Below are 72,089 nucleotides of genomic sequence, written 5' to 3'. Positions count from 1 at the left end.
TGATGGATTGTCCATTTGTGCAAATGAATTACCCTGTCTAGATATTAGTGTAGCACATTACCCACTGAGGTCATTATAGGAGATGCAGGCCGCCACCGTCTCCCTGCAGGGCTGATGGTCTTGGTGTGGGGGTCCACATGGACATCCTGCACACTGTCCCCCATCATGGTCCTCTGAGGAAAGAGTGATGCTGACAGTACACTCCTGGCAATCAGTCAGCTCGCCACCCACCACTATGCGCTACCCGAGATGTGGAGAGCGGGGTCTGTGCTGGTTACAGCTTAAAACCAGCAGCAGCAGGAGGACTTGCCGCCTTTGATCTTTTTTCTTTCAAAGGGCTCAAATGCTCACACTATTGTACGCTTGAGAGACACTTCAGCCTTCACTACCCAGGAAGAAAAAAATGTAAAAGTGCTGTCTTGTCCGCTTGTTACAGACATGGTGCCATTCAAATTAAAAATACATGACTAAATGGAATAGAATTTCACAATACTGTTGATTGGTTTAACAAGAGCAATCTGTTGAGCAGGTTGAGCAGGGTGCGTTGGTGTAAAGTAGAGTATCAAATGTGAGGTGGAGACCTCTATCAGGACCTCTTATTAACAGAAGCTTGTTCATGGTGGGATCTTAAGAAATCTCCTGGCTTTATATGGATGTCTGGGGAAAGGGTCAGACCCTGTAAGCTGTCATTGCACATGAAAGGATTAATGTCATCTTATAAGAAGGGGGGAAAAGCCGTCTTATAGTTATTTATTCTGTTTCATTCACATTCTGCTGGCTCTGTAAAAGAAAAAGGCTAATGTCTGGTCTAATTTGTAGCCCTTTAAATTCTAGACAGAGATTCTTTACATATCTCTGGAGCTCATGGCTCCTCTCGGTGTAGCCCCGCTCCTTCTGGGATTCCCTTTAAACCCCACCAATTTACTATCTGAAGCAAAGTGAAGATTTACATGAGTTTGTACTTGAATGGCTCCAACTCTAGCTTCATGCACTAAACACTCCCACTGTAATTACCATTCGTGGATCCTGCTCTCTGATACCTCTCTCTCTCTCCTCTGCACCTAGGCCAATTGAAGGGGAGAGAAAAGGAAAATACTTATTCCCCAATGCTGATTCTTAGTGCTCCTTGTTCAGGATCTGTAATTGGATCTGTGTTTTCGACTCCCTGCTAATAAGCAGCTTACTTTGGCTCCCTCTAGACTTGACCCACTGCATTTTTGTTTTATGAATTTTACAAGGGGATTTTAATAGATGCTTTAGGCTATGCAAAACATAGGCTGAAGGGGAGGCATGATGTGGGAGCCTTGACACAGAGTACGCCTGAGTGGCTGCTTATCATTGCGGACAGGTCTCATAACTTTCATTAAGATTGATGTAGGACAAAAGAGAATGCGTGAGAAGAGGAACATGAGAGAATATTAACCTGTGCTCCTGTAACTAACTATAATTGTTTTGCATTCGGTCTCTCCTCAGGCAGCCGCCCTCATTATCTTTACCCGAACATGACGGTGCAGCTGATTTTAGTAGCTGGGCTTGTTAGAGGAGATTGGAGGTCAGGGCAAACTGTAATCTGCCTTTGGTTATTTTTATGGTAGAATCTGATGGCCAGGGGCTACAGTGATGTATCAGTGCATTTTACAAACATAACATCTCATTTCCTTTCATTTTACATGTGTGTAATTGTTTCAGAAGTGCGCTGCTTTGGGCTGTTGGTAGTTGGAGCAGGTAATATTTTCTATATGTCTCGCATACAGTCTTTTTTGTAAATATTTGATCAGCTTGATCAATCAAAGCGTTATTTCATATAAAATAAATCAGCTTTTCACACTTAAAATGGAAAGCTGCAAAATGGGATGTGGGATTTTTATGTCTGTGGTCTTCATCTCTGGCTGTAATGTAGAGTCTGCTGTTAGTCCGGTGCTCATTTAAAAATGGCAAATTGCCAGTGTCACACATATAGGGTCACGGAAATGAGAGAGATGAAAAATGTAAAGACAAGTGCTGACCCATAGCCTACCCACAGTTTCTTCAATCATTAAAATACTTCTAGAAGCCGTGGATGATTCCATAATTCATTATAGGTTATATTATCTAAGTGATTTTTTATCATGCCTGTCTACATCTCCACATAAGCTAGTTCATTTGTCTTAAAAAGAAAGAGAAATTAAAGAACATCTCCAACATTTCTCCAGATGAATGAGACAGGTACAGTCATAGAGGTGAATATTCAGTGAAGATGAAGCTTTACTCAAAGATACTAACTAAGACACTCTGTTGGGTATAGGAACACTAATGACCAACACAATCACCTATCTTGACATGAATACCAAAGATAACAAGGAGAGGTGGGAATAGGTGTAATGCTCTCTCTTTCATCCTCTCTCTTCCTTCTCTCTCTATGGGAATCTACCAAGCACGCTTTACTTCATCACAAAGCTAACGTGGCATACAACTTTTAAAACCCGCCTCGGCTTTTGTATCCCCCCCCCCCACTCTCTTTCACTCTCCATCTCTCTCCTCTCTCTCTCTTCTCTGGTTGGTAATTCTCCCATCTGGAGGATGTTTGAGAGAAACAAAGAAACAATAAGAGGAAGTTGGGAGAGGGGGTGTCAGGCTGTCAGTAATCTGACAGCTATGGTAACTACCCTCTAATCCAGACGGCTCCAGCCACGCTCCGGCCTGACACCCGCGCCTCTGACTGACAGCTGAAGACCGGGCACATTCCACAGGCAGAAGTGACATCCAGTCTATTAAGGCAGACAAGCACAAAGCAGAGATTTGCCCTGACTGCCTGGTACTGAAGCTTACTATGGGGGTGATTGGAGAGGTCCTGGAGAAGGTGTCAGACTCAAGCTCAGATGATAACCATATTGTAATGATGCTGCTGGACAATGAAGTGCCATGATTGCCCATGCTGACAGCAGAAGTTTATGTCTGGATATTCCCCCCTCCGTCTGCATTCGCAGGCAGCTCACAACACACACACAGTCTCCAGGTCCCAACTGCCAGTCAAAAGCCTGGCCGCAAACACACGCACTTCTTATTCCAGCACAAGAGTGCACCAAACAGTGATCTCTAATGGACTGACCCGAGGCATGCGGTGCTGACAGGGAAAGCAGTATAATTGTTGTTTATCTTCTTGCTCTTTAGATATCTCTCTGAGCATAAAGAGACTTCTCCGTGTTCATTTGTTGCTACAGAATAGCCCAGAATCCTCGACTTAGTTTCTTTATCAGCAAAACATTCCTGGAGAAAGCTATACATGATTGCTTTTCGAGGCTTTTGCGATGGCAGAAAAGTATGTAATTGGTTTCACTTAAGGTTAATTATTTGCGCTGGCAGGTCGCATTGTTGTAAGCCGTTCATTAGAATACACATCCAACACAAGGAGCAAATGAGATGAGCTGGCTTTGCTTTATTGTAGGTTTGCTTTAAAAGAGTCCCAAAACCAAGCCACACATTAATAATACTCTCGGCAGCCTATATAATGGAACAAGTTTACATAAATTAGACCACATAGCTGCTGTGGCATCAGACAGGCTAGACTGTTTGTATTTGAATACTTTGGCTAATTAGAAGTGCTAAAAAAAGTGGACTCAAAATATATACTCTGCTTTGAATTCAGCCCTGAATCTGTACTTCCTGCATACATAAAACATTTTCCCCTCGCTTTCCCGTATCAAATGCCTCTGGTTTCAACTTTATTTTTGTATGAAGCCTGATGGTTTAAGACATAGATTATTTGATTCCCTTCACTTGCGATGTAGTTTGCAATGCCAATGCATGGTGGGAGATTTAAAAAGGGAAAAGATGAGCTAGAATAGGGATTTTCCTGTGAATGCTTCAAGTATGAAGTAAATCCCTTAGAACAGCCATGCCCTAACATTTCTACAATAGAAATTATAATAAGTGTGCAAAAGACACACTCTGTATCCTCTCACCCTTAGCACAACATTCAAATAAGTCTGAGAGATTTTGGTTCCAGGCGAGTTCACCAAAGGTGGCATTTCCCGTCTCCTTTCCAGCCAAAGCCCGCTCGTCTTCCATCTTACTTAGCTCGTCTTGATGGAGACTCAGGGTGCATGCCTCGCTAAGTGACAGGGAGTTAAGTATACATTCACACCATCCTGGGCTGCTAGTTAAGTTGACAGAGAGGTTCTGCAACCAGTCGGTCAACATGAAGCTCATTCACACTCCAATCAGACCAATGATAGAGAAAAAGGGCTGCTACGGGATTTCATTTAGAGTTGTGTATTGGAGGGTTTATTATTTTACAACAATTTTGGTCGCCTTCATGTTTTCTCACATATCAGATGAGTGCTCAGTATAATGAGTAATTGCCTTTGCCACATATTTATGTATTTTGCCGTGATAATATATTACAAATGACATTGATTCCTATCAATTTAAGCTCTGAAATGTATAAAAAGTTAACATGAGAAAATAAATCATTGTTGTTGCTCATCTTCTTTGCTCTTTGCTCTTTGTACATGCAGCCTCACATAGCCATAATGAGACAGATAATTGAGGAGATTTTTTTTTCAATGGCTAGTTAATTGGTTGCCACCAGTGTCCCAGGAAAGGTTAAATTTATGGTTGCATGTCACCAATTACAATCCCAGCTGGCTTTGTTCATCTGGCAATATTTATGGCAAGGAGTCAATGTTTTGGCGACAAATGACAGGTTGGACGTGAACTCACTGCAGAACCGTGAGGCGCGTGTTACATTCTCTCACAAGCATCTTGCAGTCCGGGCTGTGCATAATCTGTCATCTTGGAGCGTAGAATCAATGCGTGCATCATCAAATTCCTATTGACAGCACTCATATCCTTCTGCCTGTGGCAGAAAAGAAGATCTTGAAGTGGGTAAGGATGAATGCATTAACATCCTTTCAGTCAGTCTAGCAGATAACAAAGCTCCAGTGTTAACACTGCAGATTAGGTCAAGTTTCTACCCCTCTGAGCTCCTCTCCTGTAAATGACGAGTTCTGATGTGAAACAAGCAACATGTCAAGGCGAGTTGAAAGATGTAGGCATTTTCTGCCATGTCACAATGACAGGCCGCTGAATATTTGGGCCATTAGGGGCTTATTAGTGAATAAATGACCAGATGGTTCAGTGATGCACAAAGATGGACAGAACTGGATGCTACTAATCAGCAGTGTCTGCAGCTCGGTGTCAAATCACACGACACGGTAACCCATGGCAACGGAATAAAAGTTAACATTAGCAAGTCAATTTGAGATGTGGGTGCTATAAACAGGGTTTCAAATAGCTCTGCTTTGCTCGCTTGGAAAAAGAGAGAATGTCTGTGTTTCTGGAGGTAAATTCAATTTGAAACCGAGAGATTTATGGTTTTCTATTTGTTTCCTTCATGCACTTCTATGTTTTTATATTTTGTCATTTTCAGTGAGATCTTTAATACTTGGATAGAAATTACAATAAATTACAAATACATTTACGGAATTGTGATGGTCTTTCCAGTAATACAGAATGAACCAGTAAAGCAATGAGTGCTGTATTTTAAATGGTTGAGAAAAGGACATTTTTAAAAGCCAATTGTGCTACTCACATTAAAAACAGAAAGGCAGTATGTCTCGCAACACATCACACTTGTTTACTTCAACAACCTCACATTTGTGTTTGTCAATATACTCATTTAGATTCTACTTTTGAGGTGCTTTGATTAGTTTGATTCTGAGATGCCCCACAAGCCTCTTTACAGGAGGTAACCAACAGATATGAAAACGCCCATGTTTTTGCTTCAGTATAATTGGTGATGGGTTGTTTTGTGACAGATGTGAAAAATAAAAAAGTAGTGTTTGCTGCATTACACAAAACACAATACAAGATGCTCCATGTTGGAGCTGCATATGAATGTGTGTGCGTAAACATGCAGGGTCTCTTTAATTGTATGGTTTTCTTCCAGACCCACAGCTGACACAAACAGGCAGCCTGTTAAATGGATGAGAAGAGGCGTTTGAAGACGGTCTGTCATTTCTGATTGCTTTGCCTCTGTTCTACAGCATAATTGATCACTTGTCTTCTAATACCCCTCCATTTAGCTTGAGTTCTCGCTGCCATTAACTTGAATAGATCATTTCTAAATAAGGGATATAGGTAAGATGGGGCGAGGGCTAAAGAAGCCCCATTATTTGCCCATTTGGCCCATTTCCTTAATTGAGTAGATAAAAAGATTTCTGCGCATACTGTTACAGTTGGACAGGTTACAACACGATAATGATAATTTGCAATATTCTCATGTTTTTCACACAAAGATAAAAACAACTCTAGCTCTTAAAATTGTATTAAAATTGACTTTAGTTGTCAGTGAGTATGATTAACGGCCAGGGTTTGTGCAGATTAAGCACATTGACTCTTTGATGTATTGTAATTGTGATATTTCTCGATAAACATATTAATTTAAATAATGTATGCACACGTTCTACTTCCCACTCCATTATACCTTCGAACAGCAGAGTGGGCAATAAAACATAAATATTGTGAGCTTTATGTAGGGTTGAAACAGTGGGATTCCATGTTATTATCCTACCCCCCATTACATCGAATGGGTGTGCATTGTTATTATTTGTCATCATATGCTAATTACACATCATTAATGTTAGACCTTAATGGCCCCAAGAGTGGGTAATAGGCTGTAAGGCTGAGCTGGCTGCTAGTAGGAAATCTGAGTCTGGGGGAAGAGAACACATGCTAATGAAGCTGAGACCTTTTATCTTTGCAGATTAAAAGGGAAAAGATCACAACTCTCAAAATAAGCGTTTTGACATCTGTAATTGGAAGAGACAACAAGCTTTTGTTCTATTATAGGGAGCAGGAGGCATCAGGCTGGGTGTATAAATCTCTCCAGCAAGCTTTACTCCCTCAGTGCCTTCAGTCAGTTAGTCAAATGAAATCTCACTGCTGCTTTCATGCTTTTAGCTGCAGTTAGACAGAAGATGGAGTGCTGCTGCTTCCAAAGCAGGGCAGAGTCTGTGATCTGGGCGCGTACACGTGTGAGCATGGTAGCTTAGCCTTTTCAAATTAATGGATAGCCTTGTATGCTGAACGGGAATACAGAACAGTGACCCTGCCAATTATTGGGGGAATACAATGGAACTGTTTGGAAACTTTCTGTGCGGTTCTGCAGAGCATGATCACAACATGCTACATACTTTATTGCAATGGTCTTGGCAAAATAATGCCAAAGCACTGAGGTCAGATAGTGAGACCCATGTTGCTGTACACTGTGGAAGAGTGAGTGTGCGCATCTGGCCCATTCCAGCGGGCCTGGCTTAGAGCTAGGGCGAACAGCAAAGCGACAGCTGGTTCAGCATGGCTCCATGTTTGACCCTCAGCACCATGTGTAGTCCTGGGCGGCCAGCGGCACTCCATACCCTGAAGACATGTATGCCATCTCGAACACCTGGTGGGAGGGAGCCCACCTCAGAGCCTAGGGTCTAGTTGCGTTTACACCGGGTTAGGGACAGTGTTGGAAGTGTGTGAGGCTAGATTTCAGGGTCCATGACCCTCTCAGCCCCGGACACCTCAGCGACCCAAAAGGCCCAGTAAGCAGGGGGCCTGCTGACTGCCCATTTGCTCTGTCTCTGAGGTCCAAGCCCAGAGGTCCTGTCATCACAAGCAGCTCAGCTGGAGGCCATAGGTGTAATGACCTACATCTATCCATATAGAACAATATGTATGGCATCATCAGTCTGTTTATCTTTCTCGACCTCCACCAACTGTACTACACTCTGTTCGTGTGAATAACCAAAAGATACTCTGTAAAAAGTCGGATTTAGTCGGATAAACTTTGCAATCTGCTGTGACACAACACAACAGCTGGAGAGACGGTGTTGAGAATGTTTTTCTGTAATTTATGAAATCCTGACTTTGATAGTCTCCATGACTTCCCTAGTTGTATCTGTTTATGATGAATGTTTTATGCATGAAAGTAGAAAATGTTGATCAGGGAAATTGTATGGAATTTGTCTCCATTATGCATGCTTATCATAATCACAGCAAGATTATGCAGTAACAAAGCAGCAATGGTAATACAATAAGTCTCCTTGATATCGCAAAACAACTAAGAGATGAAATGATGGTATACTTAAGCAGCATGTGATTGTCACATAGCTCCAGGTTTTTCACTGTTCATATCATTTCCTCTCAGATAAACTCACTCATACAAATATGGCTTTCATAATCATTGTGCTGTGCGATGACAAAAGAAGAAGAATAGGGAAAACGATGGTGATAAAATGTCAGCTTGTTTAATTATTGCTAGTTATCACAATTACCTTCTCTTTGACTTTAGCATGTATGTAATAAGAATGTTCCTGAGTGCCTCGGAGAAATGTGAAAGGTCAGATGTCAGTTTTAATATGACTAGAGCACCTCTAATGAAACACTGTTGCAATATGTGTTGAATACGAATGCATTAATTTCTTAAATGTCTTTCATATTTGCAGGCGCCTCAGCCTTTTTAACTGGGATAATTTGACAGCAGCCCCCTGCCTTTCTCTGACAGCTCTGAAGAGCTGGGGCTCAGCACCTGCGTCCACCCAAGCATTAAACCTCAGATCCTGAACTCTCCTCACAAATGAACTGTCAGATCATTACTGCGCGTGATGCAATATAATCTGTCTCAGAATTAGCATTTGGCCAAGTCCACACAGGGTTTTTTCCAACCCCATCGCTCTCTGCTGTACATCCAGCCCCCTCAGAAGGCGCTGGTTTGAATATGCATCTCTTCACATTTCCATGAGGGACCCACGGGGAGTACAGGCAGAGAGCAGCTTTCAGCATTAGCATGTCAGGAGGGAAGGGTCCTTTTCGTTCAGGGTCCCACTGCAGATGCTATGCCTCACTTGTTCATTACAATTGCATTTCATCAGCTTGATGATGTCCACATGTCAATTGAGTGTGAGGATTTTGCACACAAAGGAGCCTCTGGGAAAAGGACTTGGCTGGCTAATCAGCTGATTATCATACCTCAAATGAGGCTGTAGTGCTCTGTTCCAAACGCCAGCCAGCGAGAACAAGGTGCAGGAGACAAGCACATGATGGGCGAGTCCAGATAGGAAGACAGCAAGCGAAGCTGATTAAACGAGCTTTCTTATGAACGCACATAGAGGAATGCAAAGTAAGCAAACGAAACGCAACACAAGCAGGAGACAGAAGAGGGCATTAGAATATTTATGGTTATAATAGTTTCATACTCTTTAGGCTTACGGCTTATGGCTACAAAGCCCCATTGTGTAAACTGAGATGTTGTTATCCTTACATTCATTCTAAAGGTTAAAAAAGTAGGCAGCTCGTGTAAAAAAAGGGCCTTAATGACCTCCAGCAGAAAGATGGTGCATGAGTCAAATTTTTAAGATTGCCTTACTCTTTCCTCAGTCTTGAATCTTGTTTTGTTCTCAGACTATTAGACTCGGTTTTGGTTTGCAAAAACTTAATGTGGGGGAAATTGTGGTAAAGATATGGAATATGGACTTCTCATTGGTTCTGATGATCCAGAAAAGGGAGGCAGGGTTTTGCCCAGACTGCTGCAAGCACCGCTAACCTTGACTGGGCATATTGTTGGGCGGTAGAAGAAATACTTTGAGAAACACAACTGCAGAAATCTGCAGTGGCAGGTCGACCATGTGGGGAGGAGATCCAGCCTGAGATGCTGGATATTGTTGGCTTATCTTGGTTGGATGTCAGGGCAGTGCTTGTGGTCTGGCAGGTTGGGTTGATAGTTACTTTATATAAAAAGGGACCAAGGGGTATCGGTGTATCACACTGCTACATTTACTACAGGGAAGTATGCCAAGGCGCCTGAAAAGAGGCTCAGGCTGATCATTAAGTTTTCCATTTCGAAGTAATGTGGAGTCTTTGTTGTGGAACAAGCTGTTTACTCTTACGAGGATACTGGAGGAGTTTTCAGTCTACAGGCTTTCTTTTTACTTACAGAAGGTCTTGATTGGATTTGTATAGGACTATGTATATCCCTCTGTCTTTGGTTTGTATTTTGAGAATACATGGTTTCAAGGTCATTACTTAAATCCTTGAACTGGAGTGAGAGCTGCTTGTGAATTTTGTCAACAAATCAGGAACTTACATTTGTTATGGGCACTTCTTTTCTTCTTTTGTGTGTCTTCAACTGACATATGACAAAGAAAGGCAGCAAATTATCCCATTTGAGAGCATTTACCCAGGAAATGTGTTGTTTTTTTTTATTGAAAAAGTGATTAATCAATTATCAAAAATATTTAATAAATTTTCTGTTGAGCCAATATTGATTCATCGACTAATAGTTGCAAGTCTTGTGTAATGTCCAGTGGTTGCACGAGCGCAGTGGTTCATGTGCAGCTTTTTTCTCTGCTTATGACTGAAGTGTGGAAATCCCATGTGAATGTTTAATGTGAATAATAGGTATTCATATTTGTTGTATTGTTGTGATTAAACAGGACATAAAAGGATTTTTGTTGACAGGTCTCATTGTGACCATTATTGACGGGATAGTCATAAGAGATCCATTATTCTATGAACATGCTAAATTAAGTCAAAAGGTATTGCAGCTATTTATTTATTTAGGTTTTCAGCATATCTGATTGGATCTCTTAAACTTGATCATATTCTTCTGGAGAATACTTTTACAGTCCTACAGTATGCGTTGCTCACATGATTATTATTTATCTATGTCTAGTTGGTGCTCTCATAATCCATGAGCATCCTCTTCATTCCTTGAGCGCAGTGGGAATGTCTTTTTGTTATTGGCTTCTTTTGTTTCAATGGAGATCGCCAGCCTCACATAGTGGAAGTGAAGTCACAAATGACCTGAAAGCCCAATTATAAAGTCTGCAATCTGCATTGTTCTTGGAGCGAAAAAGAATCAATGTGCTGAAGGCATATCCCCATCAGAAGACCTAATGATGTCTTTCTGGACCACAGCCTTGCACACTGCATAGTAATCTTCTGCTAATTAGGTTTATAATGCCTAGGCAGACCTCCGCATCAGCACAATTCCAGGGAGGACAGTGAAGTTATTTATTTATCTCACTGTGGCTCATTGTTATGGCGGTTATAATTAAACAAAATTATTGAGATTATTTAGGAAAAGGGTTTATTGGAATTAGTGTTGCGCATCGCAAGTGTGCTCCCATCAAATGTGTTTTCAATCATGAGATCACATGACTTCAAAGGATTTGTTATATTAGAAAAGGAAATGAAAAGAAAGGCATCCTTCTACTACTTCTGAAATGTGGAGCGTCAGCTGAAGTGATTTACAGATGGCTCATGCCGCTCATGTCGAAGGATCGATAACACTCGCCATATTCTATATGTAAAGCCTTTGAGGTCTATTCACTCTTGTGGCCATATTACAATAGTTCAATAAGTCAAATTCATGTGGTCAATGAAAACAAAGTGAATTAGTCACATGACATTTGTCTGGCAATATATACTCAAAGTATGGATTTTAACAAAGATATGTACCTTATCAATGTATATATTTATAAAATGTTGTCTTTAAAATGGCAAAAAAACAACTAATCAAAACATGCTAACAGATCTTAAAGTTACATATTAGGATTACAAACTTAATCAATGAATGATACGTTTACATACCAGCAAATGTTTGTGTTTGTAATTCTTTTTTTTAAAGTGATTTATTGATTACGATAATAGTTAGGGTTAATTAATCAACAGATTATTTAAATACTACATCATTTGTTTTAAAGCTGGCTAAAGAGAGTTCATTAAACTAACCTGAGAGGAATTTGTGATCATATTTCTCCTTTACAGATGAGGTTCCCTTTTAGAGCTCATAGCACCACTTCAGCTGGACGTTAGAGAAAACTACACCTACCTGTGCACTGTAAATAAAAGGTGCTGCTTAGCACCTTTATGGGTTGTTGAACTCAGGAGAACTTGCATACTGCAGGTGCAACTTGAACTTTTATCAGTCAGTACTTGGTTTTACCTTTCAAAAAATGTACTATGGAGCACAATTACACTGTTTACCAGGTGTGTTAGAAATAATGAATTAGGCAGTAATATTTGTTATGATGAAAAACTATTGTTTTTTTATGTCAAGAGAACATTATTTTCTCTATATTAAATAGTAATGAGTGCATATAGTAAGTAGCCCTCTTGATCCTACAAGATTGTGTATTTGTTTTGGTCGACTACCTTATGCAATATTTCTAATGCACCTTTATTTTGTCGGTCACATTCAATTTACACCAAACATTTGCCCTCACGTATGACATCATATCAAACTCTAATCCACCAATATAACAGATTAATCTGCATTGCTTATGTTTGATCATTTCCCGAAAGCCTTAAACGTAACCAGAAAATGGTGCTCTTAGCTAACATTTATTAACCTGATGGGGCAGATGGTTTGTTACACGGAACCATCTGAGAAGCAGTCATTGAAAACTGTTTGGAAAAGGACAGGCACTTTCAATAAATATGTGGCAGGTGATTGGATGAACCATCTGTCAGTCAAATTCTTACTGAAGCGAGTCAGAAAAAGAGTAGAAACTTCTTTTCAATTGACAAAGCCTTCAGTTCAGGTCTTCAGTACTCTTCTTTCAATGAAGATATATATATAAACTGATGCTTTGGTAAAAAAAAAAAACATGTCAATGACAATTTTCTTTTATTCAAAGTAGATATTTTTCTAAAAAATATTAAAAATGTCACAGGGGGTCTTTAATTATCCTAATGATCTCAAACATATTTCACCTTTGTTAAAATGTGGTGTATAGGCTGCATTGAGCAACAGTAGAGGATGCAACGACTCCTAAACATACTCACAGCTAATGATGCATCCAACAGAAACAGAGCAGCATGGGCATCCTGTTATTTCTTGCCACCGGTCATGTGCCTGTCCTGTAATCCCTGTTTTGGTCCACCGACTCCTGAGAAAAATATATTTATTTCTTCCCTTTGATAAATGTTTAACTTTCTTCACCAGTCATTTATTTAATGTTGCTCTCCAGGCTTGTAGTATATAGTTTCTGCATTGTCAGAGTTTTCATTGCACACCAAAACAATGAAAGTATCTTAAAGCTCTACAGGTGTTGATTCTCAGAGTGATCAGTAGTAATGGAAAGCCTTTTTAACCATATGAAAAAGAGACCCATTCATGCACTTGTGTGTTGTATAGAAAATTAGCATACACTCATTATCAACAAATTTAGACTTGTTTTCTGTCAGTTCATAAAATGATATAGTCGAAAGGCTTTTTTTAAAGTCTTCTTGGCAGTGAGAGTAAGTTCTCGTCTTCTTAACTGAATTTTGGTGGTTTGTCGAATGTGCTTTTAATACCAAAAACATGGCTGAATACAAGTTCCCTAACAGGAAGAGTTCTGAATGATCAGACTGCCAAGCAGGTTGACCAAAAGCTGACACGCTCTCAGTGTTTACAGTGCAAGCAAACCTATTGAGGCCGGGTGAGACGGAGAGAGGAGGTAGAAATAAATAGATACAGTATTCTAACCTTGTTTACTCATCAGATCAGATCATTTGTGTACATACTCATATTCATGTCATGAGTTGTATATATTTAATGTATGTTATGGCAAACAGAATTGGTACTGATATTGGTGTGCTGAATTTATCTTAGATGTTTGAACTAAACTGCTGTTTTTCCAAAATATAAACATGATCGTGTTTGGAGAATGATTATGAATTTTTATATTCAATTACAGAAACAGAAAGAGCAAGTTCACCCAATGTATATAATAAATGTCTTCACAGACCCCTTGAGGTGCATGTGACTGCATGAACACAGCCACATTTACCTAAAATGCATTAAAACACGTTGCATTTCCAAGTGGCTTGCCTTTCTCCTTGTGACAAAACTGGAAATTGTATTCTGAAACTCCAAACTTTTCTTTTCATGGCTTGGAACTTACTGTTGGTCTTTGTTTTTTCTCTGAGAGGTTAGTAGCTGTCCACCTTTTTCTGGCCAACTGTTAACTGACAAGCTTCGAGCATTTGGCAAGATGTTATCCAGCAGCAGAGCTCATCTACAGCTCTGACAGCCTGAAGCACCTGCCAAAGGAACTTCTTACCTTCACTATCTGCTGTGAGTGAACAATGCTCAACGCTGAGGGAACTGTTTCAATCTACCTCATGCCGGAATTTCTCAGCTTGTTCCTGTGTTTCCTTTCTCTTTGATTAGACAGAGGGAGCCGAGGAGATACTTTCATGGATAATGAGACACTGGACTGAGGTTTTATTTGTTTCCCGAGCTATGGTCTCCATTGGTCTGTTGGCAGATCTGCTGAATCTAGAATGGTAAACACAGTCATTATCTTGCTTTTCTAATCATTAAAAGCCGACTATAGCAGTAGATGACAGTATTGTCTCTCTAGTGCTGAGAACAAGCGTGACATAAAGACGTACCTCTGCACTGCTAGGTGCTCCTATTATCCTCGAGAGTACACTTCTTTCTGTTTTTTGACTGATGCAATCTGGACACAGCTGAAGAGGTAGATGAGAAGAATTTAATTTGCTCTCCTTTCTACTTCAGTGCCTGCAAACTTAAGGTATTATGTCTAATGCAGTCGTGACCATGATAGATAAGCCTGCATAAGTCTACAAAGCCAGCTTCAATGCATCTGAGATTAGCACATCTTCTCTATCTGAAACTTCGGCGGCAGCACCGGTGACGACCCTGGCCTTGGTGACAGGACAGCTGGACATAAAAGTCTTTGGGAACCTAGGCAGTTCCTCACAAGAGCATGTGCCATAATTAGAGCCATAATAGCATCTGAATGCAGTGCAGGTTAATGAAACTCTGTCTCTGCAAGGGAACCAGGAGCTTCTGGGTAAAGAAAACAGCAGGGTTCTGCCAGGAGCCCGATGATAGCAATTTGCAGAGTGAGTTATGTCCCATAACCTCCAAGCAGCGAGTACTTTGAGCATGTTTTGTTCTTAAATGGGGTATAGTTTTCCATTTCCCATCCATTAATATGCATAGAACAGCTAATGAGGCTGAACCAACTAAGATAATAAGATTCTGAGGCTGCAGCACCACTGACTGCATTAATGGTGTATGACTTTGTGGTGAGGCATTTGTTTCCGGATGCTTTTGGACATAAGCACGAAATGGAAACCTAAAGAAAATGTGTTCAATGGCACAATGAGGTTTTGATCTGCATTTTGCAGTTATTGCCCCTAGTTGAATTGCTCCAGTAGAGAGAGCCTTTATCCATTGAGATTACATTTTAACGAGTATTAAAGGACTTTAATTAGTTAATTTTTTTACGTTTTAATTTGTGCATTGCCTCAGATTTAATTTATCCTTACAGTTTCTACAGTGTTCCCATACAGTATACAGAAACAAGACATTTTCATTCTTGTAAACATCATTTTGTAGAATTTAGCTTTAAATAGTTGGAAACTCACTTCAATTATTTGATTATAGAAAAGGGTATAATTGTTATGTTATGTAACTTTTGTTTCAAACAATCGCATTACAATACTAACCATTTCAAAGAGTCCTATTTCAACTCATAAAAAAAAAAAAAAAAAAAAAAAAAAATACCTTTTCATTGTCAATACAACCTTAGTGCAGAAAGAGGATACAAAACAGTGTTTGCAATCTCCCAAGTTTGCCACCCTGTAGTTGAGCGACTGTGGAGGTAGCCTGGCGGTGTATTGGCAGATTGTGGGATGTTATTAAACATAACTATAAATATAAAGAAGTGTAACGTCCTCTCGGAGGGGAAACCTATGATTTTTGCCCTCTTCCCGTCAGCAGTTTTCTGCAGCGGTGTATTAGCGTTGTCTCCTCTCGGTAAATAATGTGTCCTCATTCAGTCACAGTGAAGAGAAAGAGCATATGACTACAATGGGCTATTATTGGCTATAATAGGGATGAAGCAGACTCTCAGGAGAGACTGGGAGACTTGTGAACTGGAAATGTCTGCTGTTCATCACAGCATTTTACAGCCAACGTTTTCTCTGCAAGAGCAGCATCACTGCCCCAGGATAACTTACATTGATGCCTCACTTCATTTACACAGGGCAGTTTTGCTTCTGCTTGAACAGAAACTGCTGTTAGGTGTTGGAAAAACTAGACAACTAGACCACTAGACCAGCCCCCTGTATAGATACATATATACCACTGAACAGAAATCCTTCTCCCTCTCCCAAAATATCAGCATCCATCTTTGTGAATGAGGATCCTCATCACTCTGTTACACTGACTGGACTTTCCTCTTTTCCCTCTTTTTGTACAACTTAACCCAGGAACCTCATCATTCTTGTTTCTCCCCTAGTGTGCCACCCAGTGAGAAGCCCTGTTTCTTTTTTTGCATCCTTCTTTCATCATTGAGGTCTGTCTGCGTGTTCTGTCTCACTCAACGCAGCTGCGATCACAACACAGCTCAACATTGCGCCCTCTTTAGCCGTCTCTCATCCCTCTCTATGTTTGAAGGACCCCCCCGCCCCCACACACACACACACTCCCTTTCTCTCTTCCTTCCCCCCATACTGACCCTCCTCTCTCCACCCCCCTGGCTGGACCCCTCTCTCTGGTGCGGGGCCTGGCTGTCAGGCCCTCTCCTGTGAGTGCGGCTGCTGTGATTTCCTCTGGGCCATCAGGTGGGCTGCTGCTAACTAGCCAAGCCTGAGACAGGGTGACCTCAAGCCTCAACATGATGGGTCTGAATCAACAATGTGTTCGCCTAAACAGGGAGGGAGAGACCAAACAACTTAGAGGGCTGCCTGCCAGCAAGTAAACCAACAACGCTGCATCTCAAAGTTATCTACCCGCGGAAATCTTATTGTGCAAGTAAGCATTTTATTCCTTTCCCTTAAAGTGCCCGTTGGATCAAACGTGCAGCTTTTTAGTATTTAATAAACTGTTTTTGCTCGGGTGTGTTTGCTGCAGTGTTTGTCGCAGTGGTGCCTCACAGTAGGTGTATTGTAAATCAACTGGGTGCAGTGTGAACCGTCATTAAAGTGATCATTAACACTCGTGATATCATCAGCGCATGGCAGACACTTAATTATCAGATCCTTTCTTCGGTTTCAGAGGCCCTGGTGTATTTTTCTTTTTCACAACAATTTCTGATGTCTGCAAAATCCATATAAGCCTGTCTGATTAGAACCAGCTCAGTTTAATGAGTTTCTCCTGTGCCACTATTTCAGATGGATCTCATTAAGGGTAATCATACTGTAGTATGAGTTCTAAGGAGGACTTAACACACAAGCCAAGGCTCGCTAAATTGATTTTCCTTCTCAGTATTGAGCATTTAACAGGTGAGACTCTGTTGGTCAGGTGAAAAATGTCATTCTGCTAATCAGATATAAAGACTGATCAAGTAAATGTTTCTGTCAAACTCCACTGTGCTGTCACTGCACAGGGCATTTGCTAGCATTTAGGTAATAATCAAATTTAATGATGGCATTACTGAATAGCTGAGGCTTGCTGCAATCGCTCCCTCCTCTCCTGGGTCCTTCGCTCCTCAAAATGTTTCAAACTTTTTCTCTTCCACAATTCCCTTGAGCTAGCCTCCCATCATATCTGAAATGCGCTTACAGCAGTGGCCGTCTTTTGCTTGAGAGCTCTTTGCCTTATGCTTCCATCAGAGGAGACTGAGTCTCACAGATGCACTGCTTAACAATGCCATCCCCTGCTCCCATCAGAGGGGGGAAGGTTGCGGAGCTGCGCCCCGCAGAATAGGGGGGGCAGGTCCCCTGTGATTGGCGAGAGCTGAACATCGATGCCAGCTTCCATCTGTCATGATAGCCTATCTCTGAACCTTCAATCTGTCAAAAGCTTGCTGCCTAGCTGAAGGCTCCAGGAGATTTGGCGTGCTAAACAGATTTGACAACAGGCATTATCACTGTGAGGGGCCGGGCGAAAAACGCCATCAATGTGTTAATTGTGGCTGGAGATGTAAACTGTCACTTCCCATCTCATTTAACACTTGCTTTGCCAATTTCTTCTCACCTCGTTTTCCTCGCTTTAGGAAACATATGGAAATGTTTTGGCTGACACTCTAATCCTCGAATAACAATATCTGCTTTATGCTGTAACTTTTCTCTTCGAGGCAGTAAGGCTGTGAAACTAAGCACTGTTTTGTTCTTGGGTTAGCTACAAAATCAAGACAGGCGCTCTTACTTTTTGTTCAAAGACATGCAGTCTAAATACAGCAGCAATGAGTAATTTAATGTGAAACAGCAGTGTTAACTTTAGCCTGTTTAAATCCAAAGTATTGTCACTTAGGTTTCAGTTGAGCTAACACGTGACCTCTAAATGTTTCACCTCATCGATGACTGATGCATCATCTTTAACAGCTGAAGAGCTCTAAGAACAGGGCATTGTGTGCACACTGTCAAAAATACAGTTTATTAAAAACAGTCAGTATTTAAAGCTGTGATATCACAATATGTCAAGAAGAAAAATATTATTTTATTTATTCAATTTTGCTCCCCTAAAAATATGATTGAAGCTGTTAATAAGGCTAAACTTTCATTAATCTCAAACATTTTTGTTGTTGTCATTATGCTGCTATTTCCCTCTTTCAGAGGCATCTCCAAAATGTCATGCCTCTTCCTATTACCACTAATTGATTATTCTCTATCAAAGCACCTTATTATTTGTGAGTTGTAGCAATCAGCCCTATTATTTGTGGGCTTTCCCCTGACAGGCCTTTAATGGTGATGGTTGGTTTAACCCCCAGGCCTTGCTAATAGGATTTAGCAGCAGGTGACTGGTAACACAGACACACACACACCCCTCTAACCCCTTCACCCCCAGGAATAGCAGACCCTCCCACTGCCTGCTCACTGAAAGAGGCATACAAACAGTGCGCTAATACAGCCTCGTCATTCCCTTGGAGCTGAATGTATCTGTATGTGCTGAAGCAAGGCAGGACTGTAGTGTCACTCCTGACTCTTCCTCTTTGTTTTGAATCTGTGGAGTCAGGATGCATGCAGCAACGGAGACTTATGCAAAAGCCAATGCAAATACAGCCGGGGCAGACGCGGCGCCATCTTGGAGATGACAGACGACGACCAGATGAAAAGGCCACGGCCCCTATACTCTGGTTGTCTCATGACAGCGATGTCATTACAAGCCACACGGTTTGCAATGTCTTCTGATGTACATTTTAATGTTTCCTAAACTAATAAAATTTCTGGAAACTCTAGGTAATCTATGGATTCTAAGAGAAATTAGCTATGATAAAATGGGTAATAATTAAATCTTATCGAGGCCTAATCAACATATTTTACCAGTAATTGTGTCATTAGCTGGAGAACATCAGTGGTAGTGGGCTGATGTAAAGGGTCTCCCCTGTGTATATGGCTAACAGGGCTGTCAGAACTGCTAGTTTATCCAGGTGAGGCCTCCATGTCATTATAGTGCCCCTGTCCATCAAGATCAGAGCTGCTAACCGAGGCAGGGCCATTCTCTCAGCTTTTATCACTTTATTTGGTGTCCATCCTTCCACTGTCTGCAGACAGCAGCAGAGGCTATCCATTTCTACCCCGACACTGATGGGAAGGAGGAGCGCAGGAAGCTTGTGTGGTGCCGATGTTGGCTGAGGGGGAAAGTAACATGAGGAGAATAGCACCGGGAGGAGCCGGGAGGGGATGGGTTTTGTTATCCTGGTAATTAAGGACAGAGTGGCTTCCATGCCGGGTGTGTGGACAGGATGTGGCAAATTACTGGCGTCTTTGTGAAGAAAAGCTGCTCCCTCTCTGCTCTGTCCATTCTCAGGGGACCTCATCATCTTCCCTAACAGTCAGGATGGGATTTTGTACCCTCTATTCCCTCACCTTCTCCTTTCCTCTTTCTGTCTCTCTGTTTATTTCCTTTCACTTCCCTCTGTCACCTTCCTCCTGAAATGCATCGCAATGTCGAAAGTAACGTTGCGGCTTTAGAATTGTAGATGAGCATCCTTTTTGTGGACCTTTTGACTGAAATGAAAAGCATTCGACAGCTATTTATGCAGATTTTTTGCACAAAAACATGTTTTCTTGGTAAAAGAAAAAGCATTTTTTTATTTACGTACTGAGAAAGATTCAACTAGCCAAATTTTGTAACATCATTTGACACATTTTGATAATTAACTGTGTGTGAGTTTCACAAGGTGATTCCCCTGACATGCAGAGAAAGATAGAGAAACAGGCAAACCATGAATGGTAATTTATGTGCACATTTCACTGTCACAAGCGACAGCTTACCAAACACCGCTGAGACCATAACAAAAGTGTTTTGTTACATTGGCATCGCTGTATAATTTCTGTAAAAGAGGATATTATGCCTTTTTTTTTCTCTTGACGTTTTGCTCCGGGTTCCTCAGCCAGTGGTACTCAGGTGGGGCTTGAGGAAGCGGTGGCCCTCACAGCGAAACGCGCTAGCAGCAGCAGCCGCATGGCAGGACAGCAAGAGAACACTCTGGGGTTTAAAAGTACCCAAAGCATCCTGGGTAATTAGCCATTACGGCGCTGTCACAGAGGGTTCTGCAGTCAATACAGAGATAATTTGGGCAATGGTGAATGACAGTGCTGTCCAGGCTTTTGGGATGATCAAGGACAGATCCAGCTGCACCAGGCATCTGTCAGGCCCATGAATCACTCCTCCAGCCAGCAGCTGGGTGAGTGGAGCAGAGAGAATCGCTGGAGAGGCATGTGCAGACACACAAATAAACATGTTCCCCCTCTTTCCCCTCACCACACCGGGAAATGGCTATTAAAGGTCTGCCGTTACAGAGCACAGAGTGGAAAAGGCTTGTTACCTTCAGTGGCAAATGAATGACATTGGGAATAAGGTGAGGAATAAAAGTCAGACCAAGGGGACATTTCTCACAGTTATTTTAAAACCGAGGAATGCAGTTGGCATGCAGAATTGGATTATCCAGTTTTGAAAGAAAAGTGTTATAACTAATGAGTTTTACATAAAGACAACAAGGTTTTCTATCTTGATTGGGAACCTGCTCCTTTCTCTCACTTATTGACAGCTGAAAACAGTTTGTTTATTGTATGTATATTCTAGCCAATTTAAAGATTCTAGATTTGAACTGAAATGGCATTCAAACACTCACTCTTGTGATTGTAGAAATAATAATGAGCTGTGCAATGAGAGGTACAACAGAGCATATATATATAGTTAGTTAGACGCAACACTATTCTTTAAACTTCATAAAGTGGTGGAGTCTCTTCCACCTGCATGTCAGGCCTAAACTCAGCGTGTTTAAACCCAATACTTCAGCTGGCATCTGTGTATCATTATTGACATTTTTTAATTTTCACTTGAAATATGGAAATGTCCGCATTGCTGTTGATGCTAACAACATTAAGTTGTGCAAATACATACTAACATACATTTACAATAAGTCAATAAATAGATGCATACATGCATATAAGTATTGATACAATCTCATTCATTTAAATTCTGTACATAATACTGATCAAAAAAGTCAATTTGACAACTTTTACGCTCAACCTTACTGTACTGGGCTTTACAAACTCTACTCTGTTCATTTATATCAGGGGTGGAGGCTACAACTCAGTCACAAACCTCAGTCAGATAAAGGATCAATGAGCCAGGCGGACTAGACTAACATATTCAACTAAACCACCCCTCTTTGCTAACAAGGGGGTGACATCCCCCCTTCTCCCTCTTAAATCGCCTACTGCCTCAACTGATGTTCCACTGCACAAACATATTTCAGATGTATTTATGCTAGATTTTTTTCAGAGCACCGTGAGGTTTTGTATTTTGCCAAATTGGGGGAAAAAGTATTCACTTTTGTGGGATAATTTTTTTTATATTTTCCCGCTTGTCAGAATGGGGCTTTATTATCTCGAAATGGGAATAAAGAAAACCCTTGCATCATACTGTATATAATACAAGTTTATTCTAAGGCAATGAACCAACTTTTGTAGGATCACCAGGCATATCAACATTAACAAAACCTTTTTTCCTGTTGATGTCATAATATTCATTAATGTATCTATTGAAACCCAACAAACACATTATTATGATGATTATTAGGTTGGTCCTCAATTTATTTAAGTTTAAATGAAAGGTCCCTTTCATGTCTATTGTGTAGCGCCCTCTATTGAAATATTGTTTCACGTTTTCTAATTTTACAACATAATATAATGACAATGATTTAAGATATGTTTAGCTATATTCCATTACATGTTTGACAATGAGTTTCTTTAGATGTCAAGTTTTGTTGATATTTACAAATGGTCAGTGATGGGCAACAACCTTTACCTCCACTAATATTTATATGGTAAAATATATTTGCATTGAATTTTTATAGTTCTGGCAATTAATTTTTAGAACCTTTTTTAAATGTGCATATTTTTGTTAGTGAAGTTATTGCTCCCTCCGGTTCAGTACTGTTCATTGCTGCAATCATCAGCCTGGCTGAAAACATTGAGATTAATATATCCTTCAACTACTCCTTATAAAAAGGATCTGTAACACGGTACTGGTTCATGTTACGTCACTTCCATTGTGCATGAAATCTAAAATACTAACACTCTGGAAAGAGTCCGCTATAACAGAAACGTATATCTCAGTATATCATGTTATATTCACTAATGCATTCTTACCTACTATATATATATATATATATATATATATATATATATATATATATATATATATATATATATATATATTATCTACTGATGCCTTTCAAGGTTTTATTTTACACCTTGAGTCATCTTGTACCTTTGGCACGTGTTGGCCAAACAATAAATGGACTAACCATGATTTCATATTAAAAGAGCTGTAATTAGTATGTTAGAGCTCTTATAATCGTTGATTCTATATGAGTGGGAAAGATAATTTGCTGTATATGCACAAGCTTCTGTCTGAGATATAGGTCCTACTTGGGTGCAGTGTATTTAATCATAGCTGTAAAGGCTCTGCCCTGGGACTGGAGCTTCTTCTTATCATACTTTAATCAATATCTCTCTCACTATGTTAACGCAAAGCAGTCCTCTCCACACCATGGAGGTGTACCGTTCTTGTGCTGTGGATGATGAGTCTCTAGAACTACATGTGGAGATGAAATGGGATTTTGTGACCTGTGCAAATGCAGTATTATTTTATGTGTGTCATTTTTCAGATTTAGTTGAGTTAGCTTTTTAGTAAGCATGGAAATTGTCTATTTATCTTGTTGATATTCAGAATATGTTTAATTTAATTTCTGATGATTTCCACAGTGTGATAGCATAAAATAGCAGCAACCTATTGCAGAAACGGGAAGCGGATTCAGAGTTACCTTTCTTTAACATAATCACCTCCATTCATCTTAGAATGGAATTAACTTCATGATAGGCAGTGAATGTACCATCCATCTATGATACAATGAATTCAAAGATGCACAACACTGACAGTCAATTAAAAATGAAAGATAATCCACTTCCTCTTTATAGTGAAATATCCATATTCAATTTCACATATGTGCTATAAACGCCTGCCATGATTTTGCATCAGTTTTGCTATTTATCTGGTTATTTATTTTCTTCTAAAGTGGAGAACCGTACCATCTGAATATTTACCTGCGTTTTAGCAGGGCTGCTAGCTTCTTAGTAACTGTTGTATGACCATATTTTAGTATTCCTCAGGGATCCATTCCCGTATATGCTCCTATAAAGGGAATTTGCAGAGAGCAAAGTGAACATGTTATATCGGTCATTTGCTGCGCAAGGATATTTTCCTCCAAACTGCATTTTAAATGCTGTGTTTCTCCCCATTACTCTGTGCCGAGAAACATTTAAATGCCCTTTAATTAGTGTGTCCTTCCTCTCTATCGATAGGCCACTGGTAATCACTCAGAGGACTAATGACTCCTAATTGAATTGCTTTAAAGTGAAACACAATAGGTCCTGTCATCAGTACCCAAACAGCAACATTTGGGAGTGAATCCAAAGCACAGGTCATTTTGTTCAGCATTTCACTAATCGAAGTTACATATTTTCACAGTAGCAGAGAAAAGCCTGATGTTACTGTGGTGATGTCAGATCATGCTCTCTCAATAGAGCCCGGGGAGGGGGAACTGGATGGGGGTGGCTTGTGGATCATCAAAATCTCAGTAGATATTGATTTGATCTTTTCATATTGTCAAGGAGAAATCTAATCATAATAGAGCAACATAGCATGATATCTCCTTCAAACATCTTTTAACAGCTATTGCGGCTCATTATCCAGTTTTCCTGCACCAGACCCTCTGATACAGTATGAAATACTCCTGAGCACTACAGACCTGTGAGCGTGTCCTTTTCATTCGTATGCTAACAATCAAAATCCCCAGCTTTCATCTGCCATACCTACATTTCAAAACAAGATTTTGCAGAATATTTTAAGTGGGTAGTCCTGCGAAAGTACAAGAAGTATTCATGTATTTTTGTCCAGCAGGTCAAAGCAGTAATTATGCAAAATATATTCACAGGTAGTTATAAAGATAGTTAAAGTGGCGAAATTCTGACATGTCTCTAAAACAGGGCTGCACCTTGAGTTAAACAGAGCTCGGTTGTAATGAAATGAAAAGTTGTAATGAAAAGGATGAAGCGGACGAGCAATTTTATATAAATACACTGTACATAGAGAGATTTTATATAGAACGTAATGATCCTATTTCCTGTAGAGTGTCATTGGCATCGCAGAAACTTTCTGTCCTAATTATCCATTTCAGCCTGTCTGTTTCACATCTCTGCAGTCCCTCATTATCCCCTCAGCCACCTCACAGTCTGCTCAGTGGTACATTAGTAAAATAGAGCCTTTGATTTGTCCTCAACAGCACAGATGTTTGAAAAACATGAAGGAATGAGGGCGAGCAAAAAAAAAAAGAGAGAGAAGAGGGGAGAAAAGTCTTCTATATTAGCCTGTATATGGCCTTGTGTGTTGAATATATTGACTGTGTCACCCTCCACTTTTGGGGGAGAAACTAAATTCAAGGCCGCACGAGGGATGTGATGCATCACCGACAATAATAGGGGATATTTTGGTTTGCTGTATGAGAAACATCCCCTCCCCTCTCTCGTTGTAAGGAGTGTGAGCTGCCGGAGGGCGTTTGTAAAACAAAATACTTAACTTGACTGTGGAAACAATGAGTGCCCACACCCCCCGCGGTTGTAATGATGCAGTGAAAACCAATTCAACTGTTCTTAAAACAAAACTGCCCTGATTCAGAGAGCCTCACTCTGTGATGTGAGTTTCTGCATGTTAACCTGTGTTTCTGAAACCAAGACGTACTGCACAGAAATATCTCTGGGCTGCATTTGCAATGCACTAGCTACCTCGGCCATGCTTGCTATGACATCACGTCGGTCTTATTAAAGCGCTCCCGGTACCTAACTGGCCATATTTCAGCACAAAAATGACAGCAGTAAGAACCTGATCATGTTGGGTCACTCTGTTTGAAAGCAGCTCCTGCCTCGGCTTCCCTTAATTAAACTCACACAGCGCTCTTTCATTTTTGCATATTCCACGGCTGGGACATTGATACTCATTATTTCTTAAGTCTAATCACCAAGACTGTGTCAAGAATGCATCCATCACTGGCAGGCTGCTCGGAGTCAGCAGAAAGAAAAGAAAAAATCCTCTCTGTCAGCAAATTTGGCAATTTGCAATTTTCTTACTGGGGTTTTGACATGTTTTTATTGCCAAAGATGACTTTCAAATGCGGAGATCATGAGGACGGTGGCTTGTTAGTCGTCTCTCCTAGCCCGTGCTCTAATGACAGTAATTAACAAGGCCGCATTAGAGAGCCACCTCAGGAAGCATCTGACTGTTCGTTTGCATGGCGTTAATACAGGAGGGTGGCGTGCAGTGGAAGGATTGCCATGAGTGCAGCAGTGCAGCTCTGCCTGTTTAACAGCGGCGGGGCATATTCTCCCATTCATTATGTGCCTAAAGCTTGAGTTATCCTCTCCTTGGTACGGGGATGAATGTTATTAAAGGCATAGCTGTCTGACACAACTCTAATGAAAAATAGGATGTTTCTGAAGGTTATGTTGCCAGCTAGCTCACAAAAGTCTGCTTCATTTTCCCACCCCCAGCACAGGGCAATGTAATTCCCACCTCTTGATAGATCTTTTTTCTTAAGTTTTTTGTGTCTTTGTGTGCAGAAGCCTCATCATAAAGAGACCTTTATTATCCGTGTTTCTTCCTCTGTAGATGCTCAACAAAGGGCGAGTCTGGACTTTCTGGCAGATCATACAATTGTGAAAAACTACATCTATGTGACTTAAAGTGGTGGTTGCTGCTGTGTGGGTTTAATTGAGAGGCATTGCTGTATTTTTCATGCAGATGAGGGACTGGTTTTATTTTTTGCTGCATTTTATTACTGGACTTTTGTCTTTCTCTGCATTATTATAATTATAATTGTTTTGTTTGATTTTGATTTAAACAAATATAAAAACGTGATGATTGCAATTCACAAATTGCACAAATAGACAGTATACATATAGTATTACACTACAGTATGCAGTCTTCATTCAGATGACAAAGAGTCGTGACAAAGAGGGACGACTGCTCAGCATTTAGGGTCAGATTGCACTTTTCAGAGCTCCGTCAGAGGTGGCAGGTCACGCAAAAGACGGCCCAACCCGCCCACACTGGCTATGGCCCTAAGTTATAAATCCTCCCCTCCCCCTGCTGTAGCTCCCTGCCCCGGGTTGGCCTCGCCAGTCCCTAACAGCCTCAGCCACATGGGAGGCCTGTGACGGACATGCAAGATAACAGGCTCCTGCAATTCATCCCTGTATGCAAATAAAATACTTCTCTGCAAAGTCATCATGTCTTTTGTAAGTTCATGACTGTTGCCATTGCCATGAACAAACACGAAAGTTATGTGCCAAAACCTACAGTAAATTGCACAAAGACATGTATTGATTCTATATTCAAAATCAATGTTGGAGATATTTCAGTGCAACAAATGCTCTTGATATTTATGTCTGCCAAAATATCTTAAAGCCTTAACAACATAAAACCAGACGAACTCCCCTCTCTTAAAGGCCAAAGGTACCTTAAGGAAATCACGTGTCGCTGTCCTTCCTTTGAATAATGAGATTAAAACTGTAGTCTTTTGTAAAGACTCAAGTTTACACACCATCTTTTGTTTATTTGGTGTGTATATATATATATATATATATATATATATATATATATATATATATATATATATATGCTCATAAACAGGGAAATTGGGTTAATGAGGAAGCTACATTACATCATCAATTTAAAAAAAGAAAAAGTAAACAATTTCAGTCTGGACTTTGAAACTCTTAAAACAGCACTATATATTTTCATTATAAAAGAAGGCTTCATATTTACATTCTTATAAAAAAAAATGCTGTCTGTTTTTTTCTTTTTGTTTTTTTCATTTAAAATACAACAGAGACTCAAGTAACCAACACAAATAAAATTTGAAATACAATTCTTTTTTGTGGGTTAATTTTCTCCTTAGGTCAAGAAACTAACTATGATAGTGCCGGCTGAGTAATTTATACTTATGCATCTGTATCCGAAAAAGTGTTAACATGGACGTTCACCTTCAGGCATTCTGATATATCAGTAATAATGATTCTTACACTGACACATATACAACATGAGACAGTAATGTGGAGCTATTAACAAAGTAATTTTGGATCCGTGAGAATATTTGCCTCTTTGCCACAATTCACATTTAAAAGTCACATTACATGTTGCTGCTATTCAAGCCTAATATTTTTCAGGCTACACTATTGCCAGGCTTATATTGTCCTCTTTGCTGCCTCGTCTGCTGTGTGATCAGCAACCGACCCTAAACACAGATGTTTCAGGGTCAGCCAGCAAGACCTCTGACAATTGGTCACCACCTCTCACTGCGTGTAAATCACAGCCAATGTCAGCCTCCCCAAAAACCATGGGCATGTGAGTGTTCACAAGTTGTAAGCCAATGGTGGTGCCACTTTGATGCTAAATCTTTGGAACCTGAATTTTTGGGGTTGTGACCCATAAAAGCTATGTGTGTTTTTTGGTAAATGCTACATCCACTGGAGTGTAAACTAAAAGATGGCGCTCATGAAATACACAGTATTTGGAGTAATACTGTTCATTAGCACTTTTTTGTCAAACAGTTGTGAAGTTCTCATTTCATTTGTTGACTTGCGACTAGCTGCTATCAGAGCACGATCACCTGTGGAGCGGTAAAAACATGCAACCGCCGTCGCTGTTGTCTGGCATCGTGCTTTGTTAGGGATGTTTTTGAAGCAGTGACTTGCCGTGTCAGATTATGCCACATATCCATTTGACTTTCATAAGCTGTTTACGCTTCAGAAATCGTGGCAATGGCTTCTCTCTTGTGCAAAGGCTTTTACATATGTTGTGTGTCTCAGAAAAGCTGCCCCAGTTATGGCTATCATTCTAAACAAAACAAGCCCACAAGGTTACATGAGGCTTGTCATTTTCAGTTTTCTTTTGTTATTTCTCTTGTTTGGTGTTTGGATAAAGCTTGTAGAGATCATTTTTGTGCAAAAAGAAGACAAAGATAAAAGTAGCAATGCATTCTAACGTCTATCAAGCCATGACACAACATAACCTTTTATTTATTTTTTGAACTTTCTCACAATAATATAATAGCAGTCACATTAATTTCTCATGAAAAAACTGGCTTATGTTTTACACAAAGCCTTGTAATAATGTGTTTAATGTGGACACTATTGCTTACACATGGACTCTTATTAGTGAGCGGTAGTCTGGTCTCAGGATCAGTAGCAGTATCCTTAAGGGATGGCCTCTCTTAAGGAAGGATGAAAAAAGTGCATGTGAAAAAAACTCAGCGTGAGTCCTGTTCAAAGGCGCAGACGAGTTCTGACTGGATTAACATTTATTGACCGTTCAAGCTTTCTTTCTTTTTTCTCCTCCCCCTTTTTGTATTTCCTTTTTCCTTCTTTCGCTCTAGGACAAAGATTCAAACCTAATTGCAATGGCTGTTCCACCAACTGATCACCAATGTGCCAACAAAAGCCTCCCTAATAGGCGCTTCATTAAGGATTAGAAAGTCTCTATTACAAAACAAATTAAGCATGCTCTGATCTTAACCTATAGGTCGAACGGCATTACAGCAAAGTTTAAGCTGTTAGATGGCTGAAAAACTTATTACGGGTTAGCGCTGAGGTAGCAGTTTGGTATTGATTTTACGATAGCTAGGTATGATGATTTATGGAGTGCTTGTGTCAGTATAACAAGCTGAAGGACACACAATATCATCTCCAACATCATTAAAATTCAGAGGTCTCCAGAGCTAGCTCATCAAGTACTGTTCACCACCTTGGAATTTCACACACACACACACACACACACACACACACACACACACACACACACACACACACACACACACACACACACACAAATATCAGGATCACGATACGGTTTGTATTCACTCGGACTTTCAGCTTTTACATTTTTTTTGGACCACTTTGATACAGCGCTACATTACTACATTGTGAGTACTTCTCTGTTTTGTTTAACACATTTTTTTTTTTAACCCTGTTTGTATTTAATTTGTACTATTACAGCATGTTTGTATTCTGAATTGTATATAAGCTTGGTTAACGTTTATATCAATCGTACAGCACAGCAGTTCAAAAGGTCTACCCTCAACACAATCAGCGCCTTGGTCTCTGAGCAGCCGCTCAGTCTGGGCAGTAAAATGTGTGGTACACTAGAGCCCCCTGTGGGCACATGGCAGTAGTGCTGGTCGGTAGTAATGAGCCCTTCTTACTTATAGTTGTTGTTGAGAATTTGTCCAAATGTTCATTATGAACATGATCTGACTGCTGTTTTTTTATTGTTTCTAACCCATTTTCAATTATATTCTGCTCCAATGTTTCACTAATCTGCATTCTTGACATGCCTAATTGGTACATTTATAGATATATGTAGTCTTTTTTTTTCTTTGTATGCAGAAGTAATTTATCATCATTATTATTGGTATTATTATTGGTATTATTATTATTATACAGACATCAAGCACAAAGTGGTGCTTCTTAAACTTTTTTCAATCATTTTTAAGGTCCAAATACTTTGTAAATACATGTCATTATTTACTTTTGTAAAGTCAGTTGTGTTGGCAAATATAATTTTGATAATGAACTGAAATTGCACTGTCAACATCAAAATCTACATGAAGCTACTTTGCTTTGGAAGACGCCAGTAGAATTCATAGCATGGTAATAAGGGGAGGTGATAATTCCAAAGCAAACAAACCTTTTAGCTGTCATTTCACAGATACCCCTCCTGCTTCCCCCCAAAAGAACCCCAACAAGGAGACTTCAGACTACCATATCAGGTCGGGCTGTCCGAGGATCGGCCTGTGGGATGGAGGTAAGCTTCTGGGCTGTCTGTCTCTCTCTGTCTCTCAGATTCCTCTGGATCCACCCCCCTCCAGGATCCCAGATTCTCTCCATCATCTCCTCCAACCGTGAGGTCTAACCGGCAGGGCAGGGGCGTGTGGGCGGACATGCTGGGCGCTGGCAGCATGCTCCGTCTGCTAGTGAGTAATGCGAGTACAGAGACGACCCCCTCCACCCCCACAAACCACCCCCCAAACACACACACACACGCACACACACACACACACACACACACACACACACACACACACACACACACACACACACACACACACACACACTCTTAGAAAGAGATGGGTCTTCGATGGAGAGGCAGGCACTCCTGCTGTGACTTGGCGCACCCCACTGGACAGCTGGAGACTTAGGGAAAGGAGACGGTGCCAAACATGCTTGACAGAGCAGGGGAGTGCTGGAGGTGCAAGGCGGGGCGAGGCCTGAGGTGGCTCCCATACCTGCAGCTGATCACCGGCCCATCATCTGTAATTATCTACACTTAATATACCAGTGAGATAAAAACAGGGATGGTGAACACACATACACACACACACACGCACACGCACACATGCATGCAAACTTATACTCACATTAAAAGGCTATGAAAACAGACCAATGGCCAGCCAGTGGAAACTAATAAGTTTGAAATGAATGCACCTAATTATGTTACTCTGATGAGGAAGTTATATCTACTATAATTGTTTTGATGGATATCGTTGTGCAGCAGTAATAGGCATAATGTGCTCCGGTATTGTTTAACTAATGCCAATTATATTGTATAATAACAACAATTTGCTCAAATTGTAAACAATATGTATTACTGAACCCGATGCTGCAAAGAGATCAATCACTGTTTTGTATGATGCATATTTATATTATATTATATTTTATTGTTTGATAAATTAAAGTAATGTTTACCTATTGCTGCAACTATTCATTATTTTAATCATCAATTAATCTGCCAATTATTTCCTAGATCTTTTGAATGATAGTTTTTTCGAAGAAATGTCCCAACACTGTAAAAAAAATGCCCATTGTAATTACCCAGAGCCCAATGTGACATATTGAAGTAGCTCATTCTATGAGAATAACAGAAATATTCAGTTGAGCAGAAATCCATCACACTTGAAAAGCTGAAACCAGAGAATGTCTTATTTCATTTTAATATATTTTAAGAGCTCTTAAGAATTGCGAGAGGAAATATCAGAAGATGACTTACGTAATGGTCTCACATTCTCCCTCTCCAGGTCAAACAGCTTGCACGCAGCATATGCAGATTAGAGCAAAGTGTTACAATCTACATTGAGACTCTTCATCATGATGCTGTCGGGCTGGAGCCATTTTACAACTATAGCCTCTAATGCAGGAAAGATCCCTTCCTGTAAGAAATAATACCACTTTAATGTCATGAATATCAAGCTAAGCCCCCTGCAATGTGGCTGTGGCCCATTTTCTCCTCTGTCATCTGCAATTTATCTGCTTAATCTTGATTCATCAGTTACTGCAGCTTATTACAGAGCCCTGACAGCATGTTCGGGTTCTTGATAAATGACACTGCTCAGGCCAGATTCAAAATGTGAGGCTCAAGTGCCAATTATCTATGCAGACCTGGTTAATAAGGGGATCTCTTGTTAACTATCTGATCTCAGCATGTGCATCATTTGTCATGAAGGCTCGTGTTTACCTCAGAGACAGGAGTTCCCGAGACCTCCCCTGCCTAACATATGTAAAACCTGGATCTTTGTTCCTTTAATAACCTTTTATTAACAGCCTGACATCATGATTAAGGTTGGGTCCAAACACACGCACAATGAGGTACACAATTACCCTCACCCACTCACAGAACTGCAGCAGATCACAGTCAGAGAGAATAATGAATATTGAGCCGGCGCTTGATCCATCCCACATCGAAAGCCCAATTTGCTCGAGCACCTGGAGCTGTGCCACTGCATGCAGTTTTTTGAGGTGATGATGGATACTCATGGGAGCTTATTTCCATGAGCACATCTTCTCCTGATTTGTAAAGATGATAAGTGCTTTGACCTTAACTCATCATTACAGCTCATTAAAGCTTTTGTTTGTTCCACCTTGGAAGAAGAAGCTGGTTTTAAATCGTCTCGTTGCAAAGCATTATGGCTCTTGACTGTTAAGAAGTTGGAAATGCTGTGTGGCTGTGTTTTGGTTTCACATTTAGCAACTTCTCCAAGGTCTCAAGGTCTCAGATTAATAAACACTCGCTGTGGTCAGAAGTGCGGCGCAGACGAGGGAGGTGAGATGCCCCCTGTCCTCTCTGAAACCCAGCGTTGTCGTCCTGTCAGCCACTTCTTGATGTCTGGCTCACAGGCTCGCTGTTCTCTCTAAGCATGTATTCTTTTCCTGGGAAAGTAGCAAATAAAACATTTTGCAGGTCTGTCTAGCCAAGGGACTTTGTCTTCCATCAAGAAACACCTCTAGCTCGTAAGTGCAGAAGTTGTAAAATACTTCCAGACAGCACTTGGAACATTCCTTTTAACCTTAGTTGTCCAGCATGAAATCTATAAAAAAAAAATGATTCTTTGAAATAAATAATTAATCAGTGTGTTTTCTATTATTGCTTGGATATGGAGTCAGTAGGAAGCCAGGTGGAGCGATCAGATCTTCACAGCATCCCCACTTCCTGTCCCCCACAGAACGCTAGACTGTCTAGGCAGCATCTGCTGAGGAAAATAAAGCCCCTTTTCCTTCTCATGTAGAGAGGATCATTTGCATAATATCCCCCTCTGTAAGGTGAAAACAGAATAATAATTGGTTTGCCCTTTTCTCTCTGTGTGTTGTAAAACAGTTAGGAATTAATTTGAGGATAACTGTGCAATTAATTCTAAATGCTAAAGATGGTGTGGGGGCTTTGATTCAAAGGAGGGGAAAGGATATACAGGCTGAGGTCACGAAACAAAGACTTTGTGTTTGTGCTGCGGCTGGAACTTACTGCGTTTAAAGAGTGCACATGGGGGTCTTGGAGTGTTTGGTTGACAAACAGGAGTTAGTTGCAAGCTCATTTACCCCTCCACATCTATTATTACTCTGCCAGTTTAGTCCCAACTTGCCGCAGATACTCGGCTGTGTTTGGAGATTCTCTTCTTAATGATGAATAATAGTGCTACGGGAAAAAAGGGTGCATGAATACTAGGATTCATGAGTCTGTTTTTAATCTTGTTACACAATGCTGTAAATTCCACATGCATCCCTATTATAGCTAATGAGCAGCACTGCAATCAGTGCCTCACTGGGCACTGTGTTTTTTTGTGCTGCGTTTAGAGTGAAGGAACATGCTCCGCCTTCCTCAGACACATGCCAATAACAGCCCCAGTGTCTACAGCCTTGAAGGTCAACATCAAAAAGGGGAGTTTGACATGACAATAGAGTTGGTCTGACGTTAGAGTTAAGGAGATTTGACACCAGCACGTCTGTTGAGCTTCCGTTTACTGTAGGCCATATTGGGACATACTTTTAGTGCTGTAGCACTGGCCCTGGACATGTCTCCCTTCTGTAGCTCGTCCTATTAAGAGTTGGAGCTTCATTCCCCAGTACTTTCAAAGAACACGCCTCGCCATGAGTCCCAATTACACCTAATGATGGCGAAAGGATGGAGCACATGCAGATTGTGCCGCAGTTCCTTTGTCACGGCAGGCACAAGGCGTGATCATTTATCACACCAGTCATATCCTGCACTCCTCCCCGAGCGCAGACAATGAATCCCAGCACATCATCCATGCTGTTATTTGTGTTTAACTGCCAGGAAAAGGGAAATAAAAGCTCAGTTACAAGGCGTTGCAAGAACACGGCTGTATCCTGTGAGCAAACGTGAGAATCTTCTCCATCGGGGAGGAAATGCTGCTGTCCTTCAAGTCAGAATAAATCTGTCCTGACAAAGTCTCCACACACACACAACCAGCCGCCTTTACCCCTTGTGTTTAGATAATTTTGTCCGTAATCAATTTGGGCTTTGAAATCCAAATGAGATGAGTGTAAGGTCTGTGTGTTACATGTTGAGAGGCGGGGGAGAGCTTAGTGTGAGATTTGGGAGGGGCTGTGTGATACTCGTGCTGCCGCAGCAGAGAGGCGGCTCGGCGCTTGTCAGTGGCTTTCTCCTAATCCTGGCCTGATCTTTGTGTTTGATCCACAGCATGGTCCTGAGACAGCATGAGCAGCAGCTATTGCTGTAATTTAAAGTCAATATTGTACTCATGATCCCTCTCCCCGGGCTAACCGAACAGCCTCTCACCGTAGTGGAGAACGTCATCTTTGCTGCTTAGAGGGAATCCTCAGCTCGAGTAGCTCTCTTCTCTCTGATTCTGAGAGAGAAACCTGGACGGTGGGTTGTGTTTGTTCCTGGAAAAACAAAGGTTTTGGGATTATAATTTCCTCTTTGCTGGCAGTACTTGCGCGACTGATCTAAACCTTGCGCTACGAAGTGCTTGACACTACAAAAACACGAATCGATACTGAACTGAACATTTCACATTTAACGTTAACGTTTCCCAATGTTTATGAAGCAAAATGTAAATATAATATGTATTATCTGCATATGTTTATTGTATATATATTTCAGTAGACAATGTTGCAAATGCTCATGAAAAGTTACCGTTTGTGACCATTCTTACAAACCCCAAAATAAATTGTTATTGACTTCAGGATCCAGCTAACAAGCCCATTGTGACATCGATAGCTTTGATGATTCATTCAGAAGCACTTTAATAGATCTGAGATTAGAAATGGAGGTCTCATCCACAAATCTCCTCCTGTGTTATTATACACTGAGAGCTAAGATATTTATCCTGTGTGAACAACATGAGATATATAAGCGTGGCTCAAGGGCCCATTAAATCTATACATGTCATGATCGGCAATGTGTTACACTAAAACTTTCAACAAAATGTGTTGCTGACAAACACTTTGATTGAGGCTGTACAGAGCAGTAAATTTAAAACCTAGGGTCAGTGAACTCTCAATAGATGGAGGTGAAATGTCAAAAATTGATTCTTTTAGTGGACACAATTTGTTTTGATATAGTGTGAACCTTTTATTGTGGTGTGGTTTTACTATTCGGTGTGCTGTTTCTGAAGGTTTTGGTTTCAACCTAAAGGCTGCTGACCGTGCCGATCATTTTGATTGTTGCAGCAGTCTATATTTCAGAAAGGTTAAAAGGCCCTGTCCTACAGGAATACACTGAGTTGTTGGGAGATTGGTTGGTTCATGAAAGCATTCATGCATTGTTGTGCTCCATGATGGCACTAAAGAATACACTGTGGTGGGTCATATCTCAAATTCTGCTAGTGGGTTGTTTTTGCTTCTTTCCATTATAAATCGAATTGCTTCATGAATTTAAAAGAAAAAATACCAGGGATCTAACAACAGGTAATATATATGTATGCAGGGACAAATTAGTTTTTTTTTTTATCAGAGTAATCTACTTTTCTTAAAGGCAAAATTTGTTTTATTTTTACGTGAAAATGGTTAGCTACTTGCATGTTAGATTAGGGGTTCTCAACCTTTGATAACTTAGGACCAATTTAAAACATTTCTTAAATGTAGAGGACCACCGTCCCAAATAAATAAGGGAAAAAAACGTAACATGACAAAAAAGGGAAAAAAAATTAAATGTTATGCTACTGTCAGCTTTAATAGGCTAAACAATATATTTAGCTTACACTCACTCACCCATTTCTGCCTAACATTGTGAAACTAAATGCGTTGGAACCTTTACTGGCACAGGGTTGTCTCACTTTTTCTTAAAAGAAAACAAGTCGTTTTATTTAACTTAATCAATGGGAACGTTAGCTCACAGTGGAAACACCCTTTTGTCTTTATAATTTGGCGTGATTGGCGTGACCAACGTCATTGGTAATTGCAATTATGCATTTTGATTTGACTTTTTTGTTTATGTAAATTCCTAAGCACATATTAAAATACCTAATATGTAAAGTACCGCCCCAAAAAATTAACAAATGCTGAAAAAGAGTTAGCATGTATCTAATACTGAGAGATATCTCTATTGAATACTGGACGCAGGTAGACAAAGCCGTCATCTGTTAAACTAATATCATTCAATAAGTTTCACAGACGACAAAATGCATTTCCAGTAAAGTAAAATTGACGAGCAAAAATTCAAATTAACCCAAACTAACAGTTAATTATGTTAAACCTTCTTACTATTACCGATTTGACAATCTGGACTATTGCACAACCACCAGGAGTGGACAAAATAATGGAAATGCATTGTGTGTACGTGTAGTGTCGTGTACAGCCTGAGCTGTGCAGTGGGTTACTGGACTGCTTCTAAAATCATTCTTCAGTCTGTTTATAGTTATTGTTTTAATCTCCTGTGGAAGCTTTTTGAGCGAACAGTGCTGACACCCCAGGGTGCACTAGTCCTGCAAACCATCATATTCTCTGTCTATTATGAAACCACACTGAGCTAATTATCAGTGCTAATCACTCCTGCAAAATGTCTGCTCTCGCCGTCACAGATCCACCACCATGTTTAGGGTTTGCATCTTTTAGTGTTCTCAGTAAACCTGTTCACAAGTAAGTTCATCAGGTTTTATTGCTATTATTTTCAACACAGATAGCTTCAGAATAGCAGCTGTGTCAGATATGCAGCTTTGTGACTCTAGCGCCTGGTTAAAAGCCCCTACATCTCAGGCTTAAAGGTTAGCAAAGTTAGCTACAACTTAGCCATAAGGTGGACTGACTTTTAAGGTGGAACAATAATTCTGCAATGCGAGTTGACTCCTTAACAAGACTTCTCTGTGTTTATGTTAATTGTTAGGTTCATTTTAATCACTCAAGTGCAACACAGAATATAGGCAGTGTGTGTGTGACAGAGCGAGACACTTATTATTATTCATAATTCTAACAATAAAATTAAAACGTTATTATATATTATATAACATTTTCAGCACATTTTAATAATACCGCAATTATACTGATAATCTTGATAGTTTTGGTCACTGTAATTGTGAAATTACATTTTTATACTGTTTCACCTCTATCGTCTATCTTCTGGCACAAGGTTAACCTTTGACTTTTTCTCAATGGCAATTTACTTAATCCCCCATTTAGCCCTGGAGCAAATCTTACCCTGAAGCACCGAATTATTTAAATCAACACAAGGCTAAATCTAGGACCATGTCTATGAAAATCAGTTGTAGTTAATGCAGCACAATACGCTTAATCCGTATCTGTTGACGCAGACACATGCCAGTGGCCCACTTATAGCTTAAATGACTAGTTTAGTTAACCTTCCTGTTTAAGTCTAACATATTGTTATGACAGCAATAGTGCACTGCATAATTTCCACGGCATTAGCATCAGTCATCAGCCCGCCTGCTATAAATACACCTGACAGCTGAACTGTTTGGGAAGTGTTCTATGCAGGTTAGTGCACAGAACTGCAGAGGTGAGGTACTTCGATAGTGTAGCTCATGAAATATTTGCTGACTTCTATCACCTATGGGACTACTGTTCTGATGGAGCCAATGATATGTGCCCCTATTAGTCTCTAAGGAGGTTTCCTAGCCCACTTTCACCCGATCCGTGCCAATTAAGTAGCAGAATTATGTATATTAGTTGGAGTCACTTGCACTTCCACGCAGAGGATTGCATATAGGGAACAATGACAGAGGGATAGCGTTGAATAATTAGAGTGAATTTTCAGAGCCCTGGAAACTCAATCATATGCTGGCATATGCTAACTATTTTTAACCTATTCTCTCCTCCTCTTCTCCCCTCTCTTCTCCTCCTTCCTTCAGATATTCCACTGCAGAAATGAAGCACAAACGCTGTCGGCACTGTTTTTACTTTGCTTAAAGCTATTGTTCAAAGTCCACATGACAACTATAAGGTGGCTGGTGAAAACAGGCACTTTAAAAGTCATAATGCACACTTCCTTAGAATGTACTTGTTTTAATAATATATGTGTATGACAACAACTTTCCTTCTCATGTCTAATTATCATTTTCCCTCCATCAGTGATAAACAAGTAAATGGATTCCAAAAGCTATGCATGAAAAAGCATTAATTGAGCTCCTCAGAGTATCCGTAAACTCATTATGTCATGCTTGGTTTGTCATCCATACAATGCCCACAGGCAATGGCTCTTTAGTCTTCTTTGTGGAGCTGGGTGGTTTGTGGAAATATGGAGTGTCACAAGCAGACCTCTAATCCTCACAGACACTTCCCACAGTCATCAGTATTCTAATGACTCACCACCGCCATCCCAGGGTGTTTATTTTTAGAGATAGAGAGATTGATGAGATGCTCATATCATCCTTAACCACCAACTAATTAACTAATTAGGACATTCAAATGAAGACTTGCTCTGGATAATGCAGCGTGGCTTTGGCATGGGCAAACAGCTCTTGATTCCAACTGCTTGACTCAGCTATAAGGGGGGGGTGGGTTCAGCATAAGGGTTCAGCATCATGGGCTCTTGCTCATGGTTCATGTTTGCCTCATTGGTGGCAAATAGTTCTCTTACATTATTGATGAGGGCAGGTATCGATCAGACAAAATTATGCTGCGTTGGATGACCGCAGCAGTGGCGGTGACACTGATGGTATCTACTTACCATCGTTTATATTCATGAATTCGTATACTAATCAGAACCTGTGTGCCAGTTTCTTACACAGGTGTACACGAAGAGGCCTCGTGTAGATCAATGATTCGTCATCAAACCTCGGCCACACCAATCCATCCTCTTCATTGTTCAAAATTGCACTCTTGTTTTTCAAGAGCTCCAATGATTTTCAATCACGCTCCACTTAGGCTGACTTTGAACTTTGAACTCACCTGCTTTAGAGGTGAAAAGCCTTGACGATCTTGCTGTCTGCAATATATTAGTTTTGTTTTTTTTATTTTTCACCATTGACTCATTCACCCTTTCACCTTGTTCTCATCGTGTTGACATTCTGTCGTGGTCAGACCTTGTACTATTATCCATCTATTTGCACTGATTGTTAGCCCACCTTTCTGGAGGAGATGTGGATGAGGGCGTATTGCTGTTTTAATGAAAATATAAATAAAGGTCTGCGCACTGTAGTTATTTTATTGTATTTTTACTATCATTGACGCCTTGTTTTTGGTCCAGCACCTCCATGTTTCTTTGGATGTGCATGACCACCCAACAGTGCTCATTGCTGTTGTAAGTCAGCTCCTTAAAAAGGCCAATGTGTGGACTAGCCCACAATCTCCTGATAATGATTGAAATGATGGACCTCATTCTCAACTTGTTTTGTGAAAGATTGGTTTTGACACTGACATTCTAGGGTTTAATCCCACATGGCTCTACTTTAAAGGTTAATAATCCTTTTAATTAAAGGATAAGCCTGGTATTGAGCACAAAATGTAATCACCGACGGATTACCAACGGGATGAACATAGCCATAGCAATTAGTCCAATAATTAAGGTTTTAGTGCTGGACAGAGATGAGAGCGCTCCGGTGATGTGTCATAAAATTCATAGAGTTGTTAGGACGCTGTGAATATGTCGGTTGCAGCTTTACAGCAGCGCGCCTGCATGTGCACTCGGGGTGGTGGTGAAACATGGCGTCCCAGTGGACGAAGCTGCAACAGCTGTTCTTGCCTGGGCCTGGTGTTTCGCACAATATGATCGCTCCATCAGCAAGCTCACTCTCCAAACAGACGCATCTGCATTCATCAAACACACTCATCATTAAACAGGGCCGCGCAACAAATAAATGATCTCTGAGAGGGAACAAAACAGCAAGGCTCGGAAAAAATGTCAGCCGTTCACTTTAATCACTGATGTTGTTAATCAATAAAACTGCTTCATATCTTTTAATTAAAGTTTTATTTGCAGCAAATGTTTGCGGAATTTGCCTGCACGTCTTTTGTTTTTGTTTTTTCCATTAATGGAACCAGTCGGGGCTGGGGAATGGAGGTGGCAGCTGCTGATGACCCGTCACGATGGGGCACTTGTGTTTGTAATTGCATTTTGTCACCTACAGAGGGTGTTAAGAATCCTTGTTAAAAGCTGGGGGAAATCTCACAGTAACAATTATTGTAGAGCAAATTACCAGGTAGGCAATATCTAAGCTGTCAAGAAAGGTTAGCAGAAATGAGAGGAAGAAGATGGACTATTCAGACATTCATCATGGCCATAGTTGCCACTTCCAAATTGAAAATTGGAGGGAATGCATCCTTCATTTTCTCAAAATTTGAATGAGTTAGTTCTGATTATTGCTGTGATTGACAGAAAGGCCTAGATAAATAAATAGAATGGTAATTCATGTCTGTGCTGGTGTCTTAGATCCATTCATACTTCTCAGTGTTTTGGAGTGAACAATAAATGATGAACGAGTTGTGGCCTTGTGTGCATCACGATCAGACTGCCCACATGAACATGTATGTGAACGAGCACATGATAGATGCACATAAACATGTATTAATAGATCTAATCTGGCCTCGGATGGGTTTGGGAGGATTTCTTCATTGGCACTGGCTGCAGTGGTACCATTGCACAGCGTTGCCACTTGAGAGTTTCCTTCTACCATCTGTCTCTTAACTCCGTATATTACATTCATACCACACAATTGGAAATGTAGCTTCCACGTTTTAATGGGAATGTGAGGCAACCGTAAAATATACATTCTCTCTTTCCTCTGGCAACCGGGATGTTGCTGGAGCCAAAAGCATCGTCCGTGTTCATTTGCAACAGCATTGTCCTTTGAATTGCATTCATGGCGAGCTATAAATTGAATTATTGAAAAGCTATTTTTTGTTGCATGAAATCAGTGAAGCAGTAAAGGGGTTAAAGTCAAAGAGTCATAAAAACAATAAGCAAGAGTGTGAAAAAAAATCTACTCCAATCAGGATTGGGTCAATATTTAGCCCCTCGCCATATCACAGGATTTAATAGGACATGCTCCATGTGTATTTATGGATTGCAGACATCTGCTGAAAATGGAAAAAGGTTTAAGCGTTATTGATTCTGGATTTTTAAAAGTTTTACTCAGTGACACACAGGTAACTTTAAGTTTTTGGGGAAGAGATTTTTAGGCATGAACTAGTTTGGTAGAAAATGTAGGCCTGAGTCTGATAACTCCTGTTCGTCCTGTGGGAACAGTGGGAAGGCTTTACCTGCTGTGTGACAGCTTCAAGTTTAAGTAATTAAATGCTTGGCTCGTTCATTTTAAAACACATCTAACATTTAGTTCAACACTATACGTACAGTATAGAGCTGAACTTCTTAGTCAATCGGCAGGAAATTAATCTAAAAATATTATAGTCACAAGTCATTTCTTTAAACAGAAATTACATAAGGTTTTTAAATATGAATATTTGCAGAATTTCTTTGCCCTCTAAGTTGGGTCCTCCTCCCTGGATCAGTGACACCAGAAGCGTACGCCCCCAAATTGACTCATTTTGGAACGACCTTCATCTCCTGGGTTGCGTTGTTTTGCCGATGTGTCCACCATTTTGGCTCGGCTCTGCCGATACAGACACTGCCACACACTTATAGTGGTTCATACGTGATCATTAAGAGGGATTATTTTTTACATTATTTCGGGGGAAATCTTACGACCATACCATAGTCTAAGATACTCAATGACAGGAAATGAATTAAAACGTTACTCAAATAAAAGTAAAAACGTATTATCAGCTTAATGTATAAACATTTCACATTGTAATATTATTAAAGTACAATATATTATTCTGCTTGCTTACGAACTCTCACTAACAAAAACATGCAAGAACATTGCAATAGTAATGGAGCTTCATATTATATATTTTGTACTGAATCATATTATATACTGTGTTTTTTAAATTGTTAAAGGTAACAAAGTGTCAAATAATTTCCATCTGAAATCTATTGCGATAGAAGTATAAAGAAGCATACAATGGAAATAAGCCTGTAGGAGTACTTCAGTGCATGTTCTTAGTTACATTCCACCACTCATCTTTAGAGAGAAAATTATCTGCAGATGAATCAATAAAGTAAATGATTGTTAGTTGCCGCGATCATACAGTATATTCTTGTATTAAACTGGTAAGACATGCCGCACATTGCCCGGCCGTCTCTGCTCCTTTCACAGTGTCTCTGTTTAGTCATTTGCAAGCTGTGACCAGTGTTGATTCAAGGTGAGACCTGATATTATTGCCACATAGGCTTGTGTTTTTATTGTTGTTATTTTCAAGAATGGGCCCATTTTGTCGTTTAATTGAGGCTCATGGGCTTGGCAGCGAAACGGCACACAGGGGAATAAGACGTCAAGTGGTGTGATGTGATAAAAATCTTCCAGGGGGCTCGGTGTTATTGCTGCTGTTTCTGTGTTAGTGTGGCGTAAACATATCGTGCTGCTCTGCACAGTGGATGCCATAGATGACTCTTTAGAAGCTACGCCTTCGCTAACTACCAATAAAATTCAGTTTCATGGCAGCATTCTCATGTTTCCATGTCAAATAAATGGTGTTGCATAGCAGAAATAAGAATGCAGGATACATGTATGATGCAACATAAATGTAAAATATGAATTCGTAGCAAATTGAGCCACTTAATAAAAACTATTTTGGATTCGTTGAGCAGCTCTGAGCCATCTTGGGAAAGGTGATCCTGACAATCAGAATTATGATGATAGAAATGTACTTTGATTGCTGTTTAATTTTCTTTGGTGATCTCTCACCACCGCTATAACTCAGTCTGAAAACAGACAGGTCCTATTTGCCAGGTAATTAATAACAGACCGCTGAGGCAAGATTTAGCTATTATTTCTAATATGTTGTGTGATTGTAAAAAGCACCTTTTCCAACAGTACGATTGCATTCATTTATATCTTGTTATTTTGTAAATGCTTTTGCAGAGTTTTAATTTATACAAAGTGAAGGCAAATTTTCATCACAACCATCAGTAATCTAATTTAAAAAGAATCTGCTGCTATCTGAAGGGTTACCAATTAATTCAAATTGATTGCCTGTATAATTTAGTATATTACAAAGCCAAGTATGAAGCTTTCATTATGCTGGTCATGGCTGTTTGCTCTTTTGAGTTTTTCAACTTGTTTTTCATCACAACACTTAAACATAAGAAAGCCCGTCTGATCTTTAATGACTCAGATCATGAATACCAGCATGTAATGTGGAGGTGATGAGTTTTAAGAGCGTCACTACTAATCATAAAGTACCTAACATGGATTAGGAGCAGAGCAAAGAAATTGAAGTCAGAGGTTGAGCAATAGATCACGCTTTCTTTGGGTTCTCCGTTGGTGGCCAACCAATAAACTTAAAATAGGTGAGGCCCTCTGCCATGAACAACAAAGCGCCATCAGCCGTGCGTCCAAGGTGGAGCCTCCTACGGGTCACTGCTGCTGTGACTCTCGACAATATGACAGATTAACGACAACAGGTTGAGCCCTGCACTTTCGGCCGCCCACAATCTCAATTATGTCTGTCTTAATGTACACTGAACAGCCACAATCGCAGGGCCATGGACAGGGTAAACACACTTGCAGGAAGCAGACTAGTGACAGGATAATAAAGTGCCATGATTGATTCGGCTCGCAATGTGCCAGATCGGTTTATTGTGTGGGTGGAGTGGTACCAGATTGTGTAGGTTTCTGTGGTGAGCTATCTGTTGTCTTGGCTCAAAAGGGGAGCTGAGGCTGGTTGAGGGATTATATGTAAATGTTATGGTTTCCCATAACTGTTGTGTTGTGTGGGATGTTTAGTTTTTTTACACTAGATCTATCGGCCTGATTGCTCATTTTGTATTTCAAAACACATTACCTCGAATGGGGGAAGTATCCAGATCCTTTTACTAGGACTAATCCTTTTGCAGTACTATAACTTACAATTCAATTGCAAGTTATAGTACTGCATTGACAATATTACCTAAATAACTGCATAAGTTTTATTGGCAAAATGTATTTAAAGTCCCAAAAATAAGATGTATCATATTTGTATGTTCATCATCATGTTTTATATGTTAAATCTTAATCTGCAAAGTCAAATACAATACTACAATAGTTCCTTCTGTAATGCCGTGGAAATGAGTATAAAGTATAAATACTCAAGTAAAGACATCAAATTTGCACTGCGCTTGAGCAAACCATGATTTTTTTTTAATGATGCCAAAATGTATTACATTTTTGAAAAGGTAAAACAAATACAAACTGTTGCCTGTCTCATATTTGGCCAGCAGCGACTGTCTGTCTGTGCTCGTATTGGAAAGAGAGTTAATGCTTATTAATGGGGCCTGTAAAACAAACTAATTGAGCATTCCGGATCTTGCTGAGTTGGGGATCTGTGAGTGACATTGTGCAGCTCCAGGACCTCCACCAGACTGCTTTTATTAGCTCTCTGAACTGGGATGTAGGTCAGGCCATTAAAAGCAGGAAGGGCTTTTCCACTAAATATTGCTGTGGCAGCCTCATATTTGACATCCCGATCTGTGAGCAGTGCTTAGGAGACATTTGCAGCAGCCGTGTGGTGAACAGCTCTACGTACGGAGACGTCATATATATATAGATTGCCACTCAAAAAAGTTAATCCCAGTTTAAAGCGATTTAATTGAGCACAATAAAATGCAACCATATGCATCCCATAAAAATCAACAGCGTTCCATATGAGTGCAAAGTAAACATGCCTTGAAAATCACTTAGTCTAACAAGTCTCCTTTCCAAGTGTTGGTAATGCACTTTTGTGAATGATTGAAACAAAGCCTGCATTTCTTTTTTTTTCCTTTATGGTGATTTTAATATTAGCTAAAGAGTGACATGTTAGAAAATAAGCTTAGGGGTTGAATATTCTGAACCCATCATTATTTTTAAAATATTGTTATTAAACAAAAGAACAAAGCTTTAAGAACCTCCAACACGTATAATACTATTTAAATCAGAAGCGTACGCATTATATTTCAGAGCTACGACTGAAATAAACCAAACTAGACAGAGCACACTAAATCACCATCTAAAACAGTAAGTAGTAGGGCAATAATATTTCAATAGGGGGCAGCACACTGCCATTACAGATTGGCCTTTAAATCATATTTAATGCTCTTTTGTGTAGTAGTCTGTAACTGCAATTTTACTGGAGCTTGAAACGCGACGTTCTCCTGATATGCTATACCGTTTGCAGCATATACAATCTGTCTATCATATCCACTCTCCATATGCCGTCCTTAACAACCTTCTGTCTGCTGAAACGAACGTGAACATCTTTGTTAGGTGTTATAATAAAAACAGACAACAGTACATCCTCGTAATGGATCACAGTAAGAGGTCAAGCAGATTCCTCTAAAGTGGCCGGCTCGTTTTCTTTTCCTGTCATCAGCTTTGGGTGGCTTTTACTAAAGTGTCATAAGCCATTTCATTGTAAATCTCAGTGACCTTGAAGTCACTAGAAAAAGCACAGATCCGTAAACCAATCATCGCACGGCTGCCCCTGTCAGCCACGCTCCTGTTCACACAGTCACTGCCTGCATTTCCTGATGTTAAACAGAGGAAGGGAAGAGGCATATAGCTTAGTGCACACAAGTGTTTATAACAGCACAGTGCCGATATAAACTTCATTTAAAATTCAACCAATATTGGCATTATGGTTCTGCTGTTTGGGAGTTATTTAATACAATTGCATGGCATCTATGGATATAGAGGCGTTCCAGACTTGGCTAAAAAGTCAGGATAAAGACTAATGATACTGCAAGCCTCAGCATTCCGTAGAACACTTTCAGCTGCACTGCTCACCAGCTGCACAAAGATCAGTGTTATTATGGATTTGTTGAAAAATCAATTTTTTGAATGCTAATGTCCTTTATATCTTTCAGAGATAAAGAACGCTCGCTGCATTTCTGTGGGATGATTTCCCGCGGTATCAGAGATCTGCCTGTCTGCTCCTGCTGTGGATTATCGGACCAGCTGCTTGAAGGCTGTCTACACTCTCAGTGAAGCAGCTTCTCAGGTTCTCAGGTTCTCTGCACGACCCACGCAGGTTAAAGAATGCACAAGCCGAGTCTTTGCAGAGCTGCGGTTAGTGTGCAGGTCTTTAAAACAAAGTGACCTGGATTCAGTTTCCACCTGATTTTGCACCTGTTCTCCAGTTTGCTCAGGGAATAAAACTGTTTTCATGGTGTACGATGATCACTGTTGTAATTATTAACTGTGCCACCCAGGAGAAATGGCGCCATCATCATTTTTTTGCTCCACTGGCTATTTAGAAATAGCTTGCTGGTGATCATTTAATTATAAAGTAAAAGTAGTCTTGTCCAGCTATATTCCTGATTGTATCTAATAATATAGACAGTAAAGTATAATGAATACAACTTAAATCAGTTGTATGACTTATTATACTTACAATATCAGCAAAGCAGCTAACCCACTACAATAAAGACACGTTTTTGAAAACCTTTCATGAAGCCTTTTTGGTATATTAAAGAGGAATGCAAATTATGCGCACACATTTCTGAGCTCTTAGCTACTGTACATGCCTTGGGACTTTATAATAAGGACTCCAGGTATCTGAACAACTACATATTTCAAGGAAACAAAGTTTATGTGTGAAAACTGTTTATAAAGCAAAATGTAACTTGAACCACTGAAAATACAGAAAACATTGTGTAAACCAAATTTAGACTAATCGCTATATTACTGGTTTTCAGTAATATGCATCATACTGGAATGAAGCGCACAACCCAATGAAGTTAGAGTAATCAGTGTGTATGTGCTGACTTGTCTTGTTGTATGTATGTAGTTTGTTCTCAGGTCTCTCTGCAAACAAGATTTTGATCTCAAAAAGACAACAAAATAAATAGAAAGTGGGCTTATCAGTCTGTCATGTAGATGTATACATGGAGATAATACTTAATACTACTGAGCCATTCTGAGTAATAGTTTTCTGTAGTTCACTCCATGTCGTTGAACAGTCAACAAGTGTTGCAGTTAGACTTATAGTTGTAGTTTGTTCTTGAAGTTAGACTTCTTTTCCTGATTTATTTTAGTCCCCACAATCAGATTTATGCAGGTTTGCAACACTTTTTTTGCCTTTAATTCAGACTCAAAATGAATGAAAGCGCAGCCAGCTGTTTCCATAAGAAGCTATCGGATTCATCAATTAGCTTTACTTAATACTTTTAAAAAAGGGAAACTGCCTCAAGTGATGTACGTGAGATATGGAATCTGAGGTGGAGCGCAGATGAGCTGTAGCCCTCCAGGCAGTGTATCCTTGGTCTTGACAAAGAAAGGAGCCCCAGTAGTTCCTTGCAGCATCCAGATATGGAGATTAGCATGGAGCCATCAGCAGCGCTGCAGTCCCTCCCTACCCTGCTTCTCCTGTCAGACCGCCTCCTCCCTGCTTGTCAGGAGCTCCGACGAGAAGCTGTAAAAACCTTTTCCCCTCTCCTTAACAACTGCAAAACAACACGCACACACCAGGGCTGAGGTGCCTGCTTTTCTGAGGCCTCTGACAGGACGTGCTGCAGGCACAAATTGTAATTCATAAAGGTTAAGGGGGTCAATGCCTTTTATTACCAGTCTGAGTGCATCCAGCTTGATGGGGCGGGCATGCAAATGGAATGTCTCAGAGTGTTCTATGCAAGAACTCAGACAGCGAGTGCGTGCGTGCTTCTGAATGGGAGGAAGTAAAAGGTGGTGGGGGGTGCGTGAGATCGGCTGCTCTCTCCACCTTCCTCCGCCATGTAGGACCACACAGCCGCTGCCCGGTTAATTAGACAGTATGACATTGACCTCAGGTAGTTAACGGCCACTTTGATATGTGCCGTCTTGCAATTAATATATTGTAAATCTTCATGTTTTATCATACGGCTAGCTCTGACCTATAAGTGTCTGCATTACACTTGGGCCTACAATACATTCTTACATCTTACATTTGCATTAACACAACTGCAATATCAGCAATGAGAAACTCAAGATCTGTAATGTGATAGTTTTGTTTTCAAAGCTTTCTCGTTCTGCACTTACATAATTAACAGGACGATGAAGAGGTTTAGACCAAATCAGGTACAGTATCACAACAATGGGATAATAGTATTAATATTATTGATTTATTATGTATGGGATAGTTATTGAAACATATAGCACAAACAGATACAATCCTGCTCAGTCTGCTGTGAATTTTAGAACAATGCAGTTGTGCATAATAATGTTCCTCATCTCTTTTGTGCAGTTATCATGACCCTCCAACAAAGGCTATGATCACGTTAGACCCTATTGCACCCTCTGCTGGACCTTTATGGAAACTGCCTTGTTCTTGGTTGCTACAAGATATGTTTAAGATATTCTCAGTCTCCGGCCGACAAGGCTTTTAATGATGCAATAACAGGTTTGTGTCTTCATGGAACAATAATTGCTGGAAATGAAATATAGATTTACCAGATTACGTGATTCTTTTTTTCTGGTTTTATGATACACGTTTGGTTTGAGCTATGCAGCGGTTATCATTAACACATGATAATAAATTAAATAATGTGAAAAGGGTTGTTGAAAAAGTTTATAATAAACACATAACAAACTTGGCTAACAGAACAATAGAACAGAACTGATCAGAATAAGTACAATAGTCTAGAAAATAATAGACTGAATAGAATAAAGTGGAACAGAACAAATTAGAACAGGATATGATAGAATAGAATACATCAGAATAAAACAGAATAGAATGCATCAGAATAGAACAGGATAGTATACATACAAATAGAATAGGATATGATAGAATATAACACATCAGAATAGGATAGAACAGAGCATGACAGAATAAATACAACATAATATAATAAAACAGAATATGACAATAATACAACTGAACACAACAGCATGGAATACAACATACAACTGAACGCATTGGAATATAGAACTCAACAGAATAGAATAGGAGAACCGAACACCATAGAATGTGATAGAACAGAATATAAATACTTTTGTTCAGTTGTTGTGTGATTTCTAATGCATAACTTTGCTGTCATATGCATTTCTTGTCCATATATAATCTACTGAATCTGTGGCTTTTGGTTTATGTTGGCTGTGAAACTGAAAAGATCATACCTGAGGAGCCACTGAGACATTCCTCTCTTGAAGCCAGCATGCAGCAAAAGCAGACTCCCTGTGCTCATTACCTTTCCATCACAGACCAGCTGCTGTGGAGTCATTCATCACGATTACAAATGCGCCCCAGTGTTGGTAGCCTACAGCTCCACCATCAGCCTATGAGATGCAGAGGCAGGGCCCTGAGCCACCGGTCCCTTTGGGCAGAGTGTTAAATTCACACCACAACAGGTGATGGTAGTAGACAGCGGCAGGCAGCTTTTGTTATGAGGGAAAAACTCATTTTGAAATACTGGTTGAAATTCTGCAGCCAGGATGGAGACCGTTTGACAAAAGAAAATTGTTTCTTTTTGATGTTGTGCTGGTGTGATGCCAAATACAATATCATTTAGAATAGCTTGGAGTGAGACAGGGATGTATTCTTCTTTCAGCATTTCCACCATTGAAATAGACCCTCATTCCCACAGTTGAGCCAAGCAAAGTCTACTAAGAACAGATATGTTAACATTAGCCGCGACAACTTTACTGATTGGTTTTACCACTTCTTCCCTGCAAAAAATATTACGTTAGCATTTTATTGTCTAATAATCAGACTATATAAAATACCTAAACTGTTATAAGTGTGTCATGCTTTTTACCCCCAAACGTATTCATTATGGTAAATGCTGCTTTAGATAAATCAAATAACTCATTTATATCCACATTTGTCCTTTTATTTTCCCTTTTAGCTTTTAAAGGTGGAAATGCAATCTTAATCAGCACTTTTCACATTTGTATATTCTGTATTGACTTGATCTTGCTGAGTTTATATTTAAAAAAGTATTCAAACATATAGACCCCATGTGTTTTATAGCCGGAGCATTGCCTCAAATGGAAAATGTTCTAGATGTGCAACATTTTATAGACTTACACTTACAAGACTTTATTCAGACATGACTGATATCCCGGGATCTCCACTAGAACTTGATATACAGCTTTTTGGGGGGAGGAAACAAAGAAGCTGGTCAAAGACATCTTTCTCATCCGAGAGTAGTCTAAAAAAAAACACATCATTGCCATTTGGGACCCCAAATTAATCATCAAGAAGAGTTCCAGTCAAAACATCTTTGGAGCTATTTTCGTGGCTAGCGCACATATACATAGCTCAAAGCTATAAGAAAGGCTGGATTACCAACTTGCCCCATGTAGGAGATTCATTTAGTGTCAGATGATTCGTGATTGATTGTAAACTTGCTTGGAAATATGCACCAGTAAAGCAATATTAAATGAAATGATCATTGCCGTGAAGTATAAGGGTGGTGATATTGTAGACCAAAACCCAAAATGTTGTTTTCTATCTGCCAGTACTTTCCAATTTACTACTAAAGGTGTGTCTTTAAAAACAGGTCACAAATAGATACTGTCATTTTGTAAAGGCAAACAGATTTACTGAAATGGCTGGTCACTGTAGTTTTTAGATAATATAACAGGAGAAAATGTGTATTCATGAGGTACTTTATACCTTTAGCCGTAGCTTCGTTGGACTACTTAATATTTACGACAGCAGGAAATGTCTTAAAATAAACAACAGTGCCCTTGGTCCTTGAAGTTTTAAATTGCTTTTTGGACGAGAAATAGCTATGGCATGGCGGAAAGATCGATATGACGCTTTGGCAACAATACTTCTTAGTTGGATCAATTTATTGTTGGTTTTGATCGTTTCATGGGATTGTTGTCAATAAAGAAATCACCAGATTTCTAAAGTGGTCCCTGTATCATTAACTGTATTGTCCACCTGTTACTTTATATGGTGTCAGATTCTTGTTTTAACTAAATACGGGCCCACGCGTGTTTTATCCTCAGCTACTCCACCCATTTTCTCTTTAATTGCATTCAATATTTTATAGTAGAGTCAGTCAGACCAACAGGAGCTGCCAATTTCCATCAATAAAACTATAAGCAATATCATTAAATGTAGTATATTTTATCGTCCTTCTTAATTATATCCACACAATGAAGGTGCAGTCATTCATATACACAGACCGTGTGTAAACAAACATTAGTTTTGTGAATGAACCTTGGTGTTTTTGCGATGTTGTTCAATAAAGTTTCTGTGAAATGACCTTCCACTGTCATCATCCGGGGCTCTACACACGTCACATATCGCGCATGCGCACTCGTCTACTGTGGTTCGACCTCTGCAGTCGGTAAGTGTGTAATGGCAGTTTGAATGAGAAGCCTATCTTTACAAATCCGTTTTCATCCTCTCTCTTAACTTCACATTGCAGCGCACAAGTGAGGACAGCTTGCAGGATGGATGTGAATGTACTTATGAATGCATGTATTTACTCGCTGGAGCATTTTTACACCCGTTTGACCTTACTTCTCTCCGGTCTTCCTTCCTCAGTAAGAGACCCGGGCTTCATCCTGATTTGACCAAACCGGTTAAAACTACCTACATTAGAAAACATGTACGCCTGTGCAAAGTTCGTCTCCACGCCGGCTCTGGTGAGTTTTCTTCCTGTTGTGTGTTTTCATGCTGTTACTTTTGAGTCGTGCTTTCCTAGCATCCCGGGAAAATCCGCTGGGCCTCTGGCTGAACTTGACTGCAGCTGACTGACAAGGGTATCTGCAGTCTAGGCCAACAGGCGAGCTAGCTCCTGCTAAAGCACTGCACTACATGAATTAACAGACTTTTAAACGTGTGCAATGTAGCGCTAATAATAACCACTAAGGTGCATGTCAGTTATCCTAAAAGCTGCTACTGTCTTTTGCTTTAGCTTGTAGCAAACATGTTCAGCAATGGTCGTTAGCTAAGGTCATCACAAGCCTTTGTTAGCCCAATTGTGTACAGAGTTACCCTGAAAACTCACACACACAGCTGTTCAATTCATCCACAAACGACCCCTGTGTATATTCTGGCATCGTGTGCTCCAGATTAAATGTAGCCTGTGTTGTCAAGTCATTCTCCAAGGTCATATTTCTGTTTTTAGTGTCTAGAAGTCTAACTAGTTTCAATTGCAACGTAACAATTTGTCAGGAAGCTTTCTCTCTATGTTTATTGTAGTTTGCCAGCACAACAGATGAACAAAAAACGACCTCTCACCCAGGAGTGACTTTGACAGCACAGCCTGTACCCACAAATCATTAAAGGCCACAGGTCATACAGTGTGTGTGCACTGCAGTGAATGACACTGATTGACAAAGTGACGTTAGGATTCCTTCCAGCTGCTCGCACCGGGGATATCAACAACAGTATGTTTCATATCTTATTGAGCTTTTGTGTTGTGTAACTAAATGTGTACTATGTCTGTGTCCATGCTGTTGCTTCAGGTCCGTGCTGGTTCCCGGGCTCTTTACAGACCCCTCTCTGCCTCTGTGCTGTCCAGGCCTGAGCTCAAAACAGAGGTAAGAATATAATGCAGGCTCTCTACTGGGGCTGCAACTGTCATTCTACCACTTGCTCATTTATTACTGGTTTTGCATCACTGATTCTAGTAATTGTCAAATGTTCATCATCAATTAAGTCTGACCAATAGCCAAAAAAAACTAAAGACTTACCTAAAATCCCAACTCATCTTTGTGAAATGTCTTCATTGTGAAATCTACACATTGTAATGTAGTCATTATTTTGTAATTCCTTTATTGTTATATGGTTTTGAAGGTGGAAGTTAACCGTTTTTGTCTGTTCTTGCTCCAGAGCTGCGGTGCTGTGATGCCACAGAGCCTCACCCAGCTCACACTGAGGGGCTTCCAGACCAGCGCCATCAGCAGGGACATTGACACTGCTGCCAAGTTCATCGGAGCTGGAGCTGCCACAGTCGGGGTAGCTGGATCCGGAGCTGGAATTGGGACTGTGTTCGGCAGTCTCATTATCGGCTATGCTAGGTTTGTTCTCGCCAACGTACATCCCGAAAATATTAAAATGAACTTGAATTAATAGATAGCTTTGTTTTTTTGTTTTTGCTGATGCCATCATACGTTGTTCTTGTTTGCAGGAACCCATCTCTGAAGCAGCAGCTGTTCTCATATGCCATCCTGGGATTTGCCCTGTCTGAAGCCATGGGACTGTTCTGTTTGATGGTTGCTTTCCTTATCCTGTTTGCTATGTAAAACTCTGCTGTCATTCAACACTTTCATTACAGATGTGACTACATATTTTATTGTGGCTACCAAAATTGTTCCGTGTTGGTTTCAAGGAAATGTACATTTTCAAGACTTTCAGACACTGTCAAAATACGCAAAACATGTATTGTACAAATGTAAGAAATTACGTGATTAAAATACATGTATTTGACTATTTAACAATGGCGCTGACTTTTATGTCTGGAATATCATGCTAGCACAATAGAAAGCAGACCCTTTTATTGAATGTCATCTTTTCTGTGAAGCAGCTGCGTCGACTTGCCATGAGTCGGCATTGCTTTCTTAGCACATCACATGCAAGTTTTCTTGGGTCTACCTGGATTAATTATTGGTTTAGATGCTGTTAATTAGTACTGTAATTAGGCAGCAAGTGAGTGCTTGCTTTTGTAAATGGCATTAAATAAATCTAGAGGATGTAATTGAGCTATAGAGTGGGTTTTTAACTTTTTTTTTTTTTTTATCTCATGCTGGCTTGTTATAAGTGGCTTTCTGTAATGAAGCTGGACTGAATTTAGTTCAAACTGAAGCAAGTTCATTTCATTTTTAAAGTAAGATTATCGGGGACTGTTTAATTCACTTTATGAAGCAAAAACATCAATTTCCCAGTTACCAACTTCTCCAAAGGAATAATCTGCTGATTATATAATATTTTCAGTTTTGTTCCATTGTAAATTGAGTGTCTAGGTTTTGATCTGTTGAACAAACTGTGAAAAGTGGGCTTCATGTGCTCTTTGACTAAATTGATCCAACAAAACCTAAACACGCTAATGAATACCAAATCACATAATGCTAAATGCCAAACAAAATAAACCTGTGTACTTGACAGTTTAAGATGTCAGATGAAATTGAAAGCAAGCGTTTATGTGCTGGTTCATATTTGACAACTCAATCGTAGTCTAATGAACAAATAACAAAAAATACCTTTCATCCATATCTTGTATTACTAATAGTTAATAACCTTGTATTGGGGATGCTAACGTTGAAAGATAACGCAGGCTTCCACAATGCAATTATATAAATGATATTGACAGAAATGTCCACATCTTTTAAGGTGTGTCCATCATACATACAAGTGTGGCTAATTGAAGCTTCCAGAATATATATGAACAATATATTTGTGAAGTGAAGTACGTCGTATTCAGTAATTAAACTTTCGAAATGAAAACAAATTGTATCTAGTTTCAGCGTGTTACAGTGAGGGAGAAGCAGTAGGTGGGATTTTAATAAGTTATTCTTTTTGTGAAAAATAAAACATTATTCAAAACAGAGTATTTGCTCATGTCTTTAAAAAATGTGATTGAAGGTGATCTAATTATTTTCGTGAATGAATGTTCAAAAACTACTTGAGGTTCCTGGCCCTGTCCTCGTGTGACGTTTACGGAAGAGCTGACGCCGCTCTCGCGAGTCTTTGGCACAGACGTGGTGTTTTGGAAATCAAGGGTTGTGGCTGAGGGGTAAGTGACCACTCAAACTGATGGCGAATAGGTACAAAGCGCGTGCAAAAGGCTTCATTTCTGGCACTGCGAGGGACTCGTGCTCCGGTACATTAAAGCGACCTCGAAACAAACATTGACATCTCCTCTGTTTACAAAGATATTTAGAGCCAAATATGGCGACGCGTGAATGTTAACGCATGCAGGGCTCGGGCTGTTACATGGACGCAACTGGGTCAGATCACCGCAAATCTACATTGACGAGATGGGTTTAGTGTTGCGCCTTTTCATGACATTTTACAACATGAAGCGGTAAACGTAGCTCGGGTTGCGCTCCTCTGCCGCGCATTTGGACCGAGAAAAAAACCCAGCGCGTCTTTTATGATGACACCGAGGTGTAAACAACCAAAGCAGCCGCCCATCATCGATGCGCTTTGTCCACATTTCTCGCTGTCCTCTCACCTGTACGGTGCCACGTTAGTCACACATATGATATGATCTGATCTGCTGACATTTATCTTTTGCTATTCCCACGATGTTTATTCTACATCTTGAAGGAACCACAGTCTTATTTGTAAATAGTTCACCCTCACACTGATTCTCATCTCTAGAACTGATGTGTAACTCCTGCTTGTGCCTTTTTTCTTGTTTTATTTCAGGGTGACACAAAAGGAATTCCTTAATATGAGTGATGACAGACCTTTCCAATGTACTGCTCCTGGGTGTGGCCAGGTAAGCCATCGCTGCTCTCACATGTTTCTTTGTGCCACTGTTTCACATCACCCTGTATGTAGACAGACCTAAAGCTGGATCCACGTGGAAATGCACCATGGGAGCACTATACAAACTAAAATAATAAAAGTGTTATAGCTAGAGCATATCGAGAAGATATGACCACATGATTGTGTAACCATGCCAGATCCCGATGATTTTTTATTTAGTGATACAGATTTTGTATTCATTTCAAAACTGTTTCTGAATTTTTGGAGGAGAATAGTTGTATTATTATTTTCCTGGCCTAAAAGACAGCACATTCAGAGGTAGTAAGTTTCTAGAAACACCTGGAACACACATTCAAGCTAATGTTTCGTCTTAATCTGAGAAATGTCACAAAGATGTTTGAATTGTCCGCCTGCAACTAAACTGCAAGTGGACGTTCCAAACCTTTTCCAGAGAGATCCTGTTTGATTGTTCTGTCTGTTTTCTTTTTGGACCGTACAAAGAGATTTACCAATGAGGATCACTTGGCCGTCCACAAACACAAACATGAGATGACCCTGAAGTTTGGTCCAGCGAGGAATGACATCGCCATCATTGCTGGTAAGTGCTTTTGATAAGATATGTTGATGTCATTCATACTTTACATGACAGTCTTGGTTCTGATGGGTTTCCTCCCTTGCAGACCAAACACCTACACCTACCCGCTTTTTGAAGAACTGTGACGAGGTTGGACTCTTCAATGAGCTTGCAAGTCCATTTGACCATGACTTCAAAAAAGCCAGCGACGATGACATTAAAAAGGTGGTTTGAGACTTCTATGTCTCTCGTGGTTATCATTGATATCACTGATCTGTTTTATTGACGCAATTTATTCTTATTTTTCTGTAGTTACCATTGGATTTGTCACCTCTTGCAACGCCTATCATACGCAACAAAACTGAGGAGCCCACATCTATGGAGGCCCATCGAGATAGCCCTCTGCCTCACCCCGAATCTACCACGAATGATGACAAGGTAAAGCCTTTGAATGAGCTGTTTGCAGCATTGGTGCTAATCATTAAGAGTATACAAGGATGTCATGAAGACTGAATAACGGATGTCCTCCTGTGATTGGTATTGTACTCTGGAATTACAGACCAACTAGTATGAATATACATTTGATAAGTGATCAGATCATTTGCTTGTTTCAGTTTGACTGTCTCAACTTTCCAAAAAAATGCTAACACTACAGCACAAAACTATTATTTAGAGAAATTCTTTGGACAAAATAGATGATTAAAACGCTACCATATGTTTAGCTCTTTTATTCCTAATATTGAGACAGAATATGTTGACATGTGGCCTTCATTTTATCATAATAAGTGATTCACTTAAATAGGGTTGTAACAGTGTACTGCGCCATTAAAATTGATGGTTATCATACCATGTATCGACAGTAACGTGTGTGTGTGTGTGTGTGTGTGTGTGTGTGTGTGTGTGTGTGTGTGTGCGTGTGCGTGTGCGCGCGTGAGAGGGAAAGGTACAGACAGGAGCAGTCTGGCTGCGCTTTTGCAAACCTACAGTAGATATTAGTGGTTAATAATCATAGTGTTATTTTAAAAGTTAAAAGCTGATGTTATTTTTGTATAATTTTTGTCAGTTAATACTTAAATTAACATGCTAGTGTTGCTAACATGTAAATTAACATTCTTCAGTTATAGTCAATCATTTAAGGATAATTGTAACTGATAATAATAAAGATAATTATAATCATTATAATCAGAATAAGACAAAGAATAGTGTACATTGTGTATATCTTCTGAGTTGGTTATTGTACCATGAAAATCTCATAACGTTGCAACCCTACTTAACAATCTGGTGTTCATTAAATACTTCCTGCAGCTAAGGTCTTGTATGATGTTTTCAGGATTTATCTTTGCAGCCAACCTCACTGCCAACATCCACTATAGTCCATCCTGCATCCCTCCAAGTTCCCAATGTACTTCTAGCAACCTCAGAGGCTAATGTTGTAATACAGCAAGCTCTCCCATCACCAACATCTAGCTCTGTTATTACCCAAGTCCCATCCACTAATAGGCCTATAGTGTAAGTAACTCAAAATGTCAATTTTTTTTAAATCATGGTTTTACTAAGTCATCTTTTATTTTAAATATTTGTGTAGTTTTGTTTTGGTGAGCTCATATTTCATGAGGCATGTGCTTGTTTTTTTTAATTTATTTTTATTTGCACTCTGAAGGTATTCTTTTTTTGGCTGTAGTAGACCTCATAAGTCTCGTCTTCAAGAATAACATCAACATTGCTCAAATATGGATGTATAGCTCCAGTTCAATTTCTGATGAAAAAAATAATTAAACAACCACAGGGGTTTCCACATAATCATCCGTCACTGTATTACGCCTTCATACACGATTGTAAAATGTATTGAGCCTCTTTTTATTTTAACAAAGATACAGTAAAGTGGGACTATTGTTGTAGAACATGGACAGTGTTCAGTGAAGCACAAGCTAGCCAGATTGTGTATGAATGAATGTATATACATGTGAGATATCCATTATAATCATCACATGCCTGTGAAATGGAGCTACAGCTACAGAAAGTTGCACAGGTCAAAGTAGAGATAAATTGGACTTGTTAAAAATATGTCTGAACAATTATGTTTGCAGTGACAAATTCATTGGGCCCATAATCCAGCAATTAAATTGATCGAAACCTACTGAAATACTAAACAAAGTAATAATCAATGAAGGACCCAGTTTGTAGAAAATTAGAAAATATTTCTCTTTTTGGGAGTAACATATGCTTTAAACTGAAATGCATAAGTAAGAATATCCCATGTTTAAATTAAAAAGCCAGACACAGATGATTTGGTGGAAATCCATGTGTTTTACTGAACCAGAAGCCCTTTCTGGGCAACACTGATGTTACTTATGGGGTCTAATGTGATGACAAAATATGCGTTCTAATCATCTTGCTTCAACCTGTTGTGCAACAGGTGTGTTTTTAAGTTGTTTTGGTTCCACTTCATTTCTGTAAATTGTTGCCTGATTATGACATCATGCTGGTATATTAGTCGCCACCCTTGTCTTTAATTTGTGACAGATTCCGTTTTGTGTGTTAATAACAAAGTTGTTTGTTTTTCCCTCACTGGGACTCCTTCTCTCTCCCCTTCAGCCCGGTGTCGGGCACCTTCCCGGTGCTCTTACAGCTGCCTAATGGCCAGACCGTGCCGGTTGCTATACCTGCGTCTATTACAAGCTCAAGTGTACATATTCCAACTACAATCCCTGTGAGTTTGCTTTTTGTTATACTTTGTTAATGTTGTTTTTCTGTATTTGAGTGAAAACATAATTTTGAAATGAGACTTTTCTGATCATTTAATGACTATTTGATTAGAGCTATCCGAGAATTAAGAATGCATGCAGTGATCTCTACTCACTGAACAAATAGGGATCTCAGAAACAAGTGTTTGCAGACAAAACAATCTCAACTCAGGGTCAGTTTAGTAGCTGCTCGAGAGCTTTTGTTCTGTATATGAGTTCACCCAGGTCTAAATGTTAACTTTTTCTGAGCAGTTTAAAGACTTCTCATTCATATTGGCTTAAAAGTCAATCTTCACAACTGATTTTGTCTTTTTGAAAACAGGAGACAGTCCATTTATTAGCCGTTCTGGAACGTTCTACCGTGTCATAAAGTTTCAGAACAACCACTAAATGAGCCGCGAGGTGAGATTGTGTTGTCGACTGCTGTTTCCACGCACATGAATGAACTAACTAATGAATAAAAGCATTGTTTCCTTAAGCAGGGCAATTATCAATAACTATATTTTAGTCCAGTGTGTAGAATAACAAATTAACTGAACTCTGTTGAATATATCGATGCTTTGCTGGGCACATATTTGCTGTTTGTTAATCACATCTGAGGTGTTGTATAGACAATCGTTCACATCGGTAAAGTTCAAATCCTTCCAAAAGTGACATTTAGAATACACTTATGCTGTAGCGATACATTAATACCACTAATTGTCTTTACTCTACTTGGACAGAGGGAGTATTTACAACTTTTGGCATCTCATATTTGGCAGTGAAGTCAGAGCTGCAGCGGTTGTGTGAAATAATGGACTTAAGAGTACGACTGTGTGTCGCTGTGGCAAAGACACAGGATTTGGCCGCGGCGCAGCGGGCTCAGGTCCAGGACACTTCTCTATTTGTCCTTGTACAATTAGAATCAACGCTCCTGATTTCTGGCAGAGTAGATAGATGACACTACTAATGTGTTTTGCAAACCAATTATAACTGATATAGGACATTTTATAGAGGAACTATGTTGTAAATCAAGGTCTTATTGGAATTTATTTTCAGTCCCCTATGTGGAAGCTTGTTGTTCACTGTAGTCCTGATTGTCTGTGTGGAACACTGAGCAGCAGATGATTATCTTCTCATAGCAGCACAGCAGGGGAAAAAAAACCTCTATCTTCCCAGTCTGTGGGGATTGGGAAAGCCGTTGACAAGCAGAGGAGGGCAAAAGTAGACGGAGAACATGAGCCACCAGTGGGCCTCCCTTTCACTCGATCATACACCCCCACCCTCTCCCTCTCCAGCTCTCCCCACCTCCCTCTGTCTCATTGTCAGCGGCTGCGAGATGAGGCCTGGCTCTGGCCTTCTAACTTGTGTCTCTCCATCCTCTCCTCAGCCTCCCTGCCCATATGCTCTCACGCAGGCAGGCGGTTCATTAGCGTGCACACGGCATCTCCATGTGGCGCTGCCTCCACAAAATAACAGGCCATCCAACCTAATGAGGCTGAGATATGAGGAAACTCGGAGAGCCCGCCGTGGCTGTGTTTGTGTTTGTGTTGTGTGCGAGCGCTGGTGCCTTTTTACAGCTGAAGACAAATGTTCTGTGTGCTGATCTGTCCCTTTGTCTCTGTCGTCAGCTTGTCAGACCTGTCACCATCGTGCCTAACGTCCCCGGGATCCCAGGACCTCCCTCGCCACAGCCACAGCCCGCCCAATCAGAAGCGAAGCTGGTATTAACTGTCTCTTCTTTTACATAAAATATTATTTCCATGTGGAGTCTGTCATTTCCCATCTGAGAGGGATAATAACAACCAAACTAATGAGGGAGTCTGACAATAAAAGACCATTCCTTGACCAGATGAGGGCGCTAGTGACAGGTTGGATCTGAAGTAAAAAGCTGTGTTAGTTTTTATTTTTGTATCCTCCTTTTATCAATTTACTTTCTATCTGGATTTTACTGCCTAATATTTTTCTAAATTTAATTTGTATTTACTGATTTATAGAGTTGCAACAATTAGTCGATTTAATTATTTTTAGCGTATTTAAGCAAAATGCTAAATATTTGATCCTTCTAGCTTCTCTAATAACAAAGATAATACTAGTAATAATGATTACGATAGTAATAATAACTTTATTTGTATAGCAACTTTTATGTTACGATACAGTCTCAAGTGCTTTATAAAACATGATTTAAAATAGTAAAAGGCCAAAAATGAAAATAAACTAATACAATAAATACAACGCATTTCATTAAGGATTTGCTTCCTTGTGACACACGATAGTAAACTGAATATCTTTGGTTTTTGGACTGTTTGGACAACATGGGGCATTACAACAGGCATGTTTCACTATTTTGTGACAATTAATTGTGAAAATGATCGGCAGATTATACCCCCCCCCCCCCAGAAATATTCCAAATATGTATCTGTGGGGGAGAACCTAGTCCTAGCAGTCTTGCATCTAACTAGGTCCTCTTGTACACAACGTGGTAGTTGAAGGGCAGGGATATGAAGTGTTTAGAGGGAGATCAGTGGCAATGTGATGAAGCACGGATCACAGAACCTGTAAGTGTTCGCAGCATGCCCCGCCTGGTGAAATTAACAGATAAACTGCAGAGAGGAGGTGTGTGTGTGTGTGTGTGTTCGGAGGGCAGGATTGATCCTGACTGGCGAGGAAGGAGTGAAGGGAGGGGGAGGGCAGGGGGTTGTCGGGGATCATGGGGTACGAAGATGACAAACGTGGAGACAGCGTTGCGCTCAGCACGCCGTCACCGGGGCCAACCGGCGGGGGCTACCAGCAAAAAGCCAGCTGGGGGCATCCTGGCACACGCTCAGCGAGGCACATTAAGTCGGCCTCGCCCTGCATGGAACCTTTTGTTCAGCAGAATCCTGCCTGACCTGGACCCCCACCATCCTCCCCCATCCTCTCACTCCGGCACCTCCCACCGCACTCGGCTCATCAGCAAACACCTAATGAGCCCGCGTCAAGAAAACAGACCCCCGCTCAACCTGCCTGCTCCCCACCCCCACCGCTCTCTCAGGGGGCGCAGAGACGGCACTTTACAAGGACTGATGATGCTGCAAAGACCACAATAATGATAATTAACTTGCTGAATTTAGAAGATTATGCTGTTAATTAGTTGCAAAATAAAGATAAGTAATATAGAAGCAGATGGTTGAATAACACCCATGAGATGGAGGGTTATTACACTGATGAGGTTTCCATGGCAGAGATGAAATATGAATCTGACTGGCTTTTCCCTCTTTCTATGGGCCATTCCAAGAGAATAATATCTTGTTTCTGCCAGAAGAGCTTCTGGAAGGGTATTACACGATAAACTAATTTGGTAGATAGATTGGTCTGGCAAAGGTAGTTGTTAGAATAATGTGGTCCTCTGTTTTCTCATGTAAATGTATTCCCTCTCACTTTGTTATTGCTTCGAAAGGCTCATTCACTTTCACCTTGTTTGCTCAGTGTTTGATACGAGAGGAATTGGCCTGTGAATCGTGAACACCAATCTGGAGAGAAATAGTTTCTGTGAATGGGCTGTGTTATGTGTGGCATATGCAGCAAAAGAGCATTTTTTGATAGTTTGAGTCGCATTATGTGCCATGGATGTCCATCATCTTTGGTATTAAGATAAGATTACAACCTAAAAATGCTAAATACATGTGAGGAGTGTGGTACATGCTTCATCAGATAGTTTAAAACATGTGTTAAAGTGTCAGGATTTCTTCCTATTCTTCTTCTCTTCTTACTTATTAGATTTTTTTCATTTTTTTAGAATCCTATCTCATAACCTTAATTCGGGGGTCGAGAATACTAAAGTACTTGTAGAATGAGGATATTTCACATGATCTAGTAACCATCAGCAGTGATACCGCTGCTCTTGTTCTCTGCTGACGGCTGCTAACCCAGCAGCTTCACTGAAGCAAGATGTTACAATCTGCTAACGGCTAATACTATAATAGGTCTGGCATTCACCATCTTTAGGAAGCCCTTTACTCAACTTCACACTTATTCGTAAGCCAATGAGGTATTTCTTTGTTTGATGTACTTGCCGTTTCCTTTCAAGTTCTCAAACATAGCTGTTAAAATATTTCTGTTAGTTTATGATTTGTGTTGTAATGAAATGTGTTGGAGTTAGGATCAGTACACCGGGTAGGGTTTTACCTTGTGGGGTCTGTGCTGCTAGACATTACATTGTATTTATGAATCCAAGTAAAAGCATTTAGGCCTCATGCTTAGTTTGCTCTAGTCTAATTAAGGTGAATTTCATATAATTTTTTGATTTAATAAAAGGGCTTACATTTCTGGCATTTCATTTTAATTTACCATTATGATTTGTTTTCTTATTATTTTAGATAATACGTTATTATATATAATAACCTTGTTTGTTTGTCACAGCTAGCCTAACTACTAAAGTAGTTATAGTTATACAGTGTAAAACACATGCCAGTGAAAACAAACTGTGATACCAAAAATGTTATGTGTTTAAAGTATTGTATTATTTTAAATTATTTGAATGATAAATGATAAAATGGTCTACTAGCAGCTTATTTTTTTACCACGTTAACATAACTGAATATAGTTCTCCTCTTGTAGCAACCATCTTTTTGCTTGGACATTTCATGACTGTTTGAATGTTGAATTCTCTTCCCAGAAACTGAACCAGCAGCTTCCTCAGGTAACCAATGGAAATACTGGTGAAGTCCAGAGCAGCGCCGTAACCCACACGGCTGCTCCCACTTCTCCTGCTCCGACCCCCGCCCCGATTCCAGCCCTCATCGCGGCCCTAAGTCCTGCTCCAGATACTCACCTGTCCACGACTGAGGAACTTTGCCCCGATTCCCTTCAGCAGCCAGCCACCTCCACCACAGAGACACCTGTAAGTATCCACAGCTGCAGTAAGAGTGTTTCAGCATCGTTACGAGAGGGTATCTTTGTAGTTTGTTCCTCATCACAACATGTTATCAAGGTCAAAGACAGGCGTCCTGTACAGTAGGGTAGGGCTACATTTTGAACTTCAGTAGTTTTGGGATATTAATTGAGGTGTACTTATAATATCAAGTACTGATAGATGGCATCAAATGTCTGGTCAGATTTGTAAAGTTATTGTATGGCAGCTTGTTTTTAGATAACATTTTAAAACTTTAGTTTGAAATCAAATGACAAAGGTATTCTTTGCTGTCTAAAAAGTATTGTCTCAACATTAGTATCCAAAATGTTCAAACATTTGTGAATGTGTGAGGGATACTTCAGTGTACTAGTTAGCTGTCTCACTGTTGGCTTTCAGCAAACTCTGAGAATCATTTCTACCTACTTATGATACCTTTTATAAACACAACAGCGTCACATGGCAGGTGTTTCAAGATGATGTTGTTCAGGTTACCTGAAATTGGATTTGATTACTCTTTTTTTTTTAACATAAGATAAGATATCAAATGTTTTATTTGATGAAATGACCATCCTATTCATCATCTAAGGTAGGGGTGGCCAACCAGTCAGAGACTAAGAGCCACATTTTTTACTGTGTTACCGTAAAGAGCACATCATGGCTGCAGGACTCACCATCACCCCTGAATGACAAGCCGCGACCAAAGTGAGGAACATTTTCAACTTCTCAATTTGATTTAATGAAAATATGGCACCGTTTGAACCTGAGATAGTATCACAGTATGTCAAACACAGAAATATTCCTTTTCACGCTCAATCAAAAACCCCAAAGTGCTTCTTAAGGACACAAGGTAATAAAACACACATAATAATGTTATAACTTCAGCCTTTTTGAACATAACATAAAAAAAAGGTTGGGAATGAAGCGAACTATCACAAATAGTCCGATGTGTAAACTCATGCAAGTAAAGTGTGTTGTGAACGCAGCATGAGGAGTGTGTGAATATTCAATTCAGTTTATTTTATATAGCCCAAAATCACAAATTAAAATGTGCAATCTGTAACATAACATCCTGTCCCGGGACCTCACATCAGATAAGGAAAACCCCCCCAAATAAAGATAGTAAAAACCCTTTAACAGGAAAACAGGAAGAACCCTTCATAGAGCAACAGAGGAGGATCCCTCTCCCCAGATGGACAGAAGAATAGATGTCATGTGACCAGAATGAACAACGTAACATAGTTACAACACATTACATCAATATGACTGAAATTGAATAAATTGCACAATGCCGCAAAAATCCCTTCAAACTAAAAGCACATGATTTTTTTTTTTGCCCATGTAAAATGACCGTCCTGACGGACTGAAACGGGTCCGCGAAAGACTGAAAACGGGTCCGTGATTCCATAGCTTTCAAGCTGTCGCGCCTTGAGTTTGACACCAGTGGTCTAAAGTATTTGCAAAATCAATAAAAAGATTAAAAAAATAAAAAAAGCACAAACTTCAATATGAACACAAGAGCCGCATGAAACCAGGCAAAGAGCCGCATGCGGCTCGGGAACCGCGGGTTGGCCAGGCCTGATCTAAGACTACAAAACTGAGTACATAATGTGATTAGCAACAGTAACTCTATCTGGATCATGGACCATGTCTACTAGTCATAGAATATGACTCACTAGTCATATTCATTGAATGTGCTGTAACTCTGTTACGTTATTCATTCTGGCCACATGACATCTATTGCTTCTGTCCATCCGGGGAGAGGGATCCTCCTCTGTTGCTCTCCCTCAGGTTTCTTCCCCTTTTTTCCCATGTGAAAGGGTTTTTACTATCTTTATTGGGGGAGTTTTTCCTGATCCGATGTGAGGTCCCGGGACAGGGATGTCATGTGTACAGATTGTAAAGCCCTCCGAGGCAAACTTGTATTTGTGATGTTGGGCAATATAAAATAAACTGAATTGAATTGAATTAACTCGGTATGCAATATTCAGTGCAGCACAATGATATCAGCAGCACATTACTGGTGGTGCTTTTGTTTTGTCAGTTATAGTTTTGTATTATTATTATTATTGTTCAGGCTTCTCCAGCACCCCCTGCACCAAACCCCCCAAGCACAGGGGGCCGGCGGCGCAGAACCACAAGTGAAAACCCGGATGAGAAGCGGCGCAAGTTTCTGGAGCGTAACCGGGCGGCAGCCTCTCGCTGTCGGCAGAAGAGGAAAGTGTGGGTCCAGGCTCTGGAGAAGAAGGCCGGCGACTTCAACTCCATGAACGGACAACTACAGGTGCTCTCTACCTTTCCCCCTCAGCCCTTGCATGCAACAACAGCGACCTCGTCTGTCTTTGTTTTGTACTCTGATGCATCAATGTGTCAGTTTGTGTATGTTTGTATGCATGCATATGTATGTTCATCACCATGTGCTGTTGTTGTAAGTGTGTGTACACAGACTTTTCCCTTCTGTGGTGATGAAGTCATTAAAGCCGATTAAGAAGAGCTGCGGTGTGACAGCAGCGGTGTGTGAGCCCTTTACATCGATATGTCCCTGTCAATAAAGATGTATCCTCCAGATGTCAGCCGCGCACAAGCGTGTCTTCGCTTCTGTCTCAGCAGTTTACTGAATGGCCTCAAAAATCTCCTAGGGAAAGGTGTCTTTTTGAACCTTCATTTTGCTGGAAGCAATTAGGATCTGATGCTGACAAGTTCGAAACAGTTCATGTATCTGCTGTCTCTGTTGATAAGTGTGAGCCGGGGGTGCGGCACATCGGTGTTCCAGACAATTAAATGAGATGTGGTGTTTATTTGCTCACTGTCTTATTTTTCTATGAAAGCGGAGTAAGATGTGGAGGAGGGGAAAGACGGCAATATAAAAAATTAGGTTCATGTCATTAATATCTGGTTCAAAAACACTGAGTGTGTGTGTGTGCTTTGTGAAATTGTATTTGAATATAGGTAGATGAAAAGGAAATAATACGTGAGTAGATGAGGTAATAAACAGGGCATCGCTGTTCACTACAAAGAGGGGAACAACATGTGGCACAAAATGAAAGGGTATGACGATATTAATCGGCAGTGCAGTTTTTGTAAAAAGAAAAAAAAACATGCTGACATGGCCCAGCTGATCAGTGAAACTGCCTCTAATGATGCACAATTATTTTAACATCATCCTTAACTGGCTTTTTAATGAGATGTCAGACCAGGCAGCTCACAGGGCTCGCAGCATCACCCGAGGCCCATTTGCTCAATTTTGATTAATTCACAAAGTTAGAAACAAGTTTTACTCTCAAAAGTCCAGTTTAAATATCCAGGTATGATGCGATGAGACATCACTGCAGCCAGAGCGGCAGACGTTTATCTCCAAATCTTATCGTGTGCTTCCCATATCAGAGTTGAGGGAGAGATTGAAAGGATGGTGTTTATATTGGCTGTAAATGGCAGCATTCAGTAATTTTTTGGCTTAAGATACATCTGATGCATACTCTTCTTCCAGCTGTGTTTAAAACTGTCTTACAATAGCTCAGCCCTGCCAACACCAGCAATACTAAACAGATGGAATCAAATACATTGGCGGCTTGTAGACTAATAGATTAAGCTGCCCATAGTCTTTTAAAGGAACAGAGAAGGAGCTTAAATCTGCCAATGGGTGTCCTGCGGGCCCCCAGCCGCTCTAAATCCCGTTAAAGTCACCTTCAGCGTAATGTGGCCCTCTTTTACGACATGCAGAAATCCTCAGCTCCCCTGGGTGCTGTAACGACACAAGAGTGTAAATCTCAGCTGCATCTGCAAAGTTGCACTGACAATCCGAACAGCTCACCTCTGACAAATGTGCTGGTTGGTAGCCAGTGAAGGCCCATAATTATTGTGCGGGAAAAACATTAATGAAGAAGTGCATCATACTTTATTCGGAGTTCATTAATTACACAGTTACCTTTCTATGTGTACGGTTTATTGTGGAGTTTATCTGCCGTTGTGTAGTGGTCACGAGAATTTAACCCTGTGACCCTATTCATAATAACTGACATTAAAATCACCCATGATGGATAAGAGGTAGGGTGATCTATGAAGAAAGGGCACAAAGCCACACTCAATATTCTGTATTGAGCATCGGGTTTTAGGTTGAGAGTAGAGTTAGGCTGAAAAGTCAGGTGGCCGATACTTTTGCCGATATTTTCTTTTCGGTAAATATATCACTACCTGCTTACATGTTGGCCAAAAGGTAACGATAACAGAAATGTTAAAGATATGTTTGAGATACTGTAGAAACGGTGTCATCGTGGCATAGTTTGTCCACTAGAGAGCACCGACATGTTTATTTTTCAACTGTAAAATGCACTTTTGCAACTCTCAATTGTCAGGATCAGTATTGGAAAAAAATCAAGAAATCTGGTTTTGGAAAATCATTTTTAAGATTTGCACTATACGCACACGTCGTCTGTTTGTCTTGTAATCTAATGTACTGTTTGCTCCAGCCCAGACAGATCATTTTATTGAGGGCTGTTGTGTGTCTCCTCTCTCTCAAAGAATGAAGTCTCCCTGCTGAGAAACGAAGTGGCTCAGTTGAAGCAGCTTCTTCTGGCTCATAAAGATTGCCCTGTAACCGCCATGCAGAAGAAATCTGGCTATCACAGTGAGTAATGCTCCATTATTCTCAGCCCGAGGCTTCCACGGAAAGGCTTCTGAAACGAGCTCCAGCTAACCACTGGAAGGACGTGTCTTACTTATGGCCAAACAGAAAAGGCAACTGACATATTAGATCCCATTAAAAAAGTTTTTTTTTTTTTTTTTGTTGCAAAAGTTAAGATATTTATGGGCAGTGTAGTTCCAGACAAATTCTTCCTGGCTTCATTGTATGTGTCTCTTTTCACAAGGCCACAGGTGGTAGCTACAAGAAACCAATTGTTTCCTCCTGATCTGACACCTAAATAAGCATTTGTCAAATGAAACTAGATATCTGCAGTAAGGATGCTGAGAAACCAAGTGCGTTGATTGTCAAGAAATGCATAAGTGCGCATGATCTCTCTCTTGTTGTAACAACTAAACCATACAACGATCATGCACATTTGAATACACAAGAAGATTCTGCCGCCTCTTCATTTCCTGTTCTCAGTCTGCACAGTGTCGTCTCCATGCTAGTTCTTGTTCATCACATGGTCTCATTTAGAATTATATCACCAATATTTCTTCGTTTCCCGCAACCGGGGCTCTGTCATTCTGATTTTCCGGTCATAACTCACCTTCAACACACAGATGAGCCAGTATGCAACGAGAACAAGTGGCGCTCCAAGCCACTTCTCCACTGTGCTCTAAACGTCTCCGCTGACTTGTATTGACAATGATTGCCTCTGAAATGAGTCCATTAAAGCAGCAAGCTTGACAAGACTGCAGAGCATTCTCATGGCGGGGTGTCCACCAAGCTCGGCTGCTCATTATGCATCCCTTATTGCTAACCGTCCCACTGACACACGTCATGTGCATTGTGGGACTGCTGGTTTCCAGGCTAGAGTGGGCTGTCAGAGCCAGGTCTCATTTGGTATCGTCTGGTTTGTTTTTTTGGAAAGATCTGCAGATGAATTGGGTCATCTTTCTCATGTGTTTGCTGAGGACGTCTGTCCCATGTTTCGAGACCTTTTGTGAAAGATGACATTTGGAGCACTTTTTTTTACGACTTGGGAAGATGGAACTTCATCCGAATACCCTAGTTTATCAGTTTGGCTCATGAGGGGAGATTTTAGACAAGCCATTTAATGTGAGAAGGAAAAGTCTGGTGGAATAACAGAACGACATAACAATGCGTTTGATGCACCTCCACAGACCTTTTATATCCATTAGTTTCAGTTTCCTAACTATTAAAACAATAGTTTGAGCTAACTTTTTCAACTTTACTTCTAGCTAAATATTTAAGCCCTTCAAGTAGTGAAATAGTTTACCAAAAGTATCCAAAAGTTTTAGCTCTTTCAAACATTCATCCGATATATTTACTTATAATTCATTACTCTTACATCTATTTCAGCCATTTGTCCATTCTTTTTAGCTAAGTGTCAGATGTCGCTGCTTGCTTGCTACCTAGCGTTCATGCACTTTAAATCGTAGTATGTACAGGTGTTACAGCTGATTCAATATTTTTTTAATTAAATCAAAATTCATGTTTTTCAAATTAGTTGAGCTCCTCCACGATCTTTCCACGTACCCCCTGGCAATTGCATAAATACACCCTGAGGCACGACTACCCTTGCTCGGGAATCGCTGAAATAATCGATCTTGCTAATTAGTGAAGCACATTATTTGATTCTGACTAATCCGTGGCTCACAGTCATGTAACGGTCTCATCAAGCCCCTTTTTTCCTCAATGTTACATATCCCGTAAGTCTACACTGCCCCCCAGGCCTGGTAATACCCTTCATCGTCCTGCCCAGGCGTAGCCATGGCAGGTGGAAGGAAATTGCCCAAACTGCCCCACAAACAAGCCAGGACATGCTTTCACTTGGCACACAATGCTGTCCATCTGCTTCCAGCGAACCCCACTTCAGAAACCAAGAGAGCAGAAAGAAGCTCTGGCTGCCCAGGGATTACGATTTATCAGACAGCCACCCCTTAATGTCGTTAGGGGCAATAATGCTCACTTGAACATGGAACAAAACCACCAAGCTGATTTATGCTGAGGCTGACCTTCTGCATAGTAAAACAGCAAGGGAGTTTATAGCGCTTTGACATTCACTTGCACTAAATCACACGGTCAAAGTCCAGTCAAGAAGGCAGATGAAGCCTCTAATGCGAAGACATTTGTATTGCACTTTAATTGCTTCTTCTTGCTGTGGAATCTGTATTTTACGTTCAAAAATGCAAAACCCAGTCATTAATTACAAAGTGCCATAACAACTGACTTCATATCATTAACAATATTAATTATCACTGTGCTCCTTATTCCTTTACAGAACAGAGCATGAGAGTAGAGTCTTTTTTTCCCCATCAGGATCCAATTAATTCAATGCAACTGCCTAACAGCTGGTGGCATTTCGACTCCAAGTCTTCCCTACTCTCCAGTGTGAGCATCATTAAAATCAGGTGCTGTAATCATCTGTCGCTGCAGTAGTTGGCAAGGTAACAAAAAACAAATGAGGATGCAGTTAGGGATGGGAAACACTGCCACATGCCCCAGAACGTAATGTACCCTTATGATGTGGGTTTAAATTGACATTGGAGCTTTAATTAAAGGAAGGGGTGCAGGAGTAGCATTATGGGGATTAATGAAACAGTTTGCGTACACCGCACACATCTGATTCAGCCTACATGACAAAGCTTTCCAAAGCCTTTTTTACATCAGGTTAATGCTGCAGGTAAACAGATATGTAAGAAAATCCAAACATTATATTGGTACGAGCTTCTTCAGAAGGTTTGTTCTCCTCTTTTCCTCCATAGTCTCTGACAAGGACGAGAGCTGCGAGGAGATGTCGGTCCCCGGCAGCCCCCAGAACGAGGCCATCCAGCACAGCTCCGTCAGCACCTCGAACGGGGTCAGCTCCTCCTCCACAACCTCAGCCGCCTCGGCCTCGTCCAGCGGCGCCACCACCACCACGTCACACCAGAGCACCGAGGAGACCCAGTCTCAGCCTTCAGGGAGTTGATCGTCCCAAACGGTGCCTGAGCGTCGACACTGGAGGAAAACATTTTCTCTCATCTTTAGTTTGGACATTGCTGTTTTTATTTTGTTTATGTTTTGTACTTCGCTGGCAATGCTTTTTGAAAATGCAAATGTTTTCTCTGGAATTGATGAAGACTAAATAACAGGCACTTTAGATGTACGATGTAAAACACTGAGTTTAAAATTTTTTTTGTGATTCTTTTTTTTTTATTCTTTTAGTCTAATTCTTAGACCTTACCAAAGTGTATTGTTGTTCATTGTAACTAGTTTGCTTGTTTTTTTCAGGAATTTTAATAAGCACTGAGTTAAATAAACAGCAGTCCTTTTTTTTATAATTTGCTTTTCACATTTTGCACATTTTGAGAGATGACGGGTTTACGAGTTTGACAGTTCACATGTTAAGTTACTGGCAGCTTTTTAGAAGTCAATTTGAATACACAAATGTAAATGGCTGAATCAGATTTTAAATTTGACAACTTTGAAGTGATTGAGATCAGCTGTACTTGCATCGTGTAGTTTGAATGTTTGCGCTCACCTCTGCTTGTAAAACTAGTC

General features: G+C 40.2%; 2 protein-coding genes across 3 annotated transcripts; both read left to right on the top strand.

The window, feature by feature from the left end:
* The first annotated feature begins 51,593 nt into the window (after positions 1 to 51,593).
* atp5mc3a (ATP synthase membrane subunit c locus 3a) lies at positions 51,594 to 53,709 on the top strand. 2 transcript variants are annotated; one of them, XM_079231370.1, is made up of 5 exons: positions 51,594 to 51,616; positions 51,817 to 51,917; positions 52,743 to 52,817; positions 53,110 to 53,297; positions 53,408 to 53,709. In XM_079231370.1, the coding sequence occupies exons 2-5, from the start codon at positions 51,879 to 51,881 to the stop codon at positions 53,520 to 53,522; spliced, it is 417 nt and encodes a 138-aa protein (XP_079087496.1). In that variant the 5' UTR covers positions 51,594 to 51,616; positions 51,817 to 51,878; the 3' UTR covers positions 53,523 to 53,709. The 2 variants fall into 2 exon arrangements, with proteins under 2 accessions (XP_079087496.1, XP_079087497.1); XM_079231371.1 differs by having other exon boundaries at positions 51,613 to 51,704.
* A 1,963-nt stretch (positions 53,710 to 55,672) lies between these two features.
* atf2 (activating transcription factor 2) lies at positions 55,673 to 71,517 on the top strand (the record flags this gene model as incomplete). The annotated part of the gene is made up of 11 exons (XM_079230775.1): positions 55,673 to 55,720; positions 56,212 to 56,308; positions 56,391 to 56,509; positions 56,597 to 56,722; positions 57,615 to 57,793; positions 58,880 to 58,994; positions 60,639 to 60,740; positions 63,665 to 63,889; positions 65,976 to 66,182; positions 68,417 to 68,522; positions 71,312 to 71,517. 11 exons carry the CDS (start codon positions 55,673 to 55,675, stop codon positions 71,515 to 71,517), a joined length of 1,530 nt encoding a protein of 509 aa, XP_079086901.1.
* Positions 71,518 to 72,089: the final 572 nt, after the last annotated feature.

Source organism: Taurulus bubalis (genome assembly GCF_910589615.1).
Source record: "Taurulus bubalis genome assembly, chromosome: 15".
NCBI classification, from domain to species: Eukaryota; Metazoa; Chordata; class Actinopteri; order Perciformes; family Cottidae; genus Taurulus; species Taurulus bubalis.
The sequence above is the reverse complement of the archived record's forward strand: the minus strand, read 5'-3'. Positions and strand labels throughout refer to the sequence as shown.

Coding starts and splice junctions, on each gene's coding strand:
- atp5mc3a (XM_079231370.1), top strand. CDS start 51,879: ATGTACGCCTGTGCAAAGTTCGTCTCCACGCCGGCTCTG. Junction 51,918..52,742: donor TCGTCTCCACGCCGGCTCTG/GTGAGTTTTCTT, acceptor CTGTTGCTTCAG/GTCCGTGCTGGTTCCCGGGC. Junction 53,298..53,407: donor CTCATTATCGGCTATGCTAG/GTTTGTTCTCGC, acceptor TCTTGTTTGCAG/GAACCCATCTCTGAAGCAGC.